This window comes from Miscanthus floridulus, chromosome 8 (genome assembly GCF_019320115.1).
Source record: "Miscanthus floridulus cultivar M001 chromosome 8, ASM1932011v1, whole genome shotgun sequence".
Classification (NCBI taxonomy): domain Eukaryota; kingdom Viridiplantae; phylum Streptophyta; class Magnoliopsida; order Poales; family Poaceae; genus Miscanthus; species Miscanthus floridulus.
The window spans coordinates 83,817,555-83,889,643 of record NC_089587.1 but is presented as its reverse complement, the minus strand read 5'-3'; the positions used below and the strand labels follow the sequence as shown (position 1 = coordinate 83,889,643).

Genomic DNA, 72,089 nt, shown 5'->3' with positions numbered 1-72,089 from the left:
TGCCTCGACCAGCCAATAGTGTAGGCTATAGCTATAGACGAAGATGTAGTTGGGTTATTGTAAACTTGGACCTTTTCAGGCAAGCTTGTAATAACATACTTGTATATCAACATAAGCTTGTTTGTTTTGTAGAAAACGTGTTTAAGCTCAGATATCGTGTTGATGTAACTAAGTTAGAACGTGTTGGCGTTCTGTTTAGTTGTACCAGTTTAGTTGACACATCATCCTAAAAGGTTTGTATGGCCCTGGTTTGTCTTGCGGTCAGAGTGTGAGGTGCGTAACATGTGCACACATAGAAACACACAAGTCAAACCAGAGAGCACCTGCTGATCACCCGTAGCGTAGAGAGCGGATCCTATGCATGTGTTGGGAGGAACCGGAGATAGGGCCTGCTCCGAGAACCCGAGAAGGAATGGTGGTCGGTTTTAACCGGTAGAGTTAGAATAACAATAGACTTTGAAGTGACACATTAGAGTGATCGGAGAAATCATAATAGCTTTATTGAAATAAATCAAAAGTACAAAAGGGGTACATATCTTAGTAGCTAAGCATAGAAACGACTAAGCTTGTCGATGTGCCAGGAATTGGGTACGTCTGTGCTGTCTAGGCGAGCTAACCTGTAAGATGTAGGGCATGTAACCTCCTTGATCATGAAGGGTCCTTCCCATGGGGTTGCGAGTTTGTGGACACCAGCCTGATTCATCTTCCATTTCAGGACTAGGTCCCTGACCACGAAGAACCACTCCTTGACGTTCTTGTTGTAGTACCTGCGCAAAACAGCAAGGTATTTGGCTGTACGTACACAAGAATTGAGCCGCTTCTCTTCTGCACTCTTCACTTCTAGCTCCCGCACTTCATTGGCCTTGTCTTCATCAAAGTTCTCTACCCGTGCTGATCTGAAGGCTATATCTGCTGGGAGCACTGCCTCAGCGCCATAAACCATAAAGTATGGTGATACGCCAGTATTGCGACTGGGCTGGGTTCTAAGACCCCAGACCACGGCTGGTAACTCTTTGAGCCATCTTCTAGGAGCTTTGTCATTCTCTCTGTACATCCTCTTCTTAAGTGCATCTAGGATCATATCATTTGCCCGCTCGACCTGTCCATTAGCTCTAGGGTGTGCCACCGAGACGTATTTTACTACTATGCTCCTTTCATCGCAGAAGTCCCAAAAAACATTCCCGGTGAACTGAGTACCCAGGTCAGTAATGATGCTGTTGGGTATGCCGAAGTGGTGGATGACCTGGTCGAGGAACGCAATAGCCTTTTCTAAAGATGCCTTGACCAGGGGCATGTACTCTATCCACTTGGAGAATTTGTCGACCAGCACAAAGACGCATGTAAATTTTCTAGGGGCCGGTTTGAAAGGCCCAATCATATCCAGTCCCCAGCATGCGAAGGGACAAGAGGCTGGTATAGTCTGAGTCTCATGTGCTGGTACGTGGATTCTCTTGGCAAAAAACTAACAACCTTCACAATGGCGGACTAGCTTCTCTGCATCGGCTACGGCTGACGGCCAATAGAACCCTGCTCGGAAAGCCTTGCTGACCAGCATTCTCGAGGCCGCGTGGTTGCCGCAGGAGCCAGAGTGGATTTTGTCTAGGAGATGTTCACCATCCTCCTAGGTTATACACTTCATCAAGATTTCCTCCTTCGCGTTCTTGTGCCACAATTTGCCATCGACAAGCAGATACTGCTTACTGCGACGCATCAGGCGTTCATTTTCTGTCCGATCGGTGTAACCGCTACCATCTGTCAGGTACTTGATGAAAGGTACTCTCCAGTCGGGCTTCTTAGTGGTCGGAGGTGGTTTGGTGGTGTTTGACGCCAGAACTGTAGCCACCAATGGCTGGTCTGGAGGCTTGTCGACCGTGGGACCTTCTTCTTTGATGGAGGGCGTGAGCAGGTCTTGAACAAATACGCCATGTGGGACTTTGGCTCAGGATGATCCTAACTTTGACAGCACATCTGCTGCTTAATTTTTGTCCCAAACCACATGTGTGTACTCGATGCCATAGAACTTGCCTTCCAGCTTTCTGATCGCTTTGCAATATGCGTCCATCTTTTCGCTGGTCATATCCCAGTCCTTGTTGAGTTGGTTGATGACCAGAGCCGAGTCTCCATAGACATAGAGACGCTTGACACCGAGCTTGACCGCAATGCGCAAACCGTGTAGGCATGCTTCGTACTCGGTGGCGTTATTAGATGCCGAGAAATAAATCCTAAGGGCATATCAGAGCTACTCCTTGGATGGTGATATGAAAAGGACTCCTGATCCTACGCCATCGATGTTGAGAGAGCAATTGAAGTACATCTTCCAATACTCGACGGGCCCCTGAGAGGCAGGTGTGCTTAAGTCTATCCACTCGGCGATGAAATCGACAAGTGCCTGAGACTTGATTGTAGTATGGCTTGCAAATTTCAAGGAGAAAGGGCATAGCCCCATTGCCCATTTGACGATGCGCCCATTTGCATCCTTGTTGCGAATGATGTCTCCTAGAGGGTACTCGGTCATGACCACCACACGATATCCATCGAAGTAGTGTTTCAACTTTCGGGATGTAATTAGTATGGCGTAGATCATTTTTTGAATTTGTGGGTACCTGGTCTTGGATTCACTGAGCACCTCACTGATGAAATAAATTGGTCGCTGTACCTTGTAGACATGGTCAGGCTCATCACGCTCGACCACCATGGCAGTGGAGACCACTCGATTAGTTGCCGCAATGTAAAGCAGGAGGATTTCATCTTCTCTGGGAGCAGTGAGGACCGAAGGTGATGTAAGGAATTGTTTCAGCTATGTAAAGGTATCGTCTGCTTCCTTCGACCACTCAAACTTCTCAGATGCTTTGAGCAGCTGGAAAAACGGTAGTCCTTTTTCGCCTAATCTGGATATGAAACGACTGAGGGCAGCCATGCATCCGGTAAGCTTCTGAACATCCTTCACCTTTTTGGGCGGCTTCATGTCCAAGACAGCTTTTACTTTCTCTGGGTTAGGGCGTATGCCGTCGTGACTAACAATGTTGCCGAGCAGTATACCAGATGGAACACCAAAGATGCACTTCTTTGGGTTTAATTTCCATTGGAATGTGTTAAGGGCTGCAAAGGTACATTCTAGGTTGTCGACAAGGGTGTATGCTTCCTTGGTTTTAACAACTACATCGTCAACATAAGCCTCGATGAGGTCATCTTTTATCTCGTCTTTGAGGTAGGCCTGTATGGTGCGTTGGTAGGTAGCCCCAGTGTTCTTGAGCCCAAACGACATGGTCGTGTAGCAGTAGGCGCCAAAGGGCATGATGAAGGATGTCTTGATTTGGTCATCCTTTTTGAGAGCGATCTGGTGATAACCAGAGTAGCAATCGAGAAAGGAAAGCAGCTCGCCACTGGCAGTTGAATCTACGACCTCATCTATGGGAGGTAAGCCAAAGGGTCTTTAGGGTAGTGTTTGTTGAGATTAGTGTAATCAACGCACATTCTCCATTCCTTATTCTTTTTGCGTACAAGAATCGGGTTGGCTAACCACTCCGGATGATACACTTCTTTGATAAATCCGGCTGCTAAAAGCTGTGTAACTTCTACCCTAATAGCCTCCTTTTTGTCGCGAGCGAACCATCATAGCTTCTGCTTGATGGGTTTGGCCTTGCCATCGACATTTAAGGAGTGCTCGATCAAGTTCCAAGATACACCGGGCATGTCAGCGGGTTTCCATGCGAACACACTCATGTTGCTCCTCAAGAACCTGATGAGCGCATCTTCCTATTTAGGATCTAGGTTGGCCCCGATAAGGGCCGTTTTGCTGGGATCACTGTCGACCAGCTAGATCTCTTTGTGCTCTTTGGACTTGATGTTCTTGCGTGGGGCCTCAAGCTCTAGGATCTCTAGGTGGTCGGTTGGGGTCTGCTTGGTGTTGAGCGTGGTCTCGGCCATGTGAATAGAGAGGTCGTGAGCCTCTACTATTTTGAAGCTATCATCCTCGTAGGTGTAAGCTGCGTATACGTTGCCCCTGAGAGTTAGAACCCCCTTCTTAGTAGGCATCTTGAGCACCAAATACCTATAGTGAGGTATGGCCATGAACTTGGTGAGCGCTGGTCGGCCAAGGATAGCATGGTAGGTGCCTTCGAAGTCGACGACCATGAAGTTGACATAGTTAGTGCGGAAGTGGTCTAGGGTACCAAATTGCACAGGTAGTGTGATCTGCCTGAGTGGTGTGGAGCTCTGTCCTAGGCGAACACCCTAGAACTGTGCCTTGTATGGCTTGAGATCAGCCTAGGTTATCTTCAGGGCTGGCAAACTATTCTTGAATAGTATATCGATGGAACTACCGCCATCAATCAGCACTCTATCAAACTAAACCTTGTTGATACAAGGATCGAGAACCAGAGGAAAATGCCCTGGCTTAGGTATTGCAGCCCATTGATCCTTTCTGCTGAAGGAGATCTCATGATGAGACCAAGGAGGGAGACGCGGATCGGCGATGAGGTTGTCGGGATTGGCCACATTCAAGCAAGCGCGGGCGAGCAGCTTGCACTCTCATTTGGTCTTGATGGACACTCTGCCCCCAATGATGGTGTGGACATGGTCGGCTGGCTTGACATACTTATGATGGGGATCTGCGTCTTCATCATCGTTGTCCTTGTTACGCTGCTTCCCTACGTTGTTAGGCTTGTTGAATTTATCCGGAGCCTGTTGGCGCGTGTAGATGGATTTGAGAACATGGCAATTCTCCATGGTATGGTTTGACTTGGGATGGAGCTAGCAGGGTCCTTTCAATGCTTTGGCATAGTCTTCTTCGTAGTTGCTACGTCCGCCACCTTTTTTAATGATGTTGACTTCGCCATCATCTTCCTAAGCACGCTTGCCCCTGTAATCGTCACGGCGATTACGCCACTGATTATGCTGGTCGTGGTGGTCATGAAAATCATTGCGCTGGTTGCGGTGATCAAAATTGTTGTTTCGACCATGGTTGCCGCGGTGGTCATCGTGGTGTGGGGGTGGTCGGAGCGTGGAACCCTTGCTGCTTCTTCGATGATTATCTTTTTAGCATCATCGGCGTCCGCATATTTTTTAGCAGTAGCAAGGAGTGCTGTGACCGATTCAGGTCTTTTGCAGAGGAGCTTGTCCCTTAGGGCATCGTGGAAGCGAAGACCAGTGATGAAAGCTTTGATTGCCTCATTGTTGGAGATTGATGGGACCTTGATGCGCATCTCCGAGAAGCGTCGGACGTACTCGCACAGTGGCTCATCTTTGCGATCTCGAATCCGCTGCAGATCATATTTGTTGCCGGGTTGTTCGCAAGTAGCAAAGAAGTTGTCGATGAATGCTTGCTTGAGCTCTTGCCAAGAATCAAAGTAGTTTGCCGGCAAGGTGACCAGCCATTGGTGGCCTGCATTGCTGATGGCGACTGGGAAGTAATTAGACATGATGTGCTCATCAGCCATGGCTGATTTGCACGCGGTTTCGTAGAGCATGACCCATAACTCGGGGTTCTCCTTGCCGTCGTACCTCTGGAGTTTTTCGAGCTTGAAGTTTTTTGGCCACACGACTTGGCGAAGGTGAGGACTAAACTGCTTCAAACCCGAAGGGCCATGGGTAGTATCATATTCCATATGGCGATAGCTTTCGTGGGATGCACGATCGTTGGCTCTTTGGTTAATGCGATCGCGCATATCGCGTTCTCCGAGGGAATAGCGGAGATCGTTATGGCCATCACGGCGATCCCGATTGCCACCCTGGTTGACCCCGTGACTGCGGTTATCACGGCGATTGTCGCGGTTGTTGTCCTGGTAGTCGCGGCAGTTGTTGTCTCGGTAGTTGCGGTGGTTGTCGTCCCGACCACCATCATGACCACCGTTTCTGCCTTGACGGTTGTCTGGTGGGTCGTTGTTGCGCAAGCCATGTTGGTTGGGTGGCTGTGAGCGACTTGAGTACTGGCGGCTGCGGCTTGATTCGACTGAGACGAACGGAGCCCGGGCTTGGTTTGCAATCTCTGCGGTCTGGGCTATAGCAGCCGTCAGGTAAGCTTGTAAATCATCATGAATTGCCTAGATTTCCGAGGTATTGGGTAGGCGTTGCATCGTCACCATAGGAACAGCTACGTTAGCGCTTGGAGTCCTAAAGACCCACTTTTCCCCTACCCTATCAAAGGCATTGTTGAGATCGCGTGTCTGGAACCTTATGCGTCGTGCCTCCTCTTCTGCCTTGGCTTTGGCTTGTCTATGATTAAACCGGTCAATATTGCGTGCTTCGCACGCTAGCCTTTCTTGTTCTGTTTCACCAACTGCCTATGGTTCATCATTACTGACGACATTGATCAAGTCTCCTCGCCTTGGTGGGAAGGATGGGAATCATGGGAAACCCGGGGAGTGGTCTGGGATATCCAGATTGTGTTCAACTTCTTCATTGTCATGATACTAAAGCTCAGTGTGGACGGAGCCAATAGATGCAATGCTAGACGGGGAGCTTGAACCACCCTCTTGAACTGTGTGGACCGATCCTTCTTGATACTCCTCAATCCGAACCATGTTGATGAAGTTGCGTGGCTTTGGCCGAGGTCGATGTATAAAACACAGATCTGAGCAGTGTTGTATATTGTACGCATAGTTAGAAGCAGTGTTTCACAGGCCGTGGGGCTGAGCCTGGTAATCCTCCATCAAGGCTTTGCACTCGGAGAGCCGGAGACCCGTTGCAGGGGCTGGTCGCCGACGAATAGAGTGCCCTTCAAGAGTAGACGTGACCACAAGATCCGTACCGAGTCGTACAGGACGACTGGCCTGAGTTGGTCGGGTAGATCTGTTGTGGGTAGTGGTTACCTGCTCGGTAGGTTGATTTTGAATCGAACCTACTAGAGCTAGGGTTTCAGCAAGCTTGGTGCCGACCTGATTGATGGAGTCGAGCAGGTCAGTGTTGTCGATCCGCCTCCCTTTGTAGCGAGGAAGCAAACAGCGGGTTGTCGGCATGGCTGAAGACGATGCTGGTGTGGCCGGAGACAGATCCAACATGGTCGGAGCTGTAGCTGATGCTGGTGAAGGAGTGGTCAACGTAGATTGGATCCACGCCTCCTTTGTGGTCATGGTGATTTGGCCGATGGTGAACGTGAGGCTGTTCGGCGTAGCCATGGAACTGGGGATGATGACCATCTTGTTCGTCTAGGGAGCAGTACACACACCCCCTACCTGGCGTGCCACTGTTGATGAAATATGGTTGGTAGTCTACCTAGGGGTATGCCCAAGGTAGTAGATTATCGGCAGATAGGTGTGCAAGCTACAAACGAGATGGTGACGCAAGACAGACATGAGGTTTTATCCAGGTTCGGCTGCCGTGAAGGCGTAATACCTATGTCCTGCGTCTGATTATATTGTTGTATGTCAATGAGATCTGATTTTTGAGAGGGGTCCCCTGCCCACCTTATATAGTCTGAGAGGCAGGGTTACAGATCTAGAAACTAATCCTAACCAGTTATAATTGCCATAGGTGGCCGGATAAGGATTCCTATTCTAACCGACCAGGATCTTACTTGATCTCCAAGTCTACCTTGATTCCTTGCGTGGGACTCCGAGCAGATCAGCTGGGCCGCACGTCGTCTTCTGGTGGGCTGGGCCGGCCCAAGCCTAGCCATAAGGGTATAGGGGTTAATACCCCCACATAATGCTAGTACATTGCTTTTAATGTTGATCTCACGAGGTATCTAGTGATTTTATTTCCAAGTGATATCTAGCTAACCATGGTGCTAAGGATGAACTTAAAGGTGCAACTCCGATTGGTATCACACTTCAAAGGTTTATTCTATACACCTTAGCATCATTTGGTAGTAATTACTCTTCCACATTTCCAATCTATGCATGTGCGAACTTCAAACCAAACACTCTAGCACATATGTAGGGGGAGCTAATACTACCATCTCAGGTTTGTGGTACTTGTCCAAAATTATTCTCACATGGTAAAATTGCCTGGACAAGCAACATGAATCCAAAAGAGCTTAATTTCCATATCTTTGTAGAGTTGCCATCAATTAGCGAAAAGGGGGAGATTGAAAGGTCCTTGTGTGGTTTTGGTAATTGAGTGACAACCTAGGTGGACTAATTGTGTTTATGTGAGATACACAAGCGATTAGTCCACATGTACATATGTGTGAGCAACATATGCCATGAAGGTGAAAATGGCTTGGAGATGTTGCAAAGCTCACACATGTGAAGATGAAGGAGCTTATTGCACATGAGACATGACATTGAGTCATGTGATCAAGGTGGAGAAGATCAAGACAAGACTTGGCTTGATGGACCGGTTGCAAGCGTGAAGGGCAAGTCGGAGGCTTTGGAGCGATGGACCGCGTGGCGGTGAAGCTTGAGTAAGACTTGGCACCGATGGATAAAGGCAACGGTGAAAAGCAAGTGAAGTCAAGATCGATGAACCAATATGATCACATGATGATATGAAGTGGATCATATCATTGTTGATCATGATGGTGCATGTGTTGCATCGACATTGGAGGAGATGGAATAGAATGCGCAAGGCAAAGGTATAACCTAGGGCATTTCATTTCACCGGTCATAGGTGTGTAGAGAAGTTGATGACCGGGTTTAGGATAGATGGCCGTACTATCAAGAGGGGCAAACTTGTTTGCATATTGGTCATCTAGTGCCACTCAAGTGATCTAACTTTGCATCGTCGCTAGGATCGAGTGGCGTGGCAAGTTGAGTGGCTAATCCATCAGAAAATGTTTGTGAAAAGCTAACACACATACACATGGTGGTGTTGGCACATTTGCAAAGGAGAGGTTAGAGTTGTTGTGAATCAACTTAGAGAAGAGAAAAAGTTTTTTCGGTGTACTCCAAACTATAGGATGGTCCTTGGATTGGAATACTGCTTTGATACATTATGGTTTGGATCAAGTATGCATGTGGGATGTGTAGCCCTCTGAGTAAGATTTCCAAAATGTCCAAGATCATCGAAATCAGAGTTCAGAGCTAAGAGTTATAGCCGTTTTAGCGCTGAAAATTCTGTGACCGGACGCTGGCGCGAAAAACGACCGGACGCTGGAACCTAGCGTCCGGTTAGCACCTACGAGTCTGGTCACAACGTCCGGTTAGTGTTTTCAACGTGTCTAGAAGTGACCGGACGCTGGGAGAGTCCGTTCAGTGATGACCGGATGCGTCCGATCGCTGAAAAACGTCGCTGGAACCTCTCTGTAAGTGACCGGATGCTGGGTTCCAGCGTCCGGTCGTTATGACCTACGCGTTCGGTCAGTACGCGTTTTGCCTAGTGAAGGGGTAACGGCTATTTTAGCCCTTGGGGCTATAAAAGGAGTGTGTGGCCGGCCTTGGGCTGCTAGCTGAGCACCCTCACGCCTATGTGGCTTGTGTAGGAGTGCTTGGATGCCCTCTAACTCAGTTGTGCTTGCAAGAGTATGAATCAATTGCGAGTGAGTGTGATTCTAGTGCGTTGCATTGTGAGATTGCATCGAGTGACACTAGGTGATCGAGTTGCTAGCCGGTGGTGCTTGTTACTCTTGGAGGTTGCCACCCTCCTAGATGGCTTGGTGGTGGTCTCCGTCGAAGCCCGCAAGAAGCTTCTGCGGTGCTCCGGAGAAGAGCTTTGTGAGAGGCATTGTGCTCGCCCCGCGGGAGCCACGAAGAGCAACTCTAGTTGAGCGTGTCATTGAGCTACCCTCACTTTCGGGGTAGGTTCTTGCGGTGCTCGACATGCGGGCTTGGCGGGTGATGCCAATTAGCCGCCGAACCACCAAGTGAGTGGTCGACACAACGGGGACGTAGCGTGTTGGCAAGCACGTGAACCTCAGGAGAAAATCACCGTGTCAACCTTGTTCTTCCTGTTGGTTTGCAATCACCTTACACAAGCTTGTGATTACTTTTATATACATTGTGCTTGTGTAGTTGCTCTTGTAATTAGTTAGCTTGTGTAGCTCACTAGTTACCTTCTTGCTTGTGTAGCATAGAAGTAGGTCCCTTGCATGGCTAATTTAGTTTGTGTAACCTTGTTAGTCACTTTGCTTAGTTTGTGTAGCTAAGTATTCGCGCTCTCTAATTTGGCATTGGTTGCCTTGTTATTGAGCATTGCTAGTGAGCTTAGTTGGCTTTGTGCTTTTGCTTACTAGCATGTGTAGGAGCTCCCTCATTGCTTGAAATACTAGTGGCATAGGTTTGTGTGATCTTGCTCCTAGAATTGGTTAGGTGAGCTCTAGTTAGCCTGGCACCTTTGTTGCTTAATTAGGATCTTTGCAAGGTGCTAGAGAACATAGATAGAGGGGTGTAGTCTTAGCTAGACCGATAGTTTAATTCCGCACTTGTTTCAGTTAGCCGACGTGATTAAGTTTTAGAAACGACTATTCACCCCTCTAGTCGCCATCTCGACCTTACACCATGGCAGGCGCGGCGTAGCCGGTCGTGAACCCACCGACGCAAGTGGAGGTGGAGGCGGCCGTGACACATGGGTCACAGCCGGGCGCAACCGCAGCATTGCCTGAGGCATTGGCACGACCCATGCCATCGGTGGCCCAAGCGACGGCGCCTGGCGTGGTGCTGGGAGAGAGGTTCGCGTCCGCACCGCTGACCCCTTCCATCGCCAGAGGGGGCGTTCCGGCGGGGACATCACGGCGAGAGGGGTCGGTGGCGCTTGGGGCCGGCGGGGAGTCGTCCCTGACCCTGACGTGGGTGGGCAGCGGCTCGCCCGCGCAGGGCGAGTGTAACACCCTAAAATTTACCTCTTTTGAAATAGGATTAAAATGATTTATTTTGGTATTTTATGTACTCATGAGATATTGGAAAATAAAAATTCTATTCAATTAAAATTTATCATAGAGAGCAGCAACATGGTTGTGCATAGATGCCGACATATTTGATTTATTTGGTTGAGTAGTTTTGATTAAAATATAAAATGGTTTAAATTGCTTTTGGGAATGAGTTTGAAATTAGCTTTGAAATAAAAGAAAAGAGAATTTGAAAATAAAAGAATTTTAAAAGTTGTAAAAATTATTTTTTTGGAAAACTTACTAAAATTGCTCATTTTTGTTTGAATTGAAAAGTGTATTTGAAATCCTATTCAAACTTGATTTTGTTCATATTTGAATGTGGTTTTGAAATAGGAAAAGAAAATAGAAAAGGAATTCTTTATTTTTTTCCTCTCCCTACCCGGCATTTTGCCTGCTCGGCTGCTCTCGTTCCCATAGCGGCCCAGCAGGCAGCCCAGCGCCATGTCACTGCTCTTCTCCTCTCTCATGCGGCCCAGCTCATGTTCTGGCCTAGCCCCAAAGTCACCGTGCACGCGCCTCCTCTCTCTCTCTGTATGACAAACCGACCCTACGCCCTCTCTCTCTCTCTGACTCATGGACCCCACAGGTTAGCGTCTCCCCTCCTTTCTCCTACCTCCCATCACCACGTCGGACTCCATCGCCGCTGTCGAGTCTGCTGCCGCCCCGACGCCGCCCAATTCGATGTGCACGCCACGCCACCGGCCCCATAAATAGAGACCTCACACCGCGCCACCTCCCTATCCTGCTCCAGAGCCGCAGTCGCCTTGCCTCCAAGCTACAGCGAAGCCGCCACCACCATAGGAGATCCGCCACCGCTGTGTTTGCCGTTCCGTTGCCTCTTCGCCTCAGCGACTGCCTTGCTGAGCTTCTACGTGAGGTAAGCAAGCTTCTAGTACCACCCTTGCTCCCTTTCTCGCTTTCTACCACCGGTGCCACGCCGTCGATGTTTCTCCGATGAGCTCGAGCCGCCCCATTGAACATCGCGTCACCCCTGAGCCATCACCACCGCCCTAATCCCTCCATCGTATTTGCCCCATTCTCCTCTTGCTCCCTGCTATATTCCCAAGCCAAACGGTGTCTGGAGCATCGACATCGATGAACTCCGATGAGGAGCCGAGACCCCAGCAATGGTGCCGCCGCCTGGAAGCAGCACGCCAGTGACCTCATCTCCCCCTTTTGCTCACAGCCGTCCATCCTTGATCCACCGGCCTAGATTAGAAGATACCCCTTCGCAGACAATTTTGCTAAAGAGCCCCTCTGTCTTTTCAAAATAGAACCCGTCGTCCCTGGTTTCTTTCTAAAGGATCCCTGCCCTTTCTCCTATTAGTGCCCATGGTCCACTAACATATTTAAAAATCAGATTTTATTTATTTCAATTCAAAAATTAAGTTTCATCTCTTTACGAAATTGCCACTACCTTCAGTAGGCCATGATCTTGTCCAGTCAGTGAGCTATACATGGTGAATCAACAAGTAGATCATTGAAGATTTGGATTGGAAGAAGGATCTAAGTTTAAGGCAAGTATAGCATGGGATCTTCCATGTTGTCCTATTTACCTTAATATCATTTTAATCATATGCATGTGTCTACCTTGGCAACCATAGTAATTTACCTAGCTATTTGATATCCTAGAATCCTTGTCACCTACTGATTATTGCATTGGGTAGCTTTGCTAGTGCTCAACTACAACCATGATCCTGTAACTTGACTAATGGTATATGCAATAAACACTAAAAGATGCTTTTTAGCAACATGGAACAAGGGGGCTAGAGCATTGGGCTATTTTTATGGTGCTCTAGATTCCTCTCCCTGAGGACTTATCTATAAGCGAACATCCAGGACTTATAGTACAGCTGTGAGGGCTACATGGCTCTGGCTTTAGCTTAGTATGAGGACCTTTTTTAGCCTGTTAGTGGTTACCTTTATTGGCATAAGAATGGCTTGCTGAATCGGGTATAGGACAACCTCTACTCTTATGTGTATAGCCGTGATGGAATTGTGCCATTTGATAGGGGGGTTCCTATATCTGTTTGTCGAGTGAATCTAATGGCCCTAACTTGTTAGATGAACCTTTGAAAGGCTTCGTAGTGAACCCTGCCAACCTTCCTTGGTAGTGGGTCAAGAGGCTGATCACCTCAGGCGAAAGGGTAAATCACGACACATAGTGAAAGTGTACAACCTCTGTAGAGTGTAAAACTGTTATAATAGCTGTGCTCATGGTCACGAGTGGCCTTGGAACCCTTATGGAATAGATGATGAACACTAATGATACGATGATGAAGATGCTCATTAATGATTACTATTTATGCAATTCATTATTCATGTTTATCTAATCATGTGTTTATATGGGCTTGTGATAAACTTGTTGCTACTACTATGCTAAAATTGTGACAATTAAAAGCTAATTACAGTTAAACCACTATCAACCTTTTGAGCCTCATGAACCCCATGTTATATTTGTTGAGTACGACGTGTACTTATGCTTGCTTTACTTTTATAATCTTTGGAAAAATCTCAGATGGGTACCAGATTGCTAGAGTTTTGAGAAATTAGGCTTGTGATCAACCAGTTAGTTGTCCCTATGGAAGTTGAGTCTTCACCTGAAGATCGGAGTTGCCTTTCTGCTATCTATACTCCGAGGTTGTATTCTTTATACTAATATGCTATGTATTAATCATTGTCTTATGATATTACCCTTATTTATAGCTATATGTGAGATTTGACTTCCTGGGCTCACATATGGTGTATATCTGGTTTTGTTCTTAAAACCGGGTGCTACAAAGTGGTGTCAGAGTAATGCTAACTATAGGATGCAAGCCTAGTATAAACTAGTCATTTTAAGGTTTAGAAGTTGCTACAAAAACCCTTGCTCTATGAGCCTTGATATTTTCTTCTCTAATATATCTCTACCCTTGCTATTCATCTCTACCTTGGTGCTTATTTAAAGTCTTTGTTCTCATCTTCACTCCTTGGTTTGATATGCTTTTAGAACTGTCCCTCACCACCTTCTTGTGTAATCTGAAGATGAGTCTTAGGAATGTTACCCCCAGTACAATGAGGACGATAGTATCACAAGTTGAGTCAATGATTGAATTATGCACCTTTAGTGCTTTGTTGAATTGTCATTATGCTTATGCTTGTTTTGAATCTTTGTAATGATTGCAATGATCTTGTTGGGTGTTCCCACAATTTCATTTAGTTCATAGGCCTAAGGTATAAGGATTAATGAAATAAATAGCTGGGCTTTGGTTATCTTCTGTTTTCTCTATATTATCTTTCGGAGCAACCTGTCTTTATCGGCTTATATCTCTGTTTTTGGACTACCAAAAATCATAGAGAAATTCTGTACAATAGTAGACTTCAATATCTTTCGCTGACCACAAGAATCACCTTGATAGCTATTTTGGTTATGGAGTTATGAAAATCACAAGACGATGCACCTATGCTGTCTGAAGCCTAGAGTAGATTCTGTTGTGCACTATTTTCAACTACCTGAACTACAGAATTTGGAAAAGTGTTCTATATGGAAGTTGTGGAGGATTCGATAAGCTTTCTAACTGTATAAGCTACAACTTCATTGGATTAATAGAATGAGAGTTACAGTTTTTTACTGTGCTATTGTTTTTCTGCTCGCGATGAATTCTAGATTTCTTGTTCTTGCCCTACACGAGAGTTTCATTGGGATGTCAGAACATCTTGATACTAGTTAGCTCATCTGGAAGAAGGTGCAAGCTACCCTTTTTGTGTCCCTTAGTTGATCTTTTCTTAAGGGGGTAGCCAAGTTGAAGGATTTGTAAGATGAAGTTTCTTACATTCTAGCGCTTCATTTGGATGTATCAGTTATCTCTGGGGTTTGATCTTCTCTTGTCTCTATTGCCATCAATCCTATCTTGTCATCTCTTGAACCTACAATTAAGGATGTTATGAATGACTGAGTTCTAATTCATACATGTTGAAAACAGATGGTTGCTACCAGGAGAAGTGCTTTGCATGATGACCGAAGGAACCATGCCAATTCTAATCCATCACCACCTAATCCCCATCTATAGAGCAAGCTTTGATGACACAGACTCAGTTATTATAGACTATTGCTCAAAGTGTGTTGAACAACCCACACCAAGCACCACCTATTGACAAGTGTGGTGAATTTATGAAAGGACACCCACTGGCATTCTCTCATACAAGCAAACCACTAGAAGCTGATGACTGACTTAGAGCTGTGGAGCGACAATTGGACATAGCTCAGTGTAATGACCAGGAGAAGGTGCTTTTTGCATCCAACCAACTCTAGGGCATAGCACAATACTGGTGGGAGTCTTACTAGTATGGACGTCCCAACAATGCTGGACAGATCACCTGGAAGGAGTTTAGCGAGAGCTTCAGGTCCCACCATATTCCATTAGGTGTGGTAGAACTTAAGCAAGATGAGTTCCTCAACTTGAAGCAAGGATCTATGACTGTATGTGAGGATCATGACATGTTCACTCAATTATCACGCTATGCTCCAAGAGAGGTGGATAGTGATGCTAAGAAGCAAAAACACTTTTTTAAAGGACCGAATGATGGTTTGCAACTACAGCTGATGACCATGGTGTATGCCGACTATTAGACGTTGGTGGATAGAGCAAATGTAATTGAGAACAAGCATCGAGAGATGAAACAGAAGGAGAGAAAGCTTGATCTTCAACGCCAGTTAAGAAACACTCGTCTCTGTTTTCCTACACAACCAGAATGTCAATCACACCTGTGAATTTGCTTGGAAGTAATGATCAAGATCAGTATCATCAACCTAATAATGAAGTGTAGCATTTTAGTTCTCAAGAGCTATGTCTGTCATCTCCTACTATCAGTTTGATGAAGACCAATACTTCTACTAGTAAGGAAGGTTATGATTGTGGTCAGATTGAAACCTATAAGAATGATTGTCTTGAGAAGCTTGCCGAGATTAATCAAAGCCAGAGTCAATAGCAGCAGGAGTCAGAACAGAATGTCCATAAGGAGCAGGTGTAAGGCAATAAGTTAAAGCAAAACTACATTCAAGGCAGGTTGAACAATGTGGATCTGATTACCACTCATGGAGTTAAGGAGGTCGTTTATGGTTTGATTGAAGTAAGCTCATACACTGCCATGGTTTTGTTTGACCCCAGTGCATCACATTCATTCATATCTAGGGAATGTGTAGAAGATCATAAGATAACTATGCTTCCAATGAGGAAACCCCTGATACTTAACTCTCAAGGAGGAGAAATGAAGGCAAACCGCATATGCCCAAAAGCTAGTCTTAACATAAAAGGGAAGTACTTCGAGGCAAACCTTATAGTTTTGGAGTTAATGGACATTTATGTTATTCTTGGAAAGGGTTGGGTATCTGCTTGTAAAGGAGTAATTAAGCATGCTCAACGTTCAGTGCTACTAACAATACCATAAGGAGAAAGAATTGAGTATGAGGGTATTCAACCTGCACCTAAGAAAGAAGAGAATGACCTGCTAGAAGATGTGTCCTATGAAGAAAGTAAAGTGGACTGTGAGTTATTAGATGTCAATGTAGAGGAACAAACCCCTTTGGAGAACATCAAGAAGATAGACTATCACGCCTATGCAAACTATCAAACTAACAAGGGTTCGAATGCCTAAGGTGCCATATGAAGTTCAGTAATGCTCTCTAGCTCTCACTTGGAAGAATCAGTTAATCTAATGAGAAAGGTGGTACTCAAGGATGTGAGGGAGAAACTTAGAGTTTTTAATGATGAGATTTGATTAGAGGTTCAAGGGAGGTTTATCCAAGATCATCAAGATATTAACAGTTCTACTTGAGAAGGTTTTAAGTTTGGATCAAGAGACCTCAGCTAAGTGTTTGAAGGAGTTCAAGAAGAGGTTGAAGTAAAACCTAAGTATTAGCTTTGCCAAATCCAGACAAGAGCTTTATATCCACTATGATGCACCCTGTCAAAGGCGTGGGATGTGTCCTTATACAAGAAGAAAAAGTAGTAGCTTATTCATTAAGACAACTAAGGAAGTGTGAGTTGGATTACCCAACATATTATGTGGAGTTATCCATTGTGGAGCATGGAAGTGCTATCTTCTGGGGCGTAAAAGTGACATCTAAGTGGATCACAAGAATCTAAAGGACATCTTCACTAAGATGGTTTTGAGCTTTGTGACATCATTGTTAGATTGAAGCCTTCAAGGTTTTATGACTTGGAAAAGTGCTATCGCTTGGAGAAGCAGAGTCATGACCGATGCCCTTAACAACGGAGAATTATGCTAAGAAAGTTCGGATGACACCAAGAATTAAGAATTGTATTCCAAGTTCGAGCAACTTAATCAGAATCATTAATGTTTTGAAGATTGACGATAGAATCTACTATAGACCAAGAGATTCTCAAGGCTCTGTTGGAAGATGAATATTTTAAGAAAGAGAATTGATAGTATGGACTAAAAAGGAAAGGTGGCCTAGTGATTGAAGTTACCCGAGTATTGTTTGGAGTACCTATTAGAATCTTGGAATTAGTTGATAAGTTACTTTGAGTAAGGTCAACAGGTATGAAAAGTAAAGTGGGATCCTTATCAAGATGATGGAACTACATGAGGAGGTAAAGAAGAATCTAAAGATGAAGTATCCCTATCTCCTAGTCGACGTCTTCCTAATCTCGAGGATGAGATTCATCTTAAGGGGGGTAGAATTGTAACACCCTAAAATTTGCCTATTTTGAAATAGGATTAAAGTGATTTATTTTGGTAATTTATGTACTCATGAGATATAGAAAAATAAAAATTCTATTAAATTAAAATTTATCATAGAGAGCAGCAACATGGTTGTGCATACATGCTGGTGCATTTGATTTATTTGGTTGAGTAGTTTTGATTAAAATTCAAAATGGTTTAAATTGCTTTTGGAATGAGTTTGAAATTAGCTTTGAAATAAAAGAAAAGACAATTTGAAAATAAAAGAATTTAAAAAGTTGTAAAAATTATTTTTTTAGAAAACTTACTAAAATTGCTCATTTTTGTTTGAATTGAAAAGTGTATTTGAAATCCTATTCAAACTTGATTTGGTTCATATTTGAATGTGGTTTTGAAATAGGAAAAGAAAATAGAAAAGGAATTCTTTATTTTTTGCCTCTCCCTACCCGGCATTTGGCCCGCTCGGCCGCTCCCGTTCCCGCAGCCCAGCCACAATGGCCTAGCAGGCAGCCCAGCACCGCATCGCCGCTCTTCTCCTCTCCCGTGTGGCCTAGCTCGTGTTCCGGCCTAGCCCCGAAGCCGCTGTGCACGCGCCTCCTCTCTCTCTGTGTATGACAAACCAACCTCGTGCCCTCTCTCTCTCTGACTCATGGACCCCATAGGTCATCCTCTCCCCTCCTTTCTCCTACCTCCTATCACCGCGTCAGACTCCATTGCTGCTGCCGAGTCCGCTGCCGCCCTGACACCGCCTGATTCGACATGCGCGCCACGCCACTAGCCCTATAAATAGTGACCTTGCACCGCGCTGCCTCCCTATCCCGCTCTAGAGCCGTCGTCGCCTCACCTCTGAGCTACAGTGAATCCGCCACTGCCATAGGAGATCCGCCACCACCGCATTCGTCGTTCTGCCGCCTCTCTGCCTCAGCGACTGCCTTGCCAGGCTTCTACGCGAGGTAAGCTAGTTTCAAGTACCACCCTTGCTCCCTTCCTCGCTTTCTACCGCTGGTGCCACATCGCTGATGTTTCTCTAGCGAGCTCGAACCACCCCATTGAGCATCACATCGCCGCTGCCCTAGTCCCTCCATCGTGTTCGCTTCGTTCTCCTCTTGCTCCCCGATATATTCCCAAGCCAAACGGTGTCCGGAGCATCGACATCGATGAACTCCAATGAGGAGCCAAGACCCTGGCCATGGCGCCACCGCATGGAAGCAGCACGCCGGTGACCTCATCTCCCCCTTTTGCTCACAGTCGTCCATCCTTGATCCAACGACCCAGATTAGAAGATACCCCTTCGCAGGCAATTTTGCAAAAGAGCCCCTCTGTCTTTTCAAAATAGAACCCGTCGTCCCTGGTTTCTTTCTAAAGGATCCCTGCCCATTCTCCTATTAGTGCCCGCAGTCCACTGGCATATTTAAAAATCAGATTTTATTTATTTCAATTCGAAAATTAAGTTTCGTCTATTTAAGAAATTGCCACTACCTTCAGTAGGCCATATCTTCTTCGTTTTAACTCTGATTTGACCCGTTCAAGTTGCGTTAGGTTCATAACGACATAATCTATGTATTAGCAGTATTGTTTAACATGTTTGAAGCTTTTGAATAAAATAGTAATTTGATTAATCTATATTAGTTTTAAAATTAAAAAGCAATTATTGATTTTCACCGTAGTCTTTTGTAAATAAAATAAGATTAATCTTATGTTAATTTTCTAATACAAATATAATTTGACGTAAGTTAATTTAGAAATTTTTTTCTTGAAGAATCTTATGTATGTTTTATAATTAAAATAAATGAAGCTTATAGTTTTCCTTTTTAAAACAAATCTTTCGGTAGTTGTATCTTTTTAACCATAGCTCCGATTAGCGTGCTTTTCGCGTCTGTGTGTTCGTAGCAACGTGTAGAACATCTTTAAAACCTTTTTACTCGCTGTTTCATATGTCTGGTGTACTGTTCTAATTTAGTTCTATTATTTGCTTCTTGTATGATTGCATGGATGCTTGTGTGGTGCGTTATGATCTTGTCCAGTCAGTGAGCTATATGTGGTGAATCAAGAAGCAGATCTTTGAAGATTTGGATTGGAAGAAGGATCTAAGTTTAAGGCAAGTATAGCATGGGATCTTCCTTGTTGTCCTATTCACCTTAATATCATTTTAATCATATGCATGTGTCTACCTTGGCAACCATAGTAATTTACCTAGCTATTTGATATCCTAGAATCCTTGTCACCTACTGATTATTGCATTGGGTAGCTTGGCTAGTGCTCAACTACAACCATGATCTTATAACTTGACTAATGGTACATGCAATAAACACTAAAAGATGCTTTTTAGCAACATGGAACAAGGGGGATATAGCATTGGGCTGTTTTTATGGTGCTCTAGATTCCTCTCCCTAAGGACTTATCTGTAAGCAAACATCCAAGACTTACAGTACAGCTATGAGGGCTACGTGGCTCTAACTTTAGCTCAGTATGAGGACCTTTTCTAGCCTATTAGAGGTTACCTTTATTGGTGTAAGAATGGCTTGCCGAATTGGGTATAGGATAGCCTCTACTCTTATGTGTATAGCTGTGATGGAATTGTGCCATTCAACAGGGGGGTTCCTATATCTGTTTGCCGAGTGAATCTAATGGCCCTAACTTGTTAGACGAACCTTTGAAAGGCTTCATAGTGAAACCTGCTGACCTTCCTTGGTAGTGGGTCAAGAGGCTGATCACCTCGGGCAAAAGGGTAAATCACAACTCATAGTGAAAGTGTACAACCTCTGCAGAGTGTAAAACTATTATAACAATCGTGCTCATGGTCACGAGTGGCCTTGGAACCCTTACGGAATAGATGATGAACACTAATGATATGATGATGAAGTTGCTCATTAATGATTACTATTTATGCTATTCATTATTCATGTTTACCTGATCATGTGTTTATATGGGCTTGTGATAAACTTGTTGCTACTCCTGTGCTAAAATTGTGGCAATTAAAAGCTAATCGCAGTTAAACCAGTGCCAACCTTTTGAGCCTCATGAACCCCATGTTATATTTGTTGAGTACAACATGTACTTATGCTTGCTTTACTTTTTAAATCTTTGGAAAAATCTTAGATGGGTACCAGATTGCTAGAGTTTGGAGAAATTAGGCTTGTGATCAACGAGTCAATTGTCCCTGTGGAAGTGGAGTCTTCACCTGAAGATCAAAGTTTCCTTTCTACTATCTATACTCTGAGGTTGTATTCTTTATACTAATATGCTATGTATTAAGCATTGTCTTATAATATTACCCTTATTTGTAGCTATATGTGAGATTTGACTTCCTAGGCTCACATATGGTGTGTATCTGATTTTGTTCTTAAAATAGGGTGCTACAGCGAGCCCCTGCTCCATTGGACGGATCTGTAGGATCCAGTGTCGACGCTCTTTATCCTTGACGATGCCGTAGAGAGCATGGAGCGAGAGAGCCTCGACGGTGGGATCACGTCCATGCTTGAGGCCTTGGACCACGCCACGGGCGCATTGCACGATGTTGTCGTTCCCTCTGGTTGGGTATTGCTTGATCCTGCTTCTTGCCCTTTTCTTCCTCTATATATTTTTTGTATCCTGACCATCGTCTTTCTATAGTCCCTTATAGCTTGCAGCTAGGGGAAATCTTGGTTCCTTTGTCAACAGAAGGAAGCCTGAGACCGCCTCGTTGAGGAGGCGTGACTATGCGGGGAGGTGATAGCTCTGCTTGTTGCCGCCTAGCAAAGGCTGGTCGAGCTGACTCCCCTCACCAAGGAGGTGGCCAATCTTTGGTCATGGGTGGCCAAGGCCTGTCGGGACATTGACGAGGTTGAAAAGACGTTCGAGGCCCTGTCGGCGAGGTCACGGAAGAATGACGAAGAAGCCGCTAGGGTCAGGAAGGAGTGGGATGAGTTGCTCTAGAAGGATGACAAAACCCACCAGTGGATCCTTGACCTTCAAGGTGAGGTTGAGAAAGAAAGGGATCTGAAGCTGGGAGCCGAGGAGAAGCTCATGGCCCTAGAGAAAAGGGCGAGCCTAGATGCCACGACAGTCGCTCAGCTGCACAAGTAGCGGGATGAGCTAATCGAAACCACAGAGAGGCTCTACTCAGAATGCGATGCGGCTCATGAGGAGCATGACCAGGCTTTTTGAGAGTGTGACTAGGCCTGCCAAGAGCACGATGACACATAGTAGAAGGTTGGCTCCCTCTAGGCCGAGCTCAAAAGGGAGACGACCCAGAAGCTGGAGGCCGAGCATTGTTGCGGGGCTAGTTATGGATCTCACCGAGGAAAGGAGAAATCTTCAGGTGGAGAGTGAGGAGCTCGGTATCATGAGTGCCACCCTTAGAGTAGTATACAATGACGTTGAGGTGGTGCGGTCGGAGGGGACCAGCTCACTCGCAGCTCGTGCCATCAAGATCACGGCTTGGGTGCGCCAGCTCGAGAGGAATGCCCTTCGCGCCAGGGTCAATCAGTCCTTCATGATTGCTCATTCTCATTATGGGGACAACATCAATCTAGAGGTGATGAGCCACGGCTATGTGCCTGGTTATGAAGTCCATAAGCTGGAGGAGATGGAAACAGCGGTGGTTCCCCTTTCGCAGGACCTGGTGGACAGGATAGAAGGCATAGTTCTCCCCTAGAGGGGCTAGTTAGTTTGCTAGGTCGGGGGTTGTTCTTCTAATAAGAGGACAAGTTTTGACCCTTCTGTCTTGTTCAAATAAGCTTATTATTTTGTTTCGTTTGAATAAATCTATTCTTTCTGCCTTTTTATGTGTAAAAAGGGTTAATACATTCTGACCCTTCCTATTGTGAAGACCATAGAGTTCGAGGTGTGGGTGACAAACTCTGATCACGCTGGTGAGCAAAAATGCCATAGCCACTAGGGCGTAGGTTTCTTGTGGTCTGACTAGTTTTGCTCGGTGTTCGTTTCCGCAAACTCTAGGTTTTAATCGTGAGAAAGGGTTGGGCATGGCAACTATTTTAGAAAAGGGTATATATATACCCTTATCAAACCCCAAGTGAGGCCTGACCCCCTGCCGTTGCTGGGGTCAAGTGTCACTAAAGATCAAGGAGAGGATAGCGAAACTAGTAGGAGAAAGTGTATCTTGTTTTAGAAACATTATTCTTAATTTTCGCATGTACCCCCTCCCTAGGATCTGAGCCATCGTTCTGCAACCGCGCATTCGGTCTCCTTGCGAGTCCAACTTTCCTTGAGCCCCTACGTGTAGCGGGGGTCTGGTCGAGGGTTGGCTCATCTTAATGATCGTCACCCCATCCATGGTATCCTCAATCGGAGGGTTTGAGCTAACGCCACTTGTGTTGATGGCTCGAGTGTCGTGCTCAGTGAGCTCACTAACGAGTATGTCCGAGTGGAATCTGGGTCTGTCATTCCACTACTCCTTAACCCACCTCCCGACAGATGCCTGAGTCATTCTAGAGACTGACTCAGGTGGCCAGGCCTCCCCTCAATGGAGATTTTGTGGGCTTGGCTCGAGGTCAGGATCGAACGAGAAGGTTGAGATGACCCTTTCCGCCTCTGAGTGGGTCGGGCAAAGGCCGCTAGGGCTCATCTGTGTTTTCTCCCCCGGGATATGTTTAACACGAGGCAGCCTTGAGCCCTTCCTGGGCTGGCCTTTGAACCTCAATCGGTCAGATTCCTGAGTTGGGGTTAGGCGGCTTGAGCCACTGAGCCCCATTGGGCTTGGTAGGGGTCAGCCGAGTTTTATGCATCACCCCATCCGTGGTTTCCACAATCAGTGGGGTTGAGCTAACGACACTTGCCTCGATGGCTTGAGTGTCGCGCTCGGTGAGCTTGCTAATGGGCATGTCCAAGTGGGATCTAGGTCTGTCATTCATGATGGGGTCAGCATAGCCCTCATGTGGCATTCCACTGCTCCTTAACCCACCTCCTAGCAGATGCTCGAGTCATTCTAGAGACCAACTCAGGTGGCCCGCTAGCCCCCCTTGATGGAGATTCCACTAGTGGGCCCCTCCAAACCCTTCCTAGGAAGGCAGAGGCTAAAGCTCAGGGTGCGGTCAATAAACTCTGATCACGCTGGTGAGCAAAAATGCCATAGCCGCTAGGGCGTAGGTTTCTTGTGATCTGACTAGTTTTACTTAGCATTTGTTTCCGCACACCTTGCCTCTAGGTTTTAGCATGAGTAAGGGTCAGGCATAGAGAATGTCTACCAAATAGACACTCTTGCTAGCCCCCGAGTGAGGCCGGACCCCTTGCCGTTGGTAGGGTTGGGTGTCACTTAAAGATGACCCATCTCTCGGTAGTGGTCCGAGCCGTTCGATCGACTTGGGTGACCTACTGGCCTCTCCTCGATGGAGATTCTACCGGTGGGCCCCTCCAAACCCTTCCTGGGAAGGCAGAGGCTAAAGCTTGGGGTGTGAGGACAAAAACTCTGATCATGCTGGTGAGCAAAAATGCCATAGCCGCTGGGACGTAGGTTTCTTGTGGTCCGACCAGTTTTACTCAGCATTTCTTTCCGCACACCTTGCCTTTAGGTTTTAGCATGAGAAAGGGTTGGGCATAGAGAATGTCTACCGAGTAGACACTCTTGCTAGCCCCCGAGTGAGGCTCGACCCCTTGCCATTACTAGGGTCAGGTGTCACTTAAAGATGACCCGTCTCTCGATAGCAGCCCGAGCCATCCGATCGACTTGGGTGACCTACTAACATAGGATTTACCTTGATGGATTGAGTGATAGGTTCAGAGAGCTCTTACCAGATATGTTCGAATGGAATTTGGGTCCGCTGTTCATGATGGAGTTAGCATAACCCGCATGGTGCATCCTATTGCTCCATACCCATCTCTCGACAGTGGCCCAAGCTATCCGACCAACTTGGGTGACCTGCTGGCATAGGACTTTCCTCTAGAGATAGAGGATGAGATCATCCTCCCCAAGAATTTTAGTTAGGCAGATAAGCCAGGTGGTGAACTCATAACAAGTGAACAAGCTCTTAACTTTCGTTGTGGCCAAACAGATTTTTAGCCCTTCTCCCCTTTTTGTATAAAAAGGTTAATGCATTCCGATCCTTTCCATCATTAAGGTTGTAAAGCTCAGGGTGTGGGTGAACAAACTCTAATCACGCTAGTGAGCAAAAATGTCATAGCCACTGGGGCATAGGTTTCTTGCAGTCCAACCGGTTTTACTCAGCATTCGTTTCCGCAACCCTTGCTTCTAGATCTTAACGTGAGAGAGGGTCGGGCATAGAGAGTGTTTGCTAGGTGGATATACTCTTAGACACGTACCGACTCTTTCCGTAGTTAAGGCTAAAAAGCTCAGGGTGTGGAAAAAGCTCTGATCACGCTAGTGAGCGAAAATGCCGTAGCCACGGGGCATAGGTTTCTTGCAGTCCGACCAGTTTTACTCAGCGTATATTTCCGCAATCCTTGCTTTTGGGTTTTAACATGAGAAAGGGTCAATTGTAGAGAATGTCTACTAGATAGATATGCTCTTATCAGCCCCCAAGTGAGGCCCAACCCCCTGCTGTTGCTAGGGTCGGGTGTTACCGAAGATCGGGGAGTTGGTAGCGAAACTGATAAGAGAAAGTGTGCGTATATTAAGGGTAAAAATGATATAGCTATTTGATGTTCCAGGTGTTGATGAAGACTTCACCCTCAATGGTCTTGAGCTTGTAGGTGCCTGGTCGGAGCACCTCCACGACAATGTACGGTCCCTCCCATGACGGAGAGAGCTTTGTGGTGGTTCTTGTTGCTCTAGACGATGCGGAGCACCAGGTCTCCAATGTTGAAGGCCTGACCCCATACTCAACGGCTATGGTACCAGCGCAATGCTTGCTAGTACTTGGCTAAGCGGAGGAGGGCAACATCACACGCTTCATCTAGCTGGTCCATGGCATCCTCGAGGTATGCCTTGGCTCCCTGTTTGTCATATGCCCTAACCCTCGGCACTCCATAATCGAGGTCGGTCAGGAGGATAGCCTCAGAACCATAGACCATGAAGAATGGTGTGTAGCCGGTGGCCTAGCTGGGGTCATCCTCAGGTTCTAGAGCACCGTGGGAAGCTCCGCGACCCATCATCCACCAAACTTGTTCAACTAGTTGAAGATCCTAGGTTTGAGACCTTGTAGGACCATGCCGTTCGCATGCTTGACCTGCCCGTTCATATGGGGGTGTGCCACGACAGCCCAATCGACGTGAATGTGGTACTCATCGTAGAATAGGAGGAATTTCTTTTCGGTGAACTGCATGCCGTTGTCCATGATAATGGAGTTCGGGACTCCAAAGCAATGGACGATGTCAAGGAAGAATAGCATGGCTTGTTTGAACTTGATTGTAGAGATCAGTCAAGCCTCTATCCACTTTGTAAACTTGTCTACGATGACAACCAAGTGTGTATAGCTCCCGGGCACCCTCTTGAGAGGTCTGACTAGATCGAGCCCCCAGACCATGAATGGCCATGTGATGGGGATCATTTGGAGTTCTTGGGCCGGCAGGCGGGTCTATCAAGCGTAGTATTGGCACCCTTCATAGGTGCACACAATCTATTCAGCATCGGCTACTGTGGTTGGCCAGTAAAGGCCTTATTGGAATGCATTTCCAATCAGGGTCCAAGGCACAACATGGTGACCGTAGACCCCACCGTGGATATTACTCAGCAACCGCTTCCCTTGTTCAATGGGGATGCAGCGCTGTAGGATCTCGGTGTGGCTTCACCTATAGAGCCCACCTTCAATAAGGACAAAGGACTTGGCGTGACGTGCGAGCTACCGAGCCTCTATTTTGTCCATCGACAGCACCTCATAGAGGAGGTAGTCGAGGTAAGGCATCCTCCAGTTAGCTAGAGGGTCATGCTCTGTTGCTGGATCCTTGTCAAGCTCCATGACTTTGGGGTCAGATGGAGCCAACGGCTGGTTAGCCCCAGAGCCTAGGGCGGGCGACACATCATTGGTCTGTTCTGGTTCCTCGTAGCAGACCAAGGGCTTGTACTAATTGTTGGCGAAGACGCCTGTTGGCACTAGCTCTCGGCCAGATGCCGCTTTCGCTAGCATGTTGGCCGCCTCGTTGAGATGCCTCGAGATGTGGTTGAGGTCAAGACCATCAAACTTGTCCTCCAGCTAGCGGACTTCTCGGCAATACGCATCCATCTTGGCATTGTGGTAGCTTGATTCCTTCATGACTTGGTCGATGACTAGCTAGGAGTTGCCCCAGACATCAAGCCGTCAGATACCCAGCTCAATGGCAATGCATAGGCCAATGATGAGTGCCTCATACTCGGCCACATTATTGGAGGAGGGCAAATGGATGCGAACCATGTACCTCATGCGTACCCTAAGGGGTGAAACAAAGACTAGCCCCACATCGGTGCCTTTCTTCATTAGTGATCCATCAAAGTACATCGTCCAATACTCTTGGTCGATGGCTGCTGGTGGCATTTGGATCTCGGTGCATTCTGCAACAAAATCAGCCAGCACTTGGGACTTGATGGCCATCCAGGGGGCATATGAAATGCCTTGACCCATCAGCTCGAGTGCCCAGTTGGTGACTCTTCCTGTGGCATCCCTATTCTGGATGACCTCGTCGAGAGGGAAGGACATCACAACCATCACTAGATGCATTTTGAAGTAGTGATGCAACTTCCCCTTGGCGATGAGGACGGCGTACAGGAGCTTCTGAATTTGGGGGTAGCGGGTCTTGGAATTGAACAAGACCTCGCTAATGAAGTATACGGAACGCTGCACTTTGAGGGCATGTCCCACTTCTTATCACTCTACCACTAGGTAGCGCTGACCACTTGCATGGTGGCCATGATGTAGAGCAGAAGCTATTCCCCATCGATCGAGGGGACTAGGATTGGGGCCTTCATTAGAAGCTGCTTGACCATGCCAAGTGCCTCTTGGGCCTCGGGCATCCATTCAAGATGGTCGGCCTTCTTCAGGAGCCGATAGAGGGGGAGGCCTCATTCGCCGAGGTGCGAGATAAAGCGGCTGAGCGTGGCGAGGCACCCTATAATTCGTTGTACCCCCTTTATGTTTTGAATTAGGCCCATCCTCATGATGGGCGAGATCTTCTCTGGGTTGGCTTCGATGCCACGCTCGAAAATGATAAAACCCAGTAGCATACCCCTTGGGACCCTAAAAACACACTTCTCTAGGTTGAGATTGATGCCGTTTGCTCAGAGTTTTGTGAAGGTCTGCTCTAGATCGGCTACGACCTGGTTAGCCTGTTTGGATTTGACCACGATGTCATCCACATAGGCCTCAATGGTTCGCCCGATGAGGTCCCCAAAACACTTGAGCATACAACACTGGTATGTAGCCCTCGTGTTTTTCAGACCGAACGACATTGTTACGTAGCAGAATGATCCGAATGGGGTGATGAAAGATGTCAAGAGCTGGTCAGACTCTTTCATCGTGATTTGATGGTACCTGGAGTACGCATCAAGGAAGCAAAGGGTTTCGCACCCCAAGGTTGAGTCGACTACTTGGTCTATGCATGGCAAAGGAAATGGATCCTTTAGACACACTTTGTTGAGACCCATGTAGTTAACACACATTCTCCATTTTCCACTCTTTTTCATACAAGAACAGGATTGGCTAACCACTCGAGGTGGTATACTTCCTTGCTGAACCCGGCCACCAAAAGCTTTGCAATCTCCTCAACAATCACCCTGCGTTTCTCCTCGTCGAAGCGATGCAGGCACTGCTTCACTAGCTTGGATCCTAGCCTGATCTTCAAGGCGTGCTCAGTGACTTCTCTCGGAATGCCAGGCATATCCGAGGGTCTCCACGCAAAGATGTCTCTATTGGCGCAGAGGAAGTCGACGAGCATGCTTTCCTATTTGAAAGAAAGCATGGTGCTAATGCGCACCACTTTGCCATTGGAGCCGCTGGGGTCTATAAGGACCTCCTTGGTGCCCTATATAGGCTCAAAAGACCTGGCTGATCGCTTGGGGTTGGGTGCTTCTTCGGTGACCTCCTTCCTAATGGATGCGAGCTCTTTGGAGGCGACAATTGCTGCGGCATGTTCGCAGCACTCGACCTCGCACTCATAGGTGCACTAGAAGGAGGTGCCGATGGTGATGACCCTGCATGGATCCAGCATCTTCAGCTTTAGATAGGTGTAGTTGGGGATGGCCATGAACTTCGCATAGCATGGATGTCCTAGGATGGCGTGGTAGGTTCCATGGAACCTGACCACCTCGAAGGTAAGGGTCTCTATGGTGAGGAGTAGATCAATCTGCCCATGTGGCATGGCCTGCTTTCCAGGCACGATGCCTTGGAAAGGAGCCCTGGTCAGCTGGACACGCGCTCAGTCGATGCCCATGGCGTCGAGCATTTTACCGTACATGATGTTGAGGCCGCTGCCTCCATCCATTAGTACCTTGGTGAGCCACTTCATGCCAATGATTGGGTCAACCACAAGCGGATATCGTCCTAGCTGTGGGATGCTTTTTGGGTGGTCGGTCCAATCAAAGGTTATGGCGGACTCCGATCATCGGAGGAAGGAAGGCACGGCTGGCTCGGCTGTATAGACCTCGTAGCACACAAGCTTCTTGTGGTGCTTGGTGTCATAGGCTACTGACCCTATGAAGATCATGAGGTAGCCATCTAGTGTTGGAAATCTGCCATCCTTCTCCTCAATGCCATCCGTGGCTGGCTTGGGGTCCTTCCTATGTTGCCCTTGTTGGAGCGTCCAGATAAGAATTGCTTCAAGAGGCTATAGTCCTTGTATAGATGCTTGATGGGGAAGGCATGGTTCGGACATGGCCCTTCGAGCAGCTTCTTGAAGTGGTCCTGGGTACCCTCGGCGAGCTTCTAACCCCCCTTGCAGTCGGTAGTGGCCACGAGTGAGCCATCGCACCGCTGCTTGTTCTTCTTCTTGTTGGGACAGTTGGAAGCACCTTCGTTGGTGTCCTCATCCTGTTTTGCCTTGCCCTTGAGGCGGTCGAAGATTGCTCCGACCGCCTCCTCGCCCGAGGCATAGCTGGTGGTGATGTCAAGGAGCTCCTTGGTGGTTCATGGGCCCTTAAGTCCCAGCTTATGGACTAGGTACTCATAGGTGGTCCTAGATAGGAAAGGTCCTATGACGTCGGCGTCGGCGATGTTGGGCAGCTTGTTGCACTACCGGGAGAAGCGTCGGAATTACCCACGAAGTTGTTCCCCAGCCTTCTGTCGGCAGGTTTTGAGATCCCATGGGTTCCCAAGACATGCGTTTGTGCCCTAGAAGTTTCCACGAAGATCTCTTTCAGGTCCATCCAACTTTGGATGCTGTTGGGCGGAAGGTGTTCCAACTACGTTCGCACCAAATCGGCTAGAAACAATGGAAGATTGCGGATAATGAAATCGTCATTATCTGCTCCACCGGCTTGGCAAGCGAGCCGATAATCCTCGAGCCACAGTCTAAGGTTCATTTCCCTAGAGTATTTCAAGAGTTGGTTGGCGGTCGGTACCGTGGTGGGAAGACGATGTTGAGGATGTGTCGACCAAAGGCCTGAGGTCCCGGCAAGTCAGGGCTCAATGAATTTTAATCTGGAGGAGAATTCTTATTTGAACGCATGTGTACTTTTAAGGAGTTGCATCAATGTTTTCAAAAATCCTAAAACTCCTGATCCATTGTTAAGTTTAGCTTTACTCAGGGACAACCAAAGGTCAAGCTTGGGGGAGTTTGTTGACGTTAGTTATCATCCAACATAAATAGTCAACTTTACTTGTATAAATGCATAAAAAGGATCACCAACATAGACTTAGGGATTTAAACTAACAATTTCCATGAGTTTTAGTGAATCTGTATTTTTAGCAGGGTTATTTCAGAAACCATCAAGGAGGATCCAATCGTCAAATAAAATCATGCTTATCCACAGTGAAATCAACTCAGAAGGTTCCAGAAGACTCGAGAGGACTCCACACCAAAGTGGGGCTAAGCCACTACTAGGTGGGGCTGGCCAACCCCACCTAGAGGCCGCCTAGCCCCTATGGGACCCACCTGTTAGTCTCCTTCATATGTTGGTTCCCCACTGCCTCCTAGGATGCATCTACATCGTCCTTTAAGTCAGTTTGATCCGAGGGCTCAGGATTGATGCACCGGCCTATATAACCAGCCCCTGCCCCCTTCAGGGCACGCTGCCATAAGTCAAGAGTAGACCAGAAATTAGGATTTCCAAAGAGAAGAGAATAGAGCTCCAATTCTTCAAGTTTCTAGTATAGGCTAGCTAGCAAGGTTCAAGTAGAGTTTGGGCTACTGCTCAGGATTCTAGATCTGCCATTTGGAGACTGGTATAGCCATTGTATCTCTTTATTTATGACTTTGTGCTACTTCAATATTATGTTGTTATTTATTATGTTCCTAGTTTGCTCTAGTAATATGCTTGATATAGTTATGATTGATGATGAATATATGCATATGTTTTGCAAAGCTCTTAGCTCAGTTCTCGAGAGAGTTAAGTGGTCGACATTATGTAAGCATGGTGCTTAGATATTATTTGCCTACGGATGCATTCTGCACTCTAGGTCATGTGGTAGATCATGGATGTGACACTCCCGTTGAGTCCTTTATAGTCCACTCCCCATTTGTAGAGCACATAGAACGTGATTGCGAAGGAAGATAAGCTCTATTCTTAATCTTCCTTAGTAACGTTCCTTATGCATAGATCCAAAGTTAGTTATACTATAGATGAGAGTGTATATACTTGGGTGTACAAAAGACTTAGTAGATAAGTAATGACTTAGAAATCTTTTGCTCTTAACAAATCTCCTGCTTAGCCTAACTACATTTTATGAGTATCTATTTCTATCCCTAGAATACCATTTATTACCTTACACTTATCATTTATTTATCACTTGACTTACCCCTGCCATAGCATGAGAGTGGTTTTATCATAAGTATACATATTTGTCAATATCTCTATGCCAACACAACCCCATAGCTCCTCCCTGTGGATAAAATATATATAACGATACTCGGTATACTCTTGGGTGAAATGCTACAATGATAAATTATTTGTGCGCTTGCGGATACCTTATATATATAGTTTACAAGTGTTCTCATAATTACCAACAATGCATTTCTGGCATTATTATAGGGATGACAACTTAGTTAAAAGTGATGCTAAGAAATGTCAACAGTCTTCTAGATCCTTCTGGTGTCCGTCTCGCTGTGGATAAGCGCGTTTAATTCTAACATATAGGTCCACCTTGATGGTTTTTCGGATAAATAATCCTGCATTCACAGATTCACCAAAACTTGTGGAATTTATTAGTTTAAACCTCTAGACCTATGTTGGTGACCCTTTTCATGCATTTATATAAGTTATATTGATGGTTTATGATGAACGTTAACTACCATCAACACACAACCTGCTGAGTAGCTGGAGAAGTTGGTTGCTGGACTGTTTGCGTGACAGGGGCAGTTGGTGATTGCCGTGCTAGTGGTTGGCCCCTATCATCTGAGCTTGCACCCTACTATTGGTAGGGCTTGATCTTGCCCCCTATGGTTGGCAGGGCTTAACCTTGCCCCCTGCTGCTTGTAGGGTTTGATCTTAAGCTTGTCCTCCTAGAAGCTGCTGCACTAGTGGCTGTTGGAACTACCCACCATTCGGCTGTGGGCTAGAACCAGGTATGTTGTTTCCCATAGCTAAAGGATTAAAGCCATTGGAGTATGCTAGCCCTACTTGATCAACTGGCACTCCAAAGAAAATTTCTTTCAAAACATTGCCAGTTGTGTTGGCCAACACTTTGTTGTGGTTCATAAAGGCTTCGTGAACAGTCTTATGGACCAAATGAGCAGTAGTTCTCGCTTCAACATCTTCACTTTGTCCATGTAGGAGGACGCTTGGCAGGGGAGTCTTCTAGATGACTAAATCGCATGTCCTACTATAAGATAGCAGGCACTTCTCTCTGAATTCTTCCACTGCCTGCTCAATGAGCGCCTTCTGGTCATTAGGTAGGTCATCAAGGTTTACCTTGAGGATCGTCTGATTATCCATGTCGATGATTGTGGTCCCACTGGGCATGCTAATCTATGTTGCTGGCAGAAAAGCAGCAGGTAACCGCCGACACGTAGTAAGCCAAGAGAAGCCGCGTGGTGCAGATCCTGAGCTCTCTCCAGGCTTAAGGCGGACACTGGACCAGATGGTGGTGACCAAGGGCGTGCTAGTCAATTTGACCCTGCAATTGACAAGGAGGAAATTGATCAGTAATTTAAGGTGGAACATGCTAGTGTTTGTCCAGATAGTTCCAAATATGCGGCTAAGTAGCTGATGAAATAAGGCTATCAACTAGAGTCAATATCCATCATGTTCACGATGTAATGTAAATAAAATTAGCATATTGGCAATTATCATTTACTCAGTTACATAGATCTAACTTAGCCAATGATCATGAAAACATGCGAAAGATGTAAGGATAGGCATGTAAGCATTCGTGTGAGAAATATACTAGCTTTTAACTAAGATGAAGACAAATAAAAGCATGCAAATAGCCACTACACCCTCAACAAAATGGGCTATCGGCTAAAATAGCTGATTCCAGTGATCTTGTTGTATAGCATATGATCACTCATCCGTTGGATATAAATAAATCTACAAGCAACTAGACTCAATCTATTGTACCATCAACAGGTCGAGTCATCTGATGCAGCATTGACAGTAGGACCCTAAATTAGAGACCAGCAATCGATAGATCTACTTATATCACAAAGATATAGTGAAGGCATGTTATACGCGTGGAAGCTCAAGCCATCAGCTAAATAGCCGATGTAGACATAGCGGGTGGTTGACGCCATGGTCTTCTTAATAGATAGATCTATTAACCGACAATGTCCAATCTAATACGCTATCAACAGGTCAAGTCAGCTGATGCAGCATTAATAGCAGAGTCATACTGGATACTAGCGATCAATGAATCTATCTCTTAATAGAAAACAACTTCAAACACCTACCATGTACGATCAAGATTGAGATAGATTAGTCATAAAACAGGATCTAATGTCAAGAATTGAATTCAACTGTGGTAATAACCAACAAACGATAGATCAGAACAATAAGACCAATAAAGATCAATCTAGATCGGGCAATTGGTGATATTGTGTTAAACAGTAAACTATTTAGCACAATATCAATAACTTTGATTAATACCAACGTTTGCAAGAGATCAGTCGTCTATTGTAGCATTGCAAAGGTTGATACGAATCGATAAGTAATCTATACCATGATTTGTAAGAGATTAGTCGTCTGTTGCAGCTTTACAAATAACAATATAGATCAATAACTAACTTATACCATGACTTGCAAGAGATCAGTCATCTGTTGTAGCCTCACAAGTAACAATATAAGTCATGATGGATACTCATAAACAAGCCAAAGGTCAGGTCATCCGATGCAGCACTGCTTGCCCAAAGAACTCATCGAAATCTACTCTACTCCTACTCCTAAGGGGTGGCATAAGCCGAAAAGTAAAGGTACTTGTTTGGTTGATTGATGAAAGATGTCTATTACAATAGTTGGGGTCTAATATTTATAGCCAAGGCTTGACTACGAGTCCTGGTCGAATAGGACCGATCACACAATTTGGAAAACAAAATGAAACATTCTAATTTAGGATAACTTGGAATCCAATCTTCTCCTTCTGTGGAGTCTGACATGTTTTCCTTCTTTCGATCAATGCCATTTTTACTGTCGGGGTCTTCTTGAGATGTCGATGCTATTGAAATCCAGCTGACTCTAATCAGTGCCTTGACCAGCCGTCTATGTATCTTCAATGGCTTTCCTCGATATATGTTGAATCATGGGGTCTTATGCAATGAACCAAATTCTGGTGTCAATAGGAGCTATGCCAGGATAGGATACCTAGAGTATACTCAAAGATAGAACTATGCAAAGAAGCTATGCTAGGACTGCGACGATTAGGAAATAGGAGTATGCTTAAGGAATAAGGCTAGGGTTATGTCCGCACTCCAAGATGCCTGTAGGAATGGAGCCACGTTGACATAGGATCACTGTCTTAGAACTCTGATATACAATATAAGGCAAGTGGCCCAAGCTATGTAAACCCGAATGATGTAATGTGTTTCCCCATTAGCAATAAAAGTATGGTTTTTATATCAATCTTGTTCAAATTGTGCGTATCAGTTACTGATCCAGGGACTGATACATGATGCATAGAGGACCCTAAGTTTGGGGCCCAACACCCTTCTCCATCCGACATGTATCCGTGGGACCTATAGTTACTCATCCATGATGCTTGTAATTCATCATAAAAGTCTCCACTCGGTCCTTTCTCCATCCGACGTGTACCTATGGGACCCTTCTACATCTGACCTATGGGACCCAATGGCTTATGTGTCACATGTACCTATGGGACCATTCTCCATCTCCATCCAACCTATGGGACCTGATGGCTTGTGTGTCACTTGACGCTTGCAATTCATCATAAAAGTCTCTGCTCGGTCCTTTCTCCATCCGATGTGTACCTATGGGACCCTTTTGCATCCGACCTGTGGAACCCGATGGCTTACATGTCACATGTACCTATGGGACCTTCCTCCATCTCCATCTGACCTATGGGAACCCGAAGGCTTGCGTGTCACTTGTACCATGTGTGCGTCGGGGTTTAATTTCTCAAAAAAAGGTCCGATACCTGGGGCTCGAACCTAGGATCTGGACCAACGAATGGAACATCTTTACCATTGCACTAGATGCCTGGCTATGCTGATATCTCTTTGGAGTCGCTATAGTATCCTATTGGCTATGTGGATGCCCTACAGGTTGACCTAAATTCGATATCCCTTCCAAGTGGAAACAAATCTGTGCCCGCTGGACTTGCGACAACATTGGCAGTGGCGGAGGATTCCTAGACTGCTGTGGTGGCTTATGCATCCTTTTGGTGGCGTGGCTAGGCTCTCTTGGTGGAGCATGGCAGCATTGGCATCCGTGTGATCAAGTGTGTGCCACGGTAGAGGCAGCTTGTAGCCAACTCATGCCAGTTCATGGAACAAAGGTATGTGTACCTTCTTCTATGATTATAGGACTCCATTTTCTGTACACAATAAAGTAAAGAACACATAAAGAAAGGCTATTCTATATGAATTTCAACTAAAATCAATGCTTTTGTCGCACAAAAATAGAAAACCAGATTGTCCCATAGTATGATATGAACAAATGCACAGATTAGTGCTCTCAAACACTGTATGCTTTGTTCTAGTGCTAGTTTTGCCATTGTCCACCCAATGGTCTAAACTCTAATGGACTTTGCAAACTTTTGCTGCAACAGATGGACAGAACCTGCATTCCTAATGGTTTACCATTCTTTGATACGTTCACCGCAGGAGTTGAGGAGTTCATCGAGTGGGTTAAACAAAGTGTCGATGCCACACCCCCATGTACCCTATCTTCCATATTGCCAACTACCTACTCCGGATCAGAGATTACTCGAAGGCCCATGATGACCCTATTCAAGGAAGGATATCTCTGAATTACGCCAAGACTCCAACTAGGGCACGACTCCATAGCTTGTAGGGCAAGTTGATCCTAGATATAAATAGCTAGCAATATCCCCTGTTGTATTCATTCAATCTCTCATAGGCATAGCAACATTGTAACTGCAATCTCACCGAATACAAGCAATACAAGAGTAGCAACTGGACGTACGGCTTTTACTCGCTTCCTGGGGGCCCAAACCAGTATAAATCTTGTCTCCATTTATGATTGTTCTTTGCACCAAGCGGGGTTCTCCAAGAACCAAATATCTATCGGTAAAAAACACTGACAGAGGTGTGCCAGGTAGGGGGATCTTGCATGAAGACCGATCATGTCGATCATCAACAAGGTTTGGTACCCAGATCCAGCACATTCTGATGCCACTATGGCACCATTCTCTGTCAGATCTAGGATTATGGGCAACTATTACTCATATTCATAGATCAATTTGCCATCCCATGATGTGTCACCGACTATCCACTTCGGGAGTCTGGTATTTGAATACCAGGGAGATTTTGATCTATAGCTGACAGGGATCTATGATCCTGACTTGACTCATGCTGGCCGTAAAGTGTTCACATCATTTAGCCATATTCCTGAGGATCTAGCCAACTCTGCTGCCCGTCTCGATCTTGACTACGATGGCTTAAATGAGGAGGTAGACCCTTACAAGGACCATAATGTCTACATGGCTACATGGGACAATACTCAAGCTATGACTGAGGCCGGGTCATCAGCATCGCTCCCACCACCCTATCTCAGCAACACTCCCACAATCAACACAATTCCACCACGGGCTATGATGGAGTCTACCCTATGCCCAAGGAATCTAAATTCTAACTTCCACGTGGCATAGGAAGACAAGATTCAGATCAGGATGCTCCTAGGAACTATGGGGCCCTGGCACAAGAAGGAACACCATTGGCGACCATCATCAAACAGGCGCAAGACCTAGCCGATCAAGCTAAGCAACGCCTAGAAGCAAAGGCAGCCACACCTTCTAAATTGGCCATATCCCAATGGCACAACCGGAATCCATGCCCCGAGAGATCTAACCGATCAGTGGGCAATCGGTACAATGCTTTGCCTGGTGGTCGAGACCTCAGGCCTGAGCTAGACGCGAACCAAAGAGGTCGGGATGCCTGTTGGTATTTATTAACTTGTCACTTGTTTTACTAGCCACATATTAATTACCTACATCTCCTAACATTACTTTACTAGGTTGTCATCCCTAGTGATGGTGCCAGAGATGCTTATTGGTACTGCCTAGCATCACTACTAGAATGATACTAAGTAGTTCTTTATCATTTTATGTGACTAGAAAGAATATAAAGATATATGAATGAAAAGGAATCTGCAAGCACACATATAATTATACCATTATAGCACTTCACCCGAGAGTATTCTAGGAATCGTTATTTATATTTTACCACAGGGAAAGTCTAGCATGGACAAGTATTGATAACTTATACCATTGATGGAAAAGTAAACCATAACCAATATTCTACTCATAATAGGGGTAAGTCATAATATATATATATATATATATGATAAATATTGATCAATGATAATGATAAATCACTCAGAGTACTCCTTTCTATGGCATTAGCATGGTCAGGTAGAATATTAGAGGAATAATTCCTAGGTCATTCTTAATTACAAGTCAAAGCATACATTGATTAGTGCAATTACACCTAGTAATCATGGCTAAGATCATCTTTATATCTACACATAAGGGATATTACTAAGGAAGATTAAGAACAGAGCTTGCCCTTCCTTCGTAACCACATCCTACGTGCTGCCTATATCGGGGAGTGGACTACAAAGGACTCAACGAGAGTGTCACATCCGCGATCTACCACATGGCCTAGAATATACAGTGTATCCACAGGTAAACAACATATAAGCACCACGCTTACACAATGTCGACCATTCACCCCGTGTACTTTAGAGTGAGCGTTTTGTGAACTTATGCATAAACATAATGATAAACTAGCTATACTAAGTATATAATCAAAGTAGACGATGAACATTATAACAAAGAACATGAATAAGATGAATACTAATATTGTCATAACAATTGTAGCAAGCATATAAAAATAATGGAGATACAAAAGAGAGGGGGTACAAGGATTATACCAAACCATGCTCTTGACACAATTGGGAATCCAAGCGAAGCCTGCTTGCCTCCCTCTAGATCTAACCTAACTAGCTATGCCCTATAATTGATGGAGCTCTAAGGATGATTAGAGTTTCTATCTTCTCAAATGACTTGATGCCTCAGGGGGGTGGCAGGGGTTGGTATATATAGCCCAGAGCATCAAATGTGAGCCCTTGGATCAAACCAACTTAAGGAACGACGTAGATGCAACCTAGGAGGAGGTGGAGAACCGATATTGCAACATGGAGACCGACAGGTGGGCATAGGGACTAGGCAGCCCATAGGTGGGGCTATGGCAGCCTCTACCTCTCTACCTCGACGTGGTGTCCTCTGTTGTCCTCTAGAACCTTCTAGTGTCTGTTTCGTGACAGATAAGCGCAATTAAATCTGACATGTAGGTCCACCTTGGCGGTTTTCTGGTTAAATCCTACAAAAAATATAGATTCACAAAAACTCATGGAATTTATTAGTTTAAACCCCTAGACCTTTGTTGGTGATCATATTTATGCCCTTATTCATGTTTCTTTGATGGTTTATAATGGTTGTTAACTACCGTCAACAATGCCTGAACGACGCTCAATGCAAATCGAGCTCAACACTATGGCACCAATCCTCGAGTCTCGGTGACCGACTACCGTGCATTCGCCCTGAATCTATGGAGGGTCATTTGGCCTCGTAAGTTCAAACCTAGCCCGATCAAGATTTATGATGGCACCACCTACCCAAAGGAGTGGATCAACAACTACTCTATGGTCATTGAGGCAGCATACGGTGATGATTACGTCAAAGCCAATCACCTCCCGACTGTCCTATAGGGCTCAGCCCGAACATGGTACCGTTCAATCCTGGTCTCATCTATGCCAGATGTTCGAGGCCAACTTTCATGCAACATACACCCATCCCGATCAGGAGGATGATTTGTTTGCATGTGTCCAGAGACCTGATGAATCTCTTTAGGATTTCATTTGACATTTCAGCGATATTCGCAATACGATTCTCGACATGATCGAAGATTGGGTGATCGTAGCCTTCAAGCAGGGCTACAAGGATGAAAGGACCGCTGAGAACTTAGCCGTTAAAGATCCCAAGATGGTAGCCGAGCTCTACAAGATCATCGAGGCAACGGCCAAGGTAGCTAATGCTCGAGCATGAGTGCATGGACAAATCGACGCCTCCCAATCAACGGAGGATAAGAAGAAAGACAAGGAAAAGAAGCGCAAGAATGAAGACGCCGAAATCCTCGCTACTGAAAAGGGAAAAGCTCCACCCCAACACTAAGGTAAACCTGATGACCTCCCTGTTTACTATCCCATTCATCGTTCCACCAAGCACTCCTTCATGGAGTGCTTAGTTTATAAGATGCAGAAACAGGAAGAGGAACAACAGCGTAGGGCCGAAGCACCCGGCCATCAGCAAAGGCACGATCAGAACGTTCATGTGGGAGAAGAGGACAAAGAAGTCGTCCTACCTAAGAATGAAATACTCACCATCTATGGTGGCACGGCCACCCCGGCTTCCAAGTCCAAGCTAAAACAAGTCCAGCAGTAGGTGAGCAGTACCCAGCCGTAGGAAAGAAGGCTCAAGTGGTCAGAAGTCCCCATCTTATTCGACCATAGGGATCATCCCCTGAATCTATATGATGGCCCATTGTTCCCATTGGTTATTAAACCATTCATCGGGAATTACAAGGTCAAATGAACCTTAATCGATAGTGGCAGTGCGCTCAATCTACTCTTCACCAACACATATGACAACCTCACGTTGCCTAGGAAGGCTCTAATTCTAGTCAAGGAACCCTTCTATCGGATAATACTAGGCATGCAAGCTTTGGAAGAATCGACCTCCTGGTTACCCTGCAAGATGGCGAGAACCTACGGTCCAAAATCCTAACTTTCAAGGTAGCTGACTTTGAGTCAGCCTACAACTACATTCTGGGACCACCGTTCCTAATGAAATTTATGGTTGTTGCCCACTTCACTTACTCGATGCTGAAGGTACTCAGGCCCCATGGTCCCCTCACTATATATGGTGATCGGAAAGGTGCAGTCGCCTATGATATGAAAACTCTTGACCTAATCAAGTAGTTTAGGCAGGTTCTCGCAGACCCAGCTGAGCCATCATCATAGCAGCAGAAGACCATAGACCTGACTACTATGACAACGCCAGCAACCACTTTACCTACGCCTATCGTAACAGCTCCGGTTGTGGTCAAGTCATCAATCCTGGAGGTAGAGAGCTCTAAAGCAGCTGAAGTTAGGGCCAAGGCTCCTATCCTTCTAGAGACTCAAATCTTGGCACTGCCTCAACCTCAGGCTCCAATACCCTCTGAAGTTCTAATCCCGATGATCTCGCAATCTTAGACTTCAGAACTCTTGCAGCCTTAGACATTTAAGATCAACATAGTCAACTCTGAACAGGCGGCGGTCATGGATAAGCCAGATGACACCCCTCAATCAAAGGAAGTCACAACTAGAGACTAGACCACCAAGCCTGTCAACATTGATCAAACCAATCCTGATAAGGTCACTCATATCGGGACCAACCTTCCTCCTCAATAGGAACTCAAGCTCATTACTTTTCTCTGGGAAAATAAGAATGTATTCACTTGGGAGCCATCCGACATGCTCGGGATCCCTAGGGAGGTAATTGAGCACAAATTGGGTCTACCAGCTGGTGTTCAACTAGTTAGGCAAAAACAAAGATGCTACACACCCGAGAAGCGAGCCGCCATACGAAATGAAATCAACCGACTATTGAAGGCTGGTTTTGTACGAGAGGCCCCCTTCCCGAAGTGGTTAGCAAACCCCATCATGGTCAAGAAGCCTAACTGCACATGGTGGATGTGTGTGGACTACATTGATCTGAATAAAGCATGCCCTAAGGATGAATATCCTCTTCCGAGGATAGATCAAATCATAGATTCAACCTCCGAAGGCGAATTGCTATGTTTTCTAGATGCCTATTTAGGGTATCACTAAATTAGCATGTGCATAGATGATGAGGAAAAATGGTATTTATAACTCCTTTTGGTGTGTACTATTATATTAAGATGCCTTTTGGCCTTAAGAATGTCGGTTCTACGTATCAAAAATGTGTTCATATTGTTCTTGAAGGCTAAATCGGTCGTAATGTGGAAGCACATATTGATGATATTGTTGTTAAAAGCAATTTTCGAGGCGATCTGATCCCTGATCTAGAAGAAACTTTTAATAACTTATGTAAGAACAAAATGATGCTAAACCCCGACAAATGTTCTTTTGGCATTTCCTCGAGTAAGCTACTCAGGTATTTGGTGTCTCATCGGGGCATCGAAGCTAACTCGACAAAGGTCAAGGCTATCGATGACATGCAGTCTCCATGCAACAAAAATGAAGTCCAGAAGCTAGCTAGCATGATGGCAGCCCTAAGTCGATTCGTATCTAAGTCAGGTGAACGAGGTATGCCATTTTATAAGTTATTAAAAAAGCATGACGTTTTTCTTTGGAGTGAACAGGCCGAAGTAGCGTTTTAGGCATTCAAGCAATACTTGAAACAATTAATTATACTTGTTCCTCCCAAAGATGGCAAAACCATGCTCCTTTATGTAGCAGCAACACCCACGGTTGCCAGCGCGGTCCTAGTGGTCGAGCGTCAAGCCGAGAAATCAACAAAACAACACCCCGTGTATTTTGTGAGCGAATGATGCCCGATACAGAGTGGACAAATCCCGAACCCGAGGAGGTGGCTCAGAACCCCGAGCACTGGCTGATGTTCTAAGATGGAGCAAAATCCAAGAATGGCACAGGGGCTGGTGTCGTCTTAATCTCTTTAGAAGGGGATGCCATGAGGTATGCAATTCAAATTGATTTTACGGATCCTACTCCAACTAACAATATTGCTGAATATGAGGGCCTGTTAACCGGTTTACAAATTGCCATATCCTTGGGTATTAAATGACTACTTGTGAAAGGGGATTTAGAAGTAGTCGTTAAACAAACCAGCAAGGATTATCGAGCAACAAACAAGAATATGGCCGCATATTTACTGGCATATAGACGATTGATATCTAAATTTGACGGACTCAAGGTCCAATACATCCTGAGAAAAATAAACTCGGATGCTGACATGCTCGCTAGCCAGGCAGCTGAACGACAGCACCTATCGGGAGACATCCTGGTCGAAGCACTAACAAACCCCTCTATCCCGACGTCAAAGTCGGGTCGAAACCCCACGCTTGATCCGTCAAGCGATGAGGCAATACTCAGCGAATTCCTTGGGAAGTCTACGCTAGGCGATACAGCTCGTGCTACAGCTCTAGTTGGAAACGGGGAGAACTGGACGGATCTAATCCGAGCGTACCTCACAAACCAGGCTACTCTAGTCGATGATACGAATATAGAACGAACTAGCCGTAAAGCCATGGGCTATCAAATGGTAGGCGGTACCCTCTACAAGCGAGGGCAAAATGGGGTTCTTCTCAAGTGTATCACCCAGGCTGAGGGCATTAGTTTGCTCCATGACATCCACGGAGGAATCTGTGGGTCCCACGCCTCTCACAAAACGCTGGTCAAGAAAGCCTTTCGAAAAGAATTTTACTGGCCTACAACGCTCGAAGATGCCACTGAGTTGGTTAGAACATGTGAAGCTTGTCAGTTTTTTAAACGGTAGATTCACCAGCCTGCTCAAGCGTTAAATACGATCCCTTTGTCTTGGCCATTTGCCACATGGGGCATCGACATCCTCGGTCCATTTCCAAGAGCCTAGGGTGGCTATAGATTTTTTATTGTAGCGATCGATACTTTCACAAAGTGGGTTGAAGCCGAGCCAGTAGGCCGGATAAACAAAGAAAATACAGTCAAATTTTTATGGAGCATTGTACTGTGTTTTGGCGTACCACACCGAATACTCTCGGATAATGGTACACAATTTACCAGTAAAAAATTTGAGAATTTTTGTGAAAGACATGCCATCAAGCATTATCTGTCCTCAGTCTACCACCTGATGACCAACGGTCAAGTAGAGCGTGCTAACCGAATAATTCTACAAGGGATCAAAACCCATATTTTTTATAGGCTTGGTGCCCATGATAAAAAAATGGGTCAAAGAACTCCCCACAGTTTAATGGGCAGTGCGCACTACAGCTAACCGGGCCATGGGTGAAACGCCATTTTTCCTTGTGTATGAGGCTGAAGCTGTCCTTCCCCCCCGAAGTCCGACTAAACTCGCCCCGAGTAGCAATGTGCTTCAAAGAAGATCAAGCTAACCGTCGTTATACCGACCTAGAACTCCTCGAAGAGAAGCATGATATAGCCGCGTTTCGAGTCAAGAATTACTAGCAAGCCCTTCGGAAAATATCATAGCCAGCGTGTACGCGGCCGGGCACTTAGTATCAGTGATCTGGTACTCAAACGAGACCAACAGATAAAACTAAGTTGACACCCCCTTGGCAGGGTCCATACATTGTAGTTGATATAGCCCAACCAGGCGCATACCGACTAGCAGAGATAGACGGGGATATGCTCCTGAATACGTGGAACATGGACCAGCTACAACGCTTTTATGCATAATAAACTATGTTCCTAGTGTTCTGTTTCTCAGCATACAACCCAGATAAGTGTTTTATTTATTGTTTAATTTTATTTCTCTGCTAGTATTAGTTTTGCCGAGCATATACGCTCGGGGGCTAGGGCTAGGGCTGTTCAATTCCAATGTTTTCTTTGACTAGTCTGCTACTCTTTATTCAGATAAGTCACACATATCCAAATAAAGAGTCAGGGGGCTATCATACTACTATTCACTAGTCTACAAAAATTCTCGATCATGCTAAGCTTAAATCAAGTAAACGGTTTTGACACACAGTACACAAAGCGCTCAAGTTTGGCTACTAAAAGTATAACTGTTCGCTTGATGATAGGTCAAAATAGCAATAGAAAGAAGAATTATGTAAGACTAACAAAGTATCTTAATATATTACATGTCATAGTGTTGCAGTTACGGACCACGCACCCTCAGTATTTCTAGGTTCGCCTCTGATGTCATCAAGGTTGTCCAGTACTCGTTCAACTGGGCGACCACCAATGGCACCGTCGGCTCCGCCAGGTCCTCGGGTTCCTCCTTCAGTTAGGCTAGGGGCTGGGGCTCCGAAGTGGTGGTCTCCTCGTGACGAGCGGTAGCATTGTGCTCAGAGCTTGAGGCCATGGAGGTGGTGAAAGGGAGAAGTAGAGGGCAAGCAAAAAGGCAAAAGGCAGGGATTAGAAATGCTTAGCAGGAGAATAGGCGCAGTGGTTGCGACCGAAGCGAGGTGAGGGGTTAAATGGCCGCCTGTCGCGCACAAACCTCCAAAAATCGCTCGGCAGTCGTAATGTGCACCTAGACTACCACGCTAGCTGTTATTCATAAGGAAAACTATCACTTTTTTATTCATAGAATAAAATTGGCGATTCGGTGCCTTGTGAATAATTTGTACTTAAGATATTTTGCACCCGAATTATGAGTAAAGCTCCAACCCGACTATAGCAGCCCGACTAGTCTATAGCTAGGGGCTGTGGCTAAACTCAGTAATCAGGATGACACCGCTAAAGTAATCCCAACTTTGGATTGTGTCCATGTGTAAAGTGTGCCGTGACTCTGCTCGCGGCAACTCGAGCATGGAATAGTTTGAAAAACGTGGATAAACACAAAACAATAATTCATATCAGGGACTAGACTTTTCATTGATAATCCATGAAGATGGATTTACAAATGGATAAACTAGAACCCTAATCAAAGATGAATGGAGCAGATGCCACCTCCGATTGTCACCAAGCTCCTTACAGGGCTTGATGATGAGATGGGAGCAGCCTAGCTCCTTGACGGTGACCCACCGCCTGCGGGCTCGTCCTTCACCTCTGATTGTCACTAATTTCCTTATAGGGCTTGATGATGAGATGGGAGCAGTCTAGCTCCTCGATGATGACTCACCGCCTATGGGCTTGTGCTTCACCTCCTCCTCCTCCTCCTCATTGACCTCCTCCTCCTCGGCAGCCTCTTCCTCATCATCGCTGCTGAGGATCACAAGGCCACCATCCCCCGAGATGCCAATGGCCTCTCGATTCAGCTCGATGACAAGCTTCCTCACAATCTCCTCATCACAGCTCGTGTCTGGCCGGTGGTGCAAGGAGTTGAGGAGCCTAGGGATGTTGGGGATGGCGGAGTCAATAGAGGTGACAGGGGTGGTGGAGATGACCGAAGCGGCGGGAGCAACACCCACCGGTGGGGTTGAGCCTTTCGGCTCATCCTAGTCAGATAGCTCCATCACCACCTCTGGTGCAGATGGTGCTTGCTGGGTCGAGGGCCTGGCCAGAGACCCCGACGCGGCAACTTCATCGACCCCAGCTTCCCCTCCTAGGACTGCTAGGGCTGGAGTCACCGGCGTCATTGCCAGCGGCAATGCTGCCACTAGGGCTAGGGCTCTGGAGGACGTCGAGGACAGAGACACGGTCATAGATGGCGGAGGCAATGGCATACTACTTGACACTGCCGCCATGGCCGATTGGCTGGGCGACGCCGCGAGTAGCAGACGCGACACTTTGTGGGGATGTTTACGGCCGTTGGTTTTTTGCCTCATCTTTGCTACAAGAGTTGGGAATGGAGGTTGCAGATTCATCATGAGTGGGCCTGATTAAATAGGAACAAGCCACCTTTCTAGAAATCTCAACCGCCGTCTCAATTAAAAAGGAATTAAATCTCCACCACGCGCATTCATGGGGAATCGAACCGTCGTAGCGCTCTGACTTATAGACGACTACGCGCCCCTAGCTTGCGTGTGAAATGGGATTGACAAGACAGCATGACCCAGGGATGGCACTAGAAGAAGCTCATCTCCCAACAACACACCTTTATCAGCTTGCATGGCGATCGGGATCAAAGTCGATGTTGGCAACCTAGGCTACCTCTTCGTACCCGAACAACAAACCACCCGACTACTAGCAGACGACCAAGTTGCGTTTGACAGACGACCAAGAACCAAATATCTACTGGTAAAAAACACCGACACAAAGATACCCAGGGCAAAAGATCCCTTGCCCGTGTTGAAATTATCTTAACCAGGTGGATCGTACTTGGTAGGACATGAAGGACCACTTACTTGTATACAAAATGTCACCCACATACACCAGATGGATTCATCATGGGGAAGAATCTTCAAATACTGACATTATAGAGCCATCAAATATGCATGGATCTCATCATGTTGGTTGGATTTTGATGATTTAGTTAGAAACCTGTTAACATCTGAAGAGCGGGCTAGAAGAGAGCCAAAGTTTAAAAGAGTGTTGGCTGATTTGAAGCAATCAGTTTCTTCTAGATCTACCTACTCAAGATTCTCTTTCCTTGTCAGGTTGCTCTATATCAAGTCCCACTATCAAGTTAGCAACAACTATTTTGATGCACTATTGGCATTATTATCAGATGCATTCCCTAGGAGCAACATACCAAAATCATGGTTACAATTTAATATTGACTAATGATCTATGCAACCTTGGGACAGTAATTTTTTAGCAACATGGTGATTAGGGATTCTGGCAGGATGGATGGTCTTGGTGGTGGTATGTGCCAGATTTTTGGGTAAATGTTTTCCGGTGGAAAGTTAGTAACGGTGGAATGGGTTTGTGCTAGTTCCTACCTAGATTCTAAGGACTGGTTCTTGAAGCCTGTAACCTGGCTTAACAGCGTAGCCATGAGGCTGGAATGGGATGGACCTGGCCAAGTAATTAGTTTCCTCCAAGTTATGCTACATCAGGTCGTTTTTTGTGGCTCAAGTATGGACTTCTGCAGTGGTGTTGGTACCCACTATTAGTGGTGGAACCTTAGAGGAGGTGTAAAACAGGCTTGGAGGGGCTTTGTAAAGGCCTTATAGTGTGACCCCGCTAAGCACCTAGACAGTGTGAAGCGTAATGGGGAAAACATGACTCGTGGTGAAAGTGTGCAATCTCTGCAGAGTGTAAACTAGTATATCAATTGTGCTCATGGTTAAGAGCGGCTTGGACTTCTTTGGGATTAGATGGCTCTGGCTTAGATGGGTGGTTCCCTTTGGTAAGGGAATGGAAGGTTCAGTTGGGTGCTTGGATGGAATCCAAGTGTGGTGTTTGGATGGAATCCAAGTATGGTTTGGTTCTCTGAGGAGAAGGCAAGTCTCACTTAGATAAATAGGTGCTAAGGATTTAAGGAAAAATAGGATGTGTCGCTTAAGTGTTTGTGTCAAACCTTGTAAGCCTTTCCTTGTGTTGGCCCTCATGTCATAGTTTTCCTATACTTACAGAGTACATTTTGATGTACTCACCCTTCCTCTTTGTCCCCCTTGCTACCCCACCCATATGCTGGAAACGATGAGAAGGAGTACATTGAAGATGGTGCCTTTGACCCTGACGATGTATACTAGGCTAGTGCTACCCCGATCAACCTTCCTGTGGAGATGGAGTCCCTTTCCACTAGTAGTTTATAAGATTTTCTTTCAGATCCATGGGTCATTTTTGTAATAAAGTTTTCGTTATGTAAGCAACTTTGCTATGATACTATAATGAAGTCGACATATGTATGAATAAATTGATCCTGACATACATATGTTGTGCATTCAATTTTGTCCTTAAAATTAGGTGTGACAGAGAGCCACACCAAGGTCATCTTGGATACGGTTATCAGTGAGTTCATGAAGTTGCTGACTGAGTATCCCTCCTGTTTGATGTCCCTACCGGACACAGCGAGCAAGATGTTGGTCCCTATCCTGCAGGAGATGTTCAAGCAGTTGACGTGGTATGATCCATTGGAGCAACCGAACAGGAAGATGGAGCTGGTGAGCAAGCTCAAGTACATACTCTTGGACGATGGGTCTGCCTCCTCGCCATATGCCAGGCTGCTCATTGAACTGGTGGTTGGCCCCATTATGAAATGGTTGAAGGAGACATGGACTCCCACCAGGTTCGCACAGCAGGAATAACTGGTACATTTCTTGCACAACCTGTCGCCAGAGCTCCCTCACGCTAGGGAATTCCTGGATGATGTAGTCTTGCCCAGACTGTCCAACACCATAAATAGGTACTGTGCGTCCTAGGAGACTGTTCTAGTCAACTTATTTCTACAGTTGTGGATATCGACCATCGCCCAAGACTTGCTACAGCCGATGCTCACCAAGGTACTGAATGTGGTCTAGAAGCTCCTATTGAAGTGTACTAGTGAAAATGCACACCAAAATTATGACATTGTGCTGCCATGGAAGCAAACGGCTTGGCCTAATGATTGGAACGAGTTTGTCGATGGGGTCATCATGCCTTACCTGAAGCATGGACTTGGAAATGTCCGCAACAAGCCACCGCCGAGAGAAATGGCAGCTACAGACGCGTGGGTACCTGATGAGGTGGGCGTCCGAGATGTCACCCAGGAAAATGCTTGACCTCTTAAAGGGTGAGTTCCCTGGATACGATTGGCAGGGTGCTCTGTGTAGGTGGGTCTTCACGACAAATTGCGATGACAAGATGGTCCTACAGTATGAGCTCGCTTTTGGTGGGACCGATTGGTGGACGCCATTCGTCGACAAGCTTGTTGTACCGCGCTTGGTGTCCTGGTTCATTGCCATTAGTGTTGTCCGCTGAATGAAGGGTACGACATGTTCCACATGCTCATTACCAGGTGGAAGCCGGTTGTGTCGCCGAAGTCGATGATGAAGAAGATCCTGAAGCGCTTCATGGAGAAATGGACCGATAGGCTACAGCGCTAGTTGTTCAATGCGTGACCCATAGAGGAGGAGGTTGTGGCCTAGTGCCAGGAGTGGATGCGGCTCCTGATGCCAGATCTGCTTGCCATCGACAGTGAAATGCACAAGGGCCTTATTAACTTAGTAACTTAGTAATCCATGTTAGTGTATTTCTGTTCTGAATGCTTGCACCTGCATCAGGCATTATAAATGTTAATCGTTAGAACAATGTGTATTACTCTTTTCTGAATGCACACGCGAGAAAGTCCAAAACTATGTGATTGTAACACGCCGAACAATGACTGAATGCTTCCACCTGCGTCAGGCATTGTACAAATGTTAATCGTTGGCACAATGTGTACTACTCTTTTTTGAATGCACATGCGAGAAAGTCCCAAACTATGTAATTGTAACACGCCGGACAATGACTGAATGCTTTCACCCGCGTCAGGCATTGTATAAATGTTAATCGTTGGCACAATGTGTACTACTCTTTTATGAATGCACAAGTGAGAAAGTCCGATACTATGTGATTGTAACGCGCTGGAGAATATCTATTACTCTTTTCTAAATGCACCCGCTGCAACCTGTTGCTTGGAAATCCACAGCAATTAAATCTGTATTAAATTTGCACAAAACCCGAAGAGCCCAGTGTGCCTGGTTTAGCCATTAATCTACGAGAGAGGTAAGAGCGAGGCAACCGCTCTTCTCTATCTTCTTGCGGTACTCCTTTGCCTTCTCTCCAGGCTCGAGCGAGTCGTGTCTTTGGTCGGAGTGATGGATCATGGGAAGCGCTGGCGAAGAACCCTCCGGAGGGGAGCAGGCCTCCGCCAAGTCTCCGCTCCCATCTACGGCGCCTTGTGTAAGGCGATCTTTTTCTTAGTTGCCAGAGCCCTTCCGTTTTGATCTCCTTAATCTTTTTTGGGCCATTACTCATGCCACGATGCTAGAGGTCGGGCGGTTCTCCGGGCACGCGCCCTGCGGAACCGGAGGGGTCTTCTCCCCCCGGCCTCCGGGAAGTCCATGAGCCCCTCCGTGATCGGGATGCGATTCGCGACCCGCGCTCCGACGCCAGGAGCGAGGTTAGTCGGCTCGTGCTCTACGGGAGACTGCTGCTGCCCGGGCGGCAGCTGTCGATGCTCAGGCCAGGACGATCAGTAAGGTTTCCTTTGTCGAGAAGCTCTGTGCAAATGTCCACGGCCAGTGTAGGGATCAAAACATTATTTTTCATATTGTTCATACTGCATATATTACTTGTGTTTTATAGTAATGTTTTGATCCCTACACAAGTAATATCTACTTATGGTTGTGATATATGTTTGTAAAGTAATTCAAATTAACTAGAGACATAATATAATGTTCCTTCATTTCTGACCTTATAATACACATACAAGATCGATGAATTGATCAGTAGGACAACTACTGACTCATGAAATATATTCATTTGTGACATTGATCCTTTATTATTACAAGCTAGGGAAGAATATTTCTTCACAGCAATGCATTTTTATTACCATTGAAGTGTATTTGAGATTCTAGAGAAAACACTAGCTATCTAGCTAGCTAGTGTTACTGTCATACTGAGCAAATAACATAGAAACGAAGTTTCGAATATCTTAATCATTTGGTGATAAATAATATTTTTAAAATTGCCTGTACATGCTTCATTTGTATATTGCTTTATAGAACCATCAACACATGTATTCCAGTTAGCTAGGCGTGAAAAACATAAGTTCACTTTTTGGTGGCCATGCTGTTTAGTTAGATCTATCTTTGGTTGATATTTTCTTCAACACAATTTAGTTAGTTTGTACACTTCGCAACAAACAAGTTTTCTTGCCCTCCTGCTGCATTGCAAACTATATCTTTTTCTGTTTTTTTTTTAGAAAAAAAGATCGCATTGAGGCTTCTTTTTAATTAACTGGGAAAGAAAACAAAAAAGGTGGGTGGGAAATTTCAATAAAAAAAAACAAACAAGCAAACATTGCCATGTAGTCTAGCATGCAAGCTGAGAAAAAGCAGTGAAGAATAATCGGAGCTAGTGAAGTGTGAAGAAGGATGATGGAGAATATGGAGGATGGGCCGTTGCTCTCTGCCCCAAGTGCAGCTGAAGGCCAAAAAGCTCTACGAGGAAGGAAGAAAAAGCATGAGGAGGGAAAAGGATTCACCTGAAGCCACACAAGAGGAAAACAAAAGAAGATGCAAAGCAAGGCACACAAAAAGCAATGCTCTTCAGCCACACCACGCAAAGGATAAGAGAAAGCAGACGATGCGTTCAGAATCTGATGACATGCATGGCTTGCTTTAATTTGCCGGCCCGGCCCGGCCCGGCCCCCGCGTATGTCTTAATTGTTATTAGCCTCGCGCATGCATGCAACTAATTAATACAACGTACTTGTTCATCGCTCGTCTGAAGATGCATGTAATTAACGTGTTGTTTTAATTTGTTCCTTGTCTATTCTAATCATATACGTATATCTCTTGTGTACGTTGACCTCTAATTAATATAATGGCCCTCTGATCCTAGCTACTACTACTTGTGTTGTGTGCTACATACATTGCATCGCTAGCTTTAATGGAAGATGCACTTTGAACGGATCGATCCACCAAGCGATCGAAAGTGATGCTATATATGGTAGATAGACACGCATGGTAGGGTACTCCGAATATATATCTGGACTGCGGTTGGCTCTTTAGGTTTACATGCATCTTTCTTTCTGTCCATAAAGCTAGCTAGTATACATATGCATGCATGGGAGAAGGTGGAGCACAAATATATAATCATCAGCTGGAGAAGGCATATATATATATAGGCTATGTTTGGATCTGTGATTCTAAATAATTGTGCAGAATCTGAATTCTAGCTAGCTAGAAAATGACGAGGGATGCTGATTGCATTGCATCTCATTCTCATACTGATTATTGCATGCCCTTGCATAGCAAAAATCTCCGAATCAACATTTGGATTTGGTGTCTCATTCATTCTGAAATCCAAGTGATGTTTAGATCTTATAAGTATCATTTTTTTCCCATTCTCATTTTTCTTAGACGATCTAAACAGGGCCATAATAATCCTTTTGTTTCCCCTCATATTTCCTAGATTAGAAAGAAAATAATAATGTTTATATATATTTTTTCACCTTTGATTGATCATATTATTATTTTTCTGCCGTTGGCTTTTGATTTGTGCTGCGCTTGCCCTCCTGCTGGCATTTTGCATGTTGTTTTTCTTTCTGCAAGATACCTATATACAATTCATACTATATATATATATAGTCCAAAATTACGCTAGACTGTTTTTTTTATAAGGATACGGATATATAACATTATCTATCATATCCTGCACAATAATAATAGATTAAAGCGGAGACCATGCATGTCTGAGCTTTTGTTTGCAAATAAAGGTATGTTTGTGACCCATTAGGCTCGACACCTAGCTAGGAATAATAAGCTACTTTTTTATTTTTTTTATATATATAAAATCAATTCAGTGGCGTGCGTGGCAACCTCGCTCGGACCTGAGGTTGGACATGCATGCTTGTCCGATCCACAGTTAGCTAGCTACCTAGCTAGCGCTGCTGTCATTTTCAAGTGATGCTTACCTATCTATAACGTCTTCTGGATTGGACCATATTCTAACAGTTTGAGCTGAGCTTTATTAGTTCACTTTAGTTTTGATCGTTCATTGGGAATTGTTACATATGATGATTATTATGAATTTGGTTGGCTTATTATTATATTATGTGTACAGTGACAAGTCCTTCAATTCCTGTTGTTGAATGGGGACGTGCACTGTGATTTTTCCATCCGTTCATTATTAATTAATAATAATGATCTGTCAGTAACAGAAGATGTAATATATTGATGATGATGATCGGGTTGGGATTGGGATTGGGGGATTGCATCTGCAGATGTGCTTGGTGGATCCATTTGGATGGCTGGCCTGTGGCCTGGCCTGGCCCAGCTCACCAGGGTACACGTGGGTTGGGAGATGCCGGATGCGCACGTGGAATGGATCTAGTAAGAGGAGGAGGAGAGACCGGGAGCGCGTGGATTTTGATTTGATTTCACTCATGGGGATCTCATGGCGGGCCACCAGCAACTTCTTTTTGCTCCACGTCATCCGCCACCGACCTCGACCCCCTCCCTTATATCTACTACCATCTCTCTTCTCTCTGCCGCCGCCGCCACTTCGTTCCTGTTCCCGTTCCCCTCCCTGGAGTCTTTCTGCTCCCCTCCCTTTCCAACAAGGGGCAAGATCCTCCTCCCGTCTTCCAGCCACCATGTCTCCTTCTCCCTGTGCTTCCTGACTCAGCTGCTGGCCCTAATTAAGGTAAAACTCCTTCCTAGTATTAACTAGCCAGCCGCCACTGCTTGCTGCTACAGGTGTGCTGGCGGCGGCGGCGTATGCTGAGCCGATTTCTCTTTCTATTGCGGTCGGGGGCACAGACCAATCATGGATGTAAATTTTTCTTACTTATTATTAAGGAAGTATATTTATTTGTACTTATTATTACTCAGGGAGGGAGTGTGGTTGTGAATTGATTGGCGGACTAGGACTAGCTGCATCCCCTTCCATTTTTTACATTACACACTAGAAACTCTTGCGCGCTTTGCCCGCCCTACCAACCAAAATATTGAGAATTTTCTTCTAATCAAACAGTATCAAAGGTCATTCTCTTCATGATTGCATGGATAATTTTATCACAATTCCATTCATCCAGAAATCATTCATAAATAACAAATCTTATAGATCCACTACTGCAAAACCAACCATTCAATTGGCACACAGCTCTCACAAAGGTCTCACCCATCATAATTACAATAAACCAAAAGGTATATACAGAAGGGCCGAAAGAAATCAACTCTTGCTGCATCTCTAAGGAAGAATCTCTCCATGGCTGAGCTCAAGGCATGATCTGGCAGTTCAGCACATTGTTTCAAACCTTTTGCGCTGCAGACTCCCGCATCTCATTAAAAGTCATCCAGATCAGCACCCTAAGAAATTAGCAATTAACAAAACGGTATGGTCATGGTGCAGCTTACTGTAATGTCAAATGAGATTGTTATGACAGCACCATGTCCACACCAGCTGCGGTACCTGATCAGGAATTATGACGACAACAACCCAGTTATGAGTGTCCCTACTATGAGTAGTAAAAGGAGGTACCCCAACACAAACAAGATGCTGATGCAGCAAACATTAAATTTGGAACTTGTATTTTCCTCATTTCTCAGGTTATTTCTAACCTATAAAGTTATAGTGTACATAGATAAATAGAAATGATTGTAGAAGCAAATTCAGCAGAAAAGGCACAAATATGTAACCTAACAGTAGATCGCTAACATAAAGTTATAATGTACATAGAGGAATATAAATGATTGTAAATAGAAAATAAGTAGAAATAGCCTAACAGTAACCTACGGTGGAATAGTAAATGCAAAAACCTTTGGTGTACATGTCACTAACCTCGAATTTGCAAGACACAGAGTCAAGTTAGAAGGGTAACTTCACTGGAAACTTCTCCAAGTCGAGCTTGGGTGGTCAAATCAGCTAGCGTGCCCTTAGCCTGAGCCTCATGTGTCTATTGCAACAAAATACAACATGTAGTAGAACTCATTGGAGAAAATGAATTGTGATCACAAGCAACTAAATATATATAAGGCGGTTAGTATTCAGCAGCAAAGACCTTCAATTCCTTGCTACAGAGATTCTTCTTTAAATAAATACGGCCTCTCAAGATAAGCAGTTAGTTGATCGTCACTCCCATTTTATATAAACAAAACATTGAATATCAGAATTCTAGTGATAGTATATATATGAGTCTTTATAAAAAAAAACATGACAGAAGATGTGGTTGCTGCCAATAAAGGAAAAAAATAAACCATTATCAGACATATCTCACTATCAAACTACCTAGATATAAATAAGTAATGACTGGCAGTTTCATACTCAAGAATTTACAAGCCATGACAGACCCAGGTCTCATTTAGACATCAACAAGTAGCTTAAATTGTTGAAATAAGCTGTGAAGAAAAACAAGAAAGAAAAATGCAAAGATCATGATTGTATAATGATACACCAACCTTACAGGTAGCAAGGCTCCCATATTCCTCCACTGCGGTGCATCAGCACAATATTGTAGGAGTAGACAGAAACGCTTTGATTCTTGTTACACAAATCAAAAATTTGCTGACCCTTAAACTCATTTTCTTGTCTGAACCTAATACATCTCATTTAAATACAAGTAATCCTGAACATTCTAACAAAATTGATCCGAGGTAGAGGAGCGGTTTGTGAAGGAGCAGAGGGCGCCCTGTGTGTCAGAGGTGGCTCTGCTTCAGCCAATCCTTGTATGTCAGGGTTAGTAGGAGCTGCCGCCAGCGCCGTGCAACAGTGGAGAGGCTGAATCAGAAATCTTCAACTCCTGCAATGTCTGTGCTGCTGCAATGATCGAGATAATCATGAATCAGATAGGTCCAGTTATTAAATGGATAGGATCCGACCTGGTCTGGGGCAGACGGGGCTGGTTATGTACCTAATTCTTGCGAATGTTGAGCAACCTGGTCTTCCCGGCGTAGTTGAGGCCGAATAGGAGGATCTTGGCTCCCTTGCTCCGTCAGTAGAAGCAACGACTGGGGATAGGGAGGGGCGACGGTAGGGGATCTGGAGCTCAGCCGTTCGGGCTAGATTAACGTGCCGAAGTCGCTCGGCTTAGATCCCCACGCCTGGACAACCCGCTGCTGTGGCGTAGAAGCCCTGGAGAACATGCCGTCGTGGCATAGAAGCCCCCCACCGCCATCAAGAGACTGGCGTCACGAGCGGTAGGCAGCGACGCCGCTGACGCCGCCGAGCTCTGCCCGATCGACGCATAGGCTATGTCGCATGCCTCCCCACGCTCCTCTGCGCCGCTGTGTCCGCTAAGTTTGCACGGACCCCCCGTGGTCGAGCGATGGAAGCAACAAGCAACACATGAGGCGAGCATCGCGGGGCGGTGGCGAAGAGAAGAGAACGAAAGGGGAGCTAGGGTTGGGTTCGGGCGTTGCGGGGAGGGAGAGGGACGCTACGGTCGTGGCGGGGGCCCTCCGCAAAATTGTCTGACAGACAGACAGGTATTTCCTTCCCCTCTACTCCTGCTAGCCTCTCCGCTTGCATGACCGCATCCACTTCTTTCTCCATTAATTTCTCAGAGGGCTCGATTTAATGTGAATATCAAAATGACGCTACCCTCTTTCTCCTCCCAGACAAAGAGGGCCAGAGATATGATCCTTTACTTGTTTTAGCTACGATCGAGGACAATTCTAATTAGATTTGTTTTGTCTGGTATGCCTAGCTATTGGTTTTGTCATTCGCTCGCAGCAATCACACTGGTACATGACATAGCATACCTTCTTCGAGTATCATCTGTATATGTATAATATAGGGGTCTCCTCAACACTTGTTTAATTTGCATGCAGAAATAATTCTGAGCTATTGGATGCAGACGGGGTGCCCTTGAAGGCAAACCAAGAGTAACATGCGCCCCACCGTCTATTCATTAACCAAAGACTTGCCTCGAATCAATCCCACCACTTTCGTCTACCTCTTCGAGTCAGGCTGATGCGAGGACCCTGTCAGCATCTGGCCGTGGACGGGCCTTCCCTCAGAGATGCCAGGATGCTTGGGAATGACAATCCGAGGAACAGTGGCCCATCAGATGGCTTGCTCAGCAGGCCAACCCCTGGACTCCAGCATGATGATATGGAAAACCACCAGCAGCAGGCCTGCTGGGAGCGCTTCCTCCAGAAGAAGACTATCAACGTCTTGCTCGTGGAGAGTGATGATTCAACTAGGCAGGTGGTCAGTGCCCTTCTTCGTCACTGCATGTACCACGGTTTGTTCATCCTTCTGCCCCTCCTCTGTTTGTTACTTAAAAACTGTCTTTTATCTAGCATAGCCCTGCTCTGTTAATCTTACCATGTACTCATGGATTCAAATCGATAGCCGCTAGCTTTGCTCCAGGAGTTTTATTTCACGAATGGATAAAACCAAACAAAATTCCTTCACACAACATGAGGGGTGACATGAAGCCCCGGAGAATTTCAGGGTTCATAGTGACAAAATGACAACTTCAATGCCCTAGGCCCTAGTGGCCGATCCATCACAAGCATTGGCCTACCCACCGGCTACTGGTTAGAAAAATTGTTTGCACCATATCAAGATTCCAGCTAATACTCAACTCAAGCTTCAGATTGACCAAAAGAACTGTTTAATTTGAGCTACTTAATGTATTAGCTGCTACCTTGTTACCCCTTGTGTCGTTTCCTTCATTCCTTGATACCCTTCACACTTTGGCCCTATTCATGTCCAAGTGTTGGCAATCATTCTTTTATGTTTTGGTTAATGCATATGTTTTGATGTACCTATGTAAGCAACCACTTTGATGTAGTCACCTTTGATGGCAGTAGGGCCATCAGGTGCCCCCTCAGCTTCAATGGCTTAGATCCTATTTACAACAAAACCTTAAATTTGTACCCTTTCTCTTCTTTCTCTCTAGTAAGCCACCTCTGACAAGTAGTTCGTCGGGATGACGTGAGTGGCGGAAAAGCTGAGCTAATATACCTGCCGAAGAGATCTGGTTTTTGCTCCTGTCACCAAGGATGAAAGGGAGGAGGTTGCATTTGCGAAGTATGATGCATTGACACCTATATGCATGGGCGATGAGCATGTCGAGCAACACAAAGGGCCATGCGCATGTATGGGACGAGATCATACATACACTAGATGAGTGTCCTTGTCGTTGTGGCTAGAAGTGAGGCGGTTGATGCCGGTATAGACAGGTTGGCCTGTTTGAAGCCTACACATATCACGGTGGGTTCAGGTGACAGACTCCCTAGTGCTTGGAGCATCCGTGGGCCTTGATGACCCAGGTGCTGAATCGGCCTATTTGACAATCATACTTGGGATGCCATCACTAGCCTTGAGCGTGATGCTGGACAATGCCAGGGGACACATGCACATGCAAAATAGGCCCACTAAGAGCCAAGACATGGACGTCTTCAATGGGCTCACTGGCTACTAGAGTAGACACCAGACGTGCATGCTGCTGCAGCGGCATGACTAGAGGGAGCATGTGGCATCTATAAGCAGTTAGGACATGCTCGTGGGGAGGGCAGGGCAGAACCACATTGTTGCCTACGTATTCCTGGGAATACCTTTTTTTTTTACCAAAAAATCAAGTATATGTAAAGTACATACATATGACATATGTTATATGTATATGTCGTATCGAGCCAAAATTTCTGTTTATTTACTTACAACTCAGCCTAACGCCAATGCAAAGCACCCCCCTCCCAACCTTCCGCCCCCTCCCAGTCCTAGGTCGGCCTGCTAACTATAGTTGACAGCCCATGAGGCCACATGTGCCCACATCTCCTACCTCGATGATCCATTAGACACGTGAGGAGCACTTATGCAAACATTCCTCTTGGTTTAACGGCCTCTCCTCTCCCCACTCCTTGCCGTTTTGCATTCTTCCAACTTGGCAAATTGGTAAAATCCAAGTTTCAGCTATGATGAGCAATGTTTAGGTCCCAAGGCGAAGGGCTCGTGGCACGCCGATGTGGCAAGGGCAAGCCAACGCTTGGTGTCTAGGTGGGTGCTGCCACTCTTGGTGGCCTGGTGAAGAGCAGGGCTTGCATGGGCAACGCTTTAGCAGTGTGGCGTTGTTGATTGAAGTTGTGTAATAGGCCGCCAGTAGGCAACACCTAATGGCCTAGCTGCTCTCGCTGCAGAGGGGGTAGGCTAGCAACAACTGAATCGTGCAGTAGGCCAACAACGTTGGCGAGGAACCTCACATCCCAATTTGTAAGTATTGCTTGTAGCATCTTTAGCGTTTGAACGAACTTTATAGCATTTTTTGTATCTTTTTTAAACTTGGAAGTACCGAAATTGTAGATCTTGGCTCCACCACTGTGGGAGGGGCACCACTTTAGGGGGACGCAGGTGCTTAACGCTGGAGGACAGCGGATCAACTAACTTGAGCAGCTAGTGCTCAACGTCTAGGGAGGACAGAATACTCTCGGTAGTGCATGTGAGGAAGTCAAAAGAGGAGGACATGTGGTAGCCAAGGCGAAACATGATTCATTGAACACGCATGACTTGATGGGATATGATAATGTGCCGATAGACAGTATAGAGGCAGTTGTATCCCTATTGAGAAGATGGGTATGCCAAAAAACACATGCAGTGGAGCGAGGAACAAGTTTGTTTGGGGCATGAGAAGGAGCTACTAAATGGCAGACACACACATGTTTGCCTAGCGGACATGAATTGCAAAGTGTGTGAGCTACTTTATTAGTTAATTTTCTATCATTACTAAGTTTTTTTCTATTTTTAGTAGGGTTCAGACAATTTTTTTTCAACTTTGACCCTAAATAAAAAACTAACGAGTCACACACTAAGCATAGCAATTATATTAAAAGATTTATTAATTTCCATTAAATCTTATAGAAAGAGGGATACTTTCTTCTTTTTTAGGGATTTTTGGAAAACAAGGTTCTTGTCTTTTTTATTCTATTATAGATGACAAGGATTTATTCTAGAGGCTGTCGAGAATGACGGTAGCAGGGTGATCGAGGCTGTCGAGAAGAATGTAGTAGGATGATCGAAGTGGTGGTGATAAACAGAGGATGAGACGAAGAGGTCTCATGGGCTTCACCAGAATTGGTTGGAATTGTAGTTTTAATTCCAAACAGGCCTAAACAAGTTGCTCAAACAATAAGATTCTAATTCAATCTAATTCTTGAGATCTAAATAGGCTCTTAATGAAAATCTTACATATATATAATGTTTTTCAGTTGTCTTTGACCAATTGTTGTTCTTTAAAAAACTGAGTTATGCTAGCCAACTTTTTCAGTTATCTCTGCCGAAAATGGCCAGCAAGCATGGACTTATCTTGAAGATATGCAAAGCAACATAGATATTGTTTTGACTGAGGTTTTTATGCCCGGTGTATCTGGAATTTCTCTGCTGGGTAGGATCATGAGCCACAATATTTGCAAGAATATTCCAGTGATTAGTAAGTAACTTTCCTCAACTCTACAGCATGCTTCTTATCATGATCAAAATGTTGCGTTCATCATTTATTTAGTTCCAATGCTTTTAGCTTCTAAACTGATGTGCTTTCTGTGCAGTGATGTCTTCGAATGATGCTATGAATACAGTCTTTAAATGTTTGTCAAAAGGTGCTGTTGACTTTTTAGTCAAGCCTATACGTAAGAATGAACTTAAGAACCTTTGGCAGCATGTATGGAGACGGTGTCACAGCGTAAGTTGTTGACGGTCTGGTTTGCATATTATATTTTCTTGAAAATCTATCAAGTGATAATTGTTGCTTCAATTTCAAGGTTTATTCTAATTATTAGACTTTATTTATGGTTCTCTGGGTAAATTTATGTAATTGCTCTAACAAGAGTTTACTTGTTTGGAACTCAGTCCAGTGGTAGTGGAAGTGAAAGTGGAATTCAGACGCAAAAGTGTGACAAATCAAAAGGTGGAAACAAATCTGGTAATAACAGTGGTAGCAACGACGGTCATGATGACGATGAAGCAGGCATGGGACTTAATGCAAGGGATGACAGTGATAATGGCAGTGGCACTCAAGTATGGGTTTTGATGCTTTTTTTACTTCTCTAAAGCTTTTTACTAGCTGTTATCATGTTGTTCAAGTTATGAATATAGTAACACTTAGAATACAAGAAACTTTTTGGTGCAACTGTCTATAATCACCAAATGGAATATATTACAGGTCAATTCGCATAGTAGCTAAATTTAATTGTCATTTATAACCACAGAATTAGACTGTGTATTCCTGTCACTACTAAATGTTGATTTCCTATGGATAACTATTTCTATATATGCTAGAAGAATCGTATTCCTGGTTGAAATAAATGAGTACATTACTCTGGATCTGCATTCAATTCTAAAAGTTTGCACATGAACTAGAGAATGCCTGTGTGATTTGGTTTTATTGCACCTAACACACTTAAGTTCATCTTTTCTCTGTTCTATTTTTAGGCCAAAAGAAAAGTGCTGATCGTAATATCTTACTTTTTTCTCGAACACATAGGAGAGCTGCGTATCCAATAGCACCCCTTGTATTTTATACATGTATATGTTAGTCTAGTTGCATTCTCACTTTTTTATTAAATAGTAGCGAGGGTTCAATGTAACCAGTTCTTGGTTCAGAATCCATTTAGAAATATTTGGTTGTAGAAAAGCTTGAGATGAATTTTTGGTTCAGAAACAAATGGATTTTTCATATGCACAGTCGATGAGTTTTGACATCAGAAGCTCGTATACACAAGAACCAAGTTTGAAAGTTTCATGTTTGCCATTGTTATTCTCAATGTCATTTGTGTCCCAAATTTGCATTTGTCTGTCCCACATGAGAACATTTCGTATTGGGAGTGATATATACAGTAGCTTTTAAACACAATGGAAAAAATGTTTTTCAACTTGTCATTTTCAATAATCTTTTGCTCCTTTTGTAAATTTCTTTTGAACATGTGTTGCATTTCGATATAAACGTAGTTTCTCCTATGTACCACTCAGTTATTACTGATAAAATAGCATAGGGAATCATTACTGTATTTATAAAATGAACTAAGGGCAACAACAGATATTTGTTCTGCATATTATACCCTACCATCACACCACTAGACATGACCTGAAATGACAAGCCAATAAGAGGGTTTTTTTCCTTACAAATAATAATCAGGTGGACGTACCTTTAATAATTGTATACCATTACTACATAAGCATGAAAAAATTACATAGAAGACAAAGCTTGGTAACGTGTGAAAGATGACAGATCATTGTGGTGCGTGGATTACTTATGAGGCAAAAGAAGTGCATAATTTCAAATTTGTAGTCTTGGAAACATAAAGCTATATGGTTGCTTGTCAAACCTTGCAAGCACATCTATGTATTAGGATAAACGATAATGTTTTCATGTTGACAGGATTTAGTTATCTAGTGAGGTTGGGTGGTGTTCAGAGAATGCTAAGTACAATTTTTATGAGGTGAAAATAGTGAGGCATTTGAGATGTCAGACTGTCGGGAGTGCTAGGTCAGTATGGACATGTCTGCATGATAACTAGGTCCAGAAAGTATTGTTGATTATTTGTTGGTGACGGCTACCCGTGTAAACGCAATATTGACCCCATACCTTTTATTTGAAATGTTTGGATAAGTATTAACAAAGTGTATAACTTCAATCTTAGGAAGTACATATTGGACCTGAAGGGTTAAAACATGCATGGACTGCCTTTCCACAGAACTTATGAATTCATGATTTAAATCATATTATTTTCATTAAAGGGTTATGAACGGGGTGGATTCTACTCTTTCTATAATTGGTGATTGGTGATGAACCAAATTTTGTTTTTCTTTCATTTTGTTACCGAGCCATGTATCGTTTATTTTTCACTATGCCATACCTCTATTCTGTTTCTGGCTTTCTGTGCTAAGCTATCTCACTGAAGGTGGGGTCTAAGACCATGTAGCACTGAAAGATCCCAATTGTAAAGTGGCAACATACACAATGTTACTAACTGAATTGTTTGACAACAGCAGCACTCAGTGGAGTAGATATATCAAAATTAAAGCACGGGCACATTTTAACTTGTTTCCTCGTTAATCTGTTATAAGGCGCAGAGCTCATGGACTAAGCGTGCTGTGGAGATCGACAGTCCACAGGCTATGTCTCTGGATCAGTTAGCCGATCCACCTGATAGCACTTGTGCTCAAGTAATCCACCCAAAGTCAGAGATATGTAGCAACAGATGGCTACCAGGTACGAGCAACAGAAACTGCAAGAAGCAAAAAGGCACTAATGGTATGGTACGCTCAACTGATTCACTATGGAAATAAACTACTTGGATTTTTTTTATTTATTAAGTTTGGTGGTTGATTCCAGACGACTTTAAGGGAAAGGACTTGGAGATAGGTGGCCCTGGAAATTTATATATGGATCACCAATCTTCCCCAAATGAGAGGCCTATCAAAGCAACAGATGGACATTGTGAGTGCCCACCAGAAAACAATTCGAAGGAGTCAATGATGGAAAATTTAGAGGAGCCAACTGTTCGAGCTGCTGATCTAATTGGTTCAATGGCCAAAAACATGGATACCCAGCAGGCAGCAAGAGCTGCAGATACTACCCCTAATCTCTCTTCCAAAGTGCCAGAAGGGAAAGATAAGAACAACCATGATAATGTTTTGCCATCGCTTGAGTTGAGTTTGAAGAGGTCGAGATCATGTGGAGATGGTGCCAATACAATCCAAGATGTCGAACAACGGAATGTATTAAGACGATCAAATCTCTCGGCTTTTACAAGGTGCAAAACATAATATCAGTGTCATTAGTGAGTTATGAAAGCAACAGTACGTTGCGTACTAACTGTTACTTTTTTTGCAAGGTACCATACATCTGCGGCTTCCAATCAAGGTGGGACAGGATTGGTAGGGAGCTGTTCGCCACATGATAACAGCTCAGAGGCTATGAAAACAGATTCTACTTACAACATGAAGTCAAATTCAGATGCTGCTCCAATAAAACAAGGCTCCAACGGCAGTAGCAATAACAATGACATGGGTTCCACTACAAAGAATGTTGTGACAAAGCCCACTACAAATAAGGACAGGGTGATGTTGCCCTCATCAGCTATTAATAAGGCTAATGGACACACATCAGCATTTCATCCTGTGCCTGTGCAGCACTGGACGATGATGGTTCCAGCTAATGCAGTAGGAGGGAAAGCGAAGGCTGATGAAGTGGCCAACAATGCAGGTCACCCTGCAGGTGACATGCAGAGTAACCTGATGCAACAGTACCCTCGTCCAACCCTTCATTACGTCCATTTTGACGGTGCACGGGAGAATGGTGGGTCGGGAGCCCTGCAATGTGGTTCCTCCAACGTATTTGATCCTCCACTTGAAGGTCAAGCTACCAACTATGGTGTGAACGGGAGCAACTCAGGCAGTAACAATGGAACCAAGGGGCAGAATGGAAGTACTACTGCTGGTGGAAGCACGGCTGCTGCAAATGCTGGACGGACAAACACGGAGACTGCTAATGGGGCCATCCACAAAAGTGGACATGCAGGAGGTGGCAATGGGAGTGGCAGTGGGAGTGGCAATGACACATATGTCAAACGGCTTGGTGCTGGCATGACACCACGACAAACACAACTAAAGAAATATAGAGAGAAAAAGAAAGATCGGAACTTTGGGAAAAAGGTAGCCTGTTTTCAATTGCATGTTTGTGGTTCAGGCTGTGATTTAAAACCTTTTTCATGTCCAAATCACCTGAACCAGCAAAATAGCTCATCATAAAAAGTAATAAGCTATGAAAAAAAGGAGTGCATATATTTATTTTTCTTGGTTTTTATATGATGTGTTTAAGAAAGCATTATATTGGATAGGACTGGTTTCTTTCTGATGGCTGTCTGCCATTTTCAGGTGCGGTATCAGAGCAGGAAGAGGCTGGCCGACCAGCGGCCGCGGGTTCGTGGGCAGTTCGTGAAGCAAGCTATGCAAGATCAGGGCAGACGGGACGGAGCTGGAGATAGATGACCCCCCCTGCTGCTCTGGCTTCAGCTCCGACTCCACCTCCGCCTCCGGCATGGTTGCTTTGGACTCCAAACACTTGACAATTAGACGGTTGACGATTCTTCCTTCGTTTGTGTGATCGGATATGGTCACCAACACCCCCTCCGTTTCAACATTGGTTTCTTCACATCTAGAATCTGCTACCTAATTAACCAGGAAAGAATAAACAAGGAACTCCTATAACATACATGTATGCATTCCTAAGCATGTAGAAGAATAAGCGTGTGTCTTGACTCTAGATGGGCTGTAATTCTAGGCGGAGTCATGCTCGCTCCTACATGTAACTAAAGTACTGTTATGTGTTGTCATGTATGGTCTTGGATCAAGTGTCAGTAGAACTGCACTGCACAACAGTTAGCTTACAGTGGAGTTGCTGCTGGTGCGGTGTGTCAGTTTCAATCAATCAATATATTATATCGTGGCGTTCCTTGATAAGGCAGTCGTGTTACATTGGTACTTGGTTATTAACAAATTCTACATGCTAAGATCATGCATACTTTTCTTTTCTTTTTGTTAGTACTGCTATTGTTTGGAAATCCTTCTCATGAGCGGATAGTGAGGCGAGTAATTGCTCCTAGAGAGCAGGACCACATGCCATAGGTGCAGCTCAAGGAAGTGGATCAACCTTGTATGCATCTAGTATTTTTATCTTCGCTTGCAATAGAAGGGAGAAGCATCTGGACACTACCTGAAAGAGACAAAAATACGCATTTTCAGCCCCTTTGCACTACTAGAAATATTCACTTCTATGACGAAAATCTTAATGACGAATCCGAAACTATCATAAAAATCGCTTTTTATGACGAATATTTCGGTCTCATCACAGATCATCGGTGATGATCCTCAAACCCCCTTATCTATGACGAAATCAGATATCGTCACAAAAAACGTCATAGAACAACGTAGGGTTTCGTCACAGATCACTCGCGCGACTGTTCCTGCTCATTTGTGACGATCTTATTTAGAACTGTGACCACCAGGGCTTCGTTATTGAACTAATTACACATCTGTGACGAACAATATTCGATCTATAACAAACGCCACTTAGCCATAAATCTCCACATGGCCCTTTCTCCATCCGACGTGTCCATGTGGGACCTGTAGTTACTCATCCGTGACATTGACAATTCGTCATAAAAGTCTCCGCTCGGTCCTTTCTCCATCTGACGTGTACCTGTGGGACCCTACTCTATTAGACCTGTGGGACCCGACGGCTTACGTGTCACGTATACCAGTGGGACCCGATGGCATGCGTGTCACGTGTACCTGTGGGACCTTTCTCCATATCCATACAACCTGTGGGACCCGACGACATGTACCTATGGGACCTTTCTCCATCTCCATCCGACCCGTGGGATCCGACGGCTTACGTGTCACTTGTGGATCGTTCTCCATCCGACCTATGGGCCCCGATGGCTTGCGTGTCACTTGTGGACCCTTCTCCATCTGACCTGTGGGACCCGACAGCTTACGTGTCACTTGTTGCCGCCGGGGTTAAATAATAAATCCAAACTCAAAAAAACCATAATGACTTGGGAGTCAAACCCACGACACAGAGCAAGGAATAGACCGTCTTCACCATTGCACTAGACGCCTGGTTGTGTTGATATGTCTTTGGAGTCCTTATAGTAGTATATGTTCTCTATGTGGATAGGTTGACCTATATATTGGATATATATATCCTCTACAAGTGGAAACAAATTTATGTCCGTTGGACTTGCAGCGGCGGTGGCGGCAGTAGCGGAGGATGCCTAGTGTGCTGTGGTGGCTCAGGCGTCCTTTTGGAAGCTAGACGGCGGGTCTTCTCGGTGGAGCATGGCTGCATTGGCGTCCGTGTCTATCGTGTGCCGCGATAGAGGCTATAGATCCGATCCACAGGTCTCCTTTTCTCGTCTTTTCCTGTTCGCTTCACTGTTTTGGTACTTGCTTGAACATGAGGTATACAAGAAACATTGTAGCGTTGTAGATCTAGTTAGGCCAATGATGATGAAAAAAACTAGGAGGTGGCACTGGTTGGTTTTCTGCTGGTGTCTTAGTTTTCTGCATATGTTTAGTGTTCTTACTGTAAATGTCTGTGTGCATCTAGGCCTGTTAATTGTCAAGTGCTTGCTTGATTATACCTATCTGTCTAGGCAAACAAATAGACCATTCGCTTCTGCCTTAAACTATTTTTTCTGTCCAGTGCTTGCTTGATTCTACATTTTTGTTTCATATGCTCCAGTGGCACCAGTGAGTCCTTATGGTATTTTGAACTTGTAACATATCTGGGGCCACATTTCTGTGCCAATGATATCTACATGTCTGTTGGATGTATTAGGATGCAGCTCATATGTTTGCTTTCTATGTCTTCTCCTTGTTGACAACTAAGTTATCCATTTGGTTTCAAAAAAGAGGAAGGCATCGAAAGCAAATCAATGCTTTGTGTCCATCATTCACATGACTAAGGCCATAAATGTTTAAGCTACACATGTTGCTACTGATGCTAATGATGATCACTACCACTTGTTCACTGACATTATACTTGTGAAAATTGAGGTAGCCTGTTTAGGTTGTGCAGATTTGAGATGAGTCATTCCTGCTATGTTGTGTTCAATGGCCGTGAGCCAGGAGTTTACTACAACCGCCCTGACTGTTAGGAACAAATTCATAGGTTTTGTGGTGCTTGTTATAAAAAGTACAACTCCTATAAAGAAGGAATTGCTACCTTCAAGTCAAGAACCAACTCCAATCCACCCTTAGCTCATGATGATGACTTCTATCTTCAAAACCCAACAGCTGCTCCACCCTCTTTCTCCTTCAAAACTGTTGTAATTGTAGTCCTCTTAATCTTTGTCTGTCTCCTATGGAAGAAGCTCTGAGCTCGTGTACTGATTGTAAATATGATGGTTAGACTTGATTTAGCTGGAATTATAATGGTTACAAATCCATTAGCTACTACTCTAGTTTGAGTTATATATATCTATGTGGTGCTACTCTAAATTTACATAAGGTCGTACCATGAAAATTGTTAATGGTTGTTAAAGTTGCACTTTAGTATGAGTTGTGGACTTCACTGATGGATCTTTGTTGGACTAATTTCCTCTTCAGTGATCTCATTACTAAGCAAGCTCTCATCTTACTACACACTGACGAAATGGAGGAGGCCCCCAACAAGAGGAACGCACTGGCCAGCCTCACGAACGATGCCGTTGTTGAGATCCTCTGCCGTCTCCCCGCCCACTCCTTGTTCTGCTGCAAATGTGTCTGTCACTCCTGGAAACGCCTCATCTCGAACAACTATAAGTTGATGCCCCAAACTGTGACCGACTTCTTCTACGATGGATTCTACGGCCAATGAAACATCACCAGCATCTACAGTGTTTACCCCTCCTCACTACAACGAATCACAGCAACCCCAACAACCTAGCACTGTCGGCAAATATAGGGAAATTGTCGGGGCTATGGTTCCTTGATAGCCAGCTGTCGGGGAAACCCTGTCGGGGCTGCTATGTCAGGGATAGAGATCAAACTCCGATAGCACTATCAACACTGACTTTTCCTAACAGCTATCACTGTTGGAGAAACATTGTGTCAGATTAGTCGATCCTGGTGTTGGCGAGAATGTATGCATGACAACACTATCGGGTAAAACTATTCTCTTTTCCAACAGCTTATGTGATCCCTGAAAGTGCCCACTCTCATGGAGATAATAAGAGACATCTGACAGTATTCTTGCCAATACAATTATAGCAACGTCTATCAAAACCAAACTGTGACAACACTGCCATAGTAGCATCATGATTCATCTTTATTATTTGTTAATAAAAGCCATATATAGGAAGCAGAATTAATTAGTAGTCAATAGACACATAACCAAGAACACAACCAGATAATCATAGAGATTCCAAATCTCCTCTTTTGTAGAATAATTAAATGTTTGTTGTCTTGTACAGTAAGCATATTGAGCTACGAGAAAATAAATAGTCATGACAATATGTACAAATGGCTGAAGTTATCCACAAATAAGTTCTAACATCAAGGGTTCCTAATCTGATCAAAAAAGACATCTTGGTCAACAGTGGCATCCCTGTCTCTCATGTGGCTGTTGTGATCATTGGCTGCATTTAGTTTCTTGGTTTCCAATTGAACTTCCACCCATTCTGTTGAAGGCCACATTTCTTGAGCTGTTAGGCATCAATTCCTTCAAAAAGAAATACCATAGTGCAAACTCCTTAGATTTTTTATGTTGATCAGTAATTTTGCACTCATGTGAGTTGACAAAATAATAAGTTGTTTATTATTACTACCTGCTCAGGAACATTCTGAGTAGACTACTGGGAAAAATATCGGAAGGTACTCCCATCCATTCTCTGTAAGCCTACACTCCCGGAGTTATTTCCCATGTGATTCTTCAAAAAGAAACAATGATCAGTGCAATTTCTTATACAAAAACACATATGAATCGATAATTCATTGCCTAAAGAATAACTATAAGAGATTATCACCTGGTGCCGATAAGTGTCACGAAGTGCTTGTCCAGTGCGATGCTCAAATGCATTCCCAGTCATTTGACGTAAAATAGAATTTGATGAGCTGTTATCTATAGTGTCCTTCGAAAAAAAGTGTTCAAAGGTCTAAGAGGTTTATGACAGTTCATAGGGATCCATTCAACATATTTTCTAGGTGAAGTTTCAAGCTGAATTGTGAAAATATTACCTGTTGATAGATTCTTGTTGGAGATTGTTGGCCAACATGTTCCGATGAACGACTTCCACCCATTTGATGTAATGTTGCGTTCACAGAATTGTTCTCCATGGTGCCCTTGAAATACATATAAGAAAAGTGTTTAACTTGTCAGATACAAATAACATTCCTAAGTACTACTAGTTCAGATACATTAATTTCATGAAAGAATATTACCGTCTGAAGAGGTGTAGGTGCAGAGTTAGGGAACAATTTGGGCAAACTTATCTGAGATGAAGGAGCATTTTGACGTCCTGGCCCCGCATACTAATAAACAAGGTAATAATTCAAAGACTTAAAGATAGAGATGCAAACTATCAGATTCAAAGTAGAATCAAGTTTTAGAGTCTTACCGGCTCAGAAGGTGGAGGGTTAGGGAACAATGAGGCCAAATCAATCTGAGGCGGAGGAGCATTTCCTCATCCTTGTCTCATGTACTAATAATAAAAAAAATTTAATACTTGTGAATACATGGATACATAGGTACATATAAACTTAGAAAGCAATGTATTAAGGATGCGGATAGAAAAGCAACCTGAGCCATATCTTCATTGAACTTGGCAAATGCATTATAAAAAGATTGGCAGTCCAGCGCGCGTTGTCTTTTAAGATCGTGAACCTCCTGCTCTAGTTCCCTTTCCCTATGATTTGAACTGTGCAACTGAGAAGGACGAGCATTAGTGGAGAACTGCACCTCTGAGCTATCAATGGCACCATCGGCTATTCCAAACTTCCCATGAGGCTTCCGTCCAGTGCTTTTATACATAACTTGTGGGTCAAGAGGAGCCTTCACCCATTGAATATTTCCACCATGAGCTTCCTTCATTCCATCAAGATAATTATCCTAAAACATGGAAAATGTTATTTTTTATGAAAGTAAAGGTGGACTGAACACAATAAATTGTTTGAAACAGAATCTTCTAGGCTGCAGCCAATAGGTTAAATTTTTATAAATAAAAATGAACTAAGCACAGTAAACTTGTTTATACCAAAGTTCATTGTTTAGCCAATAAAAATGAACTAGGCAAGTGGAGGCAGCTCATTGCCTTCACCATCTGCCACTGCTTGTTTAGATGCTCCCATGTGCACAGCAAACCCCTCAATTAAACTAAATGGCCTTCCATAGGTCATCTCCTACAAAATACATGGATATAATTATATTAAAAAATATTGCCATATGATTAAATAAAAACTGCATATAATCAAAGTTCAACAATACCAAGCATTGTTGTGTGCATGTGACTGAGCTTGATCCCCCACAATTCACACTTTGAGGTCTAGATAGACGTGCAGCCCTCTTCATGGCACACATTGTTTTGAACTCCTCTGATCCCCACCAATTGCTCAATGCATTCCAAGCATCAATGTTTACCCAACTGAAAGGCACTTGACGGTACTCATGTAATCCAAATGGATCAACTTGGCTTCTTCAAATTCAGTGATCTCCTCTATGATTTCTGTTTGGTATGCCACTACTGCATAAACCCTCAAGTCATAGATTTCTTGGGTTGCCAACTTTGTACAGCATGCACAAGAGTCTTCATGAATTTGTCCTTAAGTTCCGGCTCAGCATCTGGCCACTTGTATCGTGCCTATTATTATAGAAAATACTTGATATCTATCAAATCTGCTAGTTAATGTGGTGTATAGTAATTAAAAAGTCACAGCTCATGAAACATTACCAGAAAATCAGACCTAATCCTATCGACACGTGTTATCTTGTGGACCGTTCATACACCAGCATCTCCGGTGTTTACCCCTCCGGTCCTTCTTGCCCTTCACCATGAACAATGTAGTTGTTTCAGATTGCTGCAACGGTCTCATCCTTTGCGGGTGCCTTGGGGCTGATGGATACTGCTATGTCGTCTACAATCCGGTAACCCATGAGTTCAAGGTACTGCCGTCTAGAATCCATTCTATTGGTGAGGCTCGATTGGGTTTGATCCGACAGCCTCCTTGCACTTCCATGTGTTTGACACTAGTAGAAAACAGACCTTTTGTCTCGGCACCATTTTCGGAGTTACTCTCGGCATTTTTTGAATCCAGGAGTGAAGGAGATTTAATCCCAGCTATACCCTCGAGCCAGGAGTAAAGGTCGCTGCCCAACGCTGCTGGCTCGGCAGGCAACCTTTAGTCCCGGTTAGAGGCTATAACCGGGACTAAAGATCGACATTTAGTCCCGGCTAGAGCCACTAACCGGGACTAAATGTTTAGTCCCGGCTGGAGGCTTTAAACGGGAATAAATATTGCTCTTTTTCTGGTTATAACCTCTAACCGGGAATAAAGCTTCCGCCAATAGTTATTAAAAAAAACAATAGTTTTAGTTTATTAGTTTCATTTATATTCTTTTCATAAGTATACTTTGATTTTTAGAGTCTTTTGTTGAAAAAATAGTTTTAGATTTTAGGGGAAAATTATAATTTTCACACATAAGTTTTTAAGTTTATTTTACCGTATTTTGACGCAAAATTCTAGTGTTTTCATAATTCACCGTATTTCGTCTCACGCATCACAAAGAAAAATGTAATAATAAAAATAATTATCAGAAAAACCTAAGATCTTGTGTGGGCCCATATTTTGGGGTAAATGACTGCCAAAAAAATTTCAAGCCATTTCGACATAGGCGGAGTCGACGTGCTTCACAGAGATATATAGAACCTTTCGTCGAACCCTATACATCAAGTTCTCTGGGATTCTGAGGTCATATGCTTTCTAGTCGGATTGGTCTCAAACTTTTTCTCAAGATTGCAAATGCCCTGTGGAGGCCACGCCAATTTGAGATTTTTCTGAGCTGGTTTGGTGCTTTTTGCACTTTAATTGAATTTCCGCGCGAATTCACCGATTAATTATACGTTGAACTGAGTCCACCCCCGAAAAGATCCGGAATGGTGCCAAACTTTGCCAAATGGTCTCTTGTGCCCTAGGTGACAAATCTCTGTGGAGGTCGACGCAAAA

The 72,089-nt window shown here is 44.6% G+C and overlaps 1 protein-coding gene across 5 annotated transcripts; it reads left to right on the top strand.

Moving 5' to 3' along the window:
- Positions 1 to 52,926: 52,926 nt before the first annotated feature.
- LOC136476850 (two-component response regulator-like PRR37) lies at positions 52,927 to 64,861 on the top strand. 5 transcript variants are annotated; one of them, XM_066474816.1, is made up of 10 exons: positions 52,927 to 53,090; positions 56,242 to 56,269; positions 56,354 to 56,631; positions 59,656 to 59,817; positions 59,933 to 60,066; positions 60,234 to 60,401; positions 62,451 to 62,637; positions 62,719 to 63,139; positions 63,221 to 64,040; positions 64,263 to 64,861. In XM_066474816.1, exons 3-10 carry the CDS (start codon positions 56,358 to 56,360, stop codon positions 64,374 to 64,376), a joined length of 2,280 nt encoding a protein of 759 aa, XP_066330913.1. In that variant the 5' UTR covers positions 52,927 to 53,090; positions 56,242 to 56,269; positions 56,354 to 56,357; the 3' UTR covers positions 64,377 to 64,861. The 5 variants fall into 5 exon arrangements, with proteins under 5 accessions (XP_066330913.1, XP_066330911.1, XP_066330912.1 ...); XM_066474814.1 differs by having other exon boundaries at positions 56,216 to 56,269; XM_066474815.1 differs by having other exon boundaries at positions 56,242 to 56,631.
- The last annotated feature ends 7,228 nt before the right edge of the window (positions 64,862 to 72,089 follow it).

Excerpts from the sequence above, each read along its gene's own strand:
- LOC136476850 (XM_066474816.1), top strand. The coding sequence starts at position 56,358 with ATGCGAGGACCCTGTCAGCATCTGGCCGTGGACGGGCCTTCCCTCAGA. Across the intron at positions 60,402-62,450 it reads ATAATGGCAGTGGCACTCAA|GCGCAGAGCTCATGGACTAA; the intron begins GTATGGGTTTTG and ends ATCTGTTATAAG. Across the intron at positions 64,041-64,262 it reads ATCGGAACTTTGGGAAAAAG|GTGCGGTATCAGAGCAGGAA; the intron begins GTAGCCTGTTTT and ends TGCCATTTTCAG.